This window comes from Cryptomeria japonica, chromosome 8 (genome assembly GCF_030272615.1).
Source record: "Cryptomeria japonica chromosome 8, Sugi_1.0, whole genome shotgun sequence".
Classification (NCBI taxonomy): Eukaryota; Viridiplantae; Streptophyta; class Pinopsida; order Cupressales; family Cupressaceae; genus Cryptomeria; species Cryptomeria japonica.
In genome coordinates, this window is record NC_081412.1 from 149,347,460 (window position 1) to 149,419,548 (window position 72,089).

A 72,089-nucleotide genomic window follows, 5' to 3' on the forward strand; every position below is an offset into this window, starting at 1 on the left:
GTTTTAGTTGTGAAAGAATTTATTTTCCCTTCAAGACCCTTGAAAAGAAATCTTCTTATGAAACACTATTGTTTGATTTGAATAAAACTGAGTTGTGTATAAGGGAAAGTTGATTTCGAGAGAAATTGTGAGTTTAGGATAGCAAGTAGATCTAAAAACATTTGGTGCATCACCTCCTAGGATAGGTTTCATTTCAAAGTTTCTATCTATCCTTTTTTCCATCAGGAAGTTAGTTTTTAGTAGGCCCATTAGGAGAACCAGCTCGCTCTGGAGATTAACCTTCATTATGATCAACCCATAGGCTTGAAGGTGTTTCCATGTTGTATGAGATTGCTGAGCTTCAAAGATTGAGCAATTGGATGCAATCCTTCATGACAACGAGTATTAGGTCTATGTGATGACTAATACATTGGACTAGTGGCAGATCTTCTTGGACATTCTCTGACACATTTTCTTGGAATTCTTTGAGCAACTCAATGACCTCTCTCTATGGTACCTCTTATCCTCTGGTACTAGAAATTCCAACATTCCTACTACTACATTTCCTAGGAATGAGTGCAAAATAGGAATTCTCATGCTTCAATCCATCCACTAATTTCCTTTCATCCACCAAACAGATTCTCACACCACCACATTATTGGCAACAACAATGAAGAAAAATTGAGAGGGGGGGGGGGGTGAATCAATTTTCACCGAATCTACTAACTTAACCACAAATAAAAATCTAATAAACTGCAACAACAACAAAAATAAGAAAATTTATAGCATAACACACAACACCAAGATTTTGACATGGAAAATCCGGTTAAGGGAAAAACCATGGTGGGAACCTACCCACAATAAGATGATACTCTGCAGTAGCATGTGAAAATATTACAATGGGGAATGCACCAGCATTCAAGAACACTATCTAGAGATCACAGCTCAAGATACAATAACCCAGAAGGCTACAATGCTTAGGGAAGTTTCACTGACTTACAACAAGATACAAACTACAATCAGGAAGGAATGAACTACAATAATAGAATCTGCAAATGCATGATGATAGTCCTGGTTAAGCACATTTTTCTTCTTTGCAACAACAATCTTTGCTCAATACACCACATTGAAAGATGAATCCCTTTTTCACACATACATCACTCTCTGATAATGCAGACACAACCTCGATACCCAAATTGCTTGAGTATACCATTTATTTATACAATTCATCAACCTTGACAACAAGGTCGGCTAAACCCTCAAATCACAATTACAAATTTACATCACATGATACAAAGATCGACCACTAGACCAATATAATAATATAAATGATTTAACATGGACCTAAATCAAATGCTCAAACACACAACACCACAAAAAATCACGCCAAGATCCACCGCAACATGCTACAACACCAAGAATACTTCATAACATGAAGAACATCACTAGATCATGAAAATCACCAAAAACTCACACAAAGAGAAATGAAGATCATCAAAACAAATAGGACACAATTAGGAAACACCAACAGGCACATTAGAATCATCAACAACAACTGCACCAACACCACTTATCAAATATGCATGGATCAACATCTGAACCTCAAGAACACTCAAAAAACATCAATTATCACGAAGAAAGATAACTTGTAGAGAACCAAATCATGAACCATAGGAAATGAAGATACACAAGAGCATCCAAAACAATATCCCCAAAACTTAGCTCAAGTTCTGATCACATCGAAATATAACGGAGGAAATACTGAACTCTGCAAAGCACTGATTGGAAAAACAAACTGCAAACCGGATCATATGATATGATCAATTAAGCTTTCGAGATCACCAAAACCAATAAAGAAAGATATAATGACACCTGAAATACTCCATACAACAAATCATGATCCCAATAAACCAATTTGCAATCATGAGAGCAATAAATCATAGGAATATGTTGACATGAATGACAACAACATATCCTAGAAACAACAATGCCCAACAATCTCCCCCTTTGGCATTGATGGCAACATATGAATGTGAAAAATAATCAATACAAAGAAAGAAAACATCTCCAACAAGCTCCCCCTAAGATCAGACAGAAAAAACAATTTTTCACATGCTTCTCTCCCCCTATGACAACAATGCCAAAGATATCAAAACAAAAAACCAAAATTACTGTCCCTTTGATAAACAAATAAAGATTCTCTCCTCCTAAAACATATAACCAAACCAATAGACTACTTCATGAGAGGAGCAACATTAACCCATCAATCTGGATTAAAAGATAAGACTGTGAAGTCCACCAGATTGATTCAACTCAATATCTAGTTCTCATCAGGAGGGGTGGATACCCCCAACTTGTCTCTCAAATAGACAAATGTATCTATAGGCAAAGGCTTAGTGAAAATATCAGCAATCTGTTCCTTTGTATACACATATTCTAGCTTCACTTCCTCTTCACTGACTTTTTCTCTCAAGAAATGATATTTGATTGATACATTTTTAGTCTTTGAATGCTGCACCGGGTTCTTGGACATATTAATAGCATTGGAATTATTACAATATATGACAACAGGCTCATCATAGATAAATTTGATATCCTTCAACATTTGCTTCATCCAAACTACTTGAGTGCAGTTAATAGCAACAACAATGTACTCTGCTTCAACAGTAGATAGCTTGTTTCTTACTAGCCCATGCAACCAAATTCTTACCCAAAAAGAATGCACCACCAGAGGTACTCTTCCGGTCATCAACATCACCAGCCCAATTAACATCAGTGTAAGCACATAACATGAAATCATCATTCCTTAGATACCACAAACCATAATCCACAATACCTTTCAAGTATCTGAATATCCTCTTTACAATAGTGACATAACTCTCTTTCGGATTAGCTTGATATCTAGCAGCCATGCACATAGCATGAATAATGTTTGGTCTAGTCTGAGTAAGATATAGCAGTCCACTAACTATAGATCTATATAAAGACTGGTTAGCTTTTGAAGATTCATCATTTTTAGACAATTTGGAGCCAGTCACCATAGGAGTTCCAACATGTTTGGAGTCTTCTAACCCAAAGTTCTTCAATAATTCCTTCACATATTTAGTTTGAGATATAAAAATACCTTTTCCAGTTTGTGAAATCTACAAACCTAAGAAAAATTTCATCTCTCCTATCATATACATCTCAAATTCTTTCTGCATATCACTGGCGAACTTCATACTCAAATCATCATCTCCTCCAAAGATAATATCATCAACAAAGACTTCAACAATTAAGATGTTATCACTCTCAATCTGGAAATACAAATTACTATTAGTAGTACCTTTATTAAATCCCAATTTCAGTAAATACTTATCCAATCTAGCATATCGGGCTCTAGGGGCTTGTTTCAATCCATAAAGAGATTTCTTAAGTTTACATACCATGTCTTCATCACCTAATAATGAAAATCCATCAGGTTTCTCAATATAAACTTCTTCCTCAAGATCACCATTCAGAAAAGATGACTTGACATCCATCTGATATACCTTAAAATATTTATAAGTAGCATATGCAAGCAACTGTTTAACAACTTTGAGTCTAGCTATTGGAGAAAAAGTCTCCTCATAATCAATTCCTTCTTTCTATGAATATAATTTGCATACCAATCTTGTTGTATTTCTGACAACTTCACTAGCTTCATTCAATTTGTTCCTAAATACCCATTTAGTACCAATCACATTCTTGTCTTTAGGTCTAGGCACAAGTTCCCATGTGTTATTCTTTTCAATCTGATCAAATTCTTCTTCCATAACCATTATCTAATTTACATCTTTGTAAGATTCAATAACATCTTTAGGTTCAATTTTGGAAATCAAACATACCTCTTAAGTAGCTAGCCTTCTTCTAGTCATTGCACCTTTATTTTTATCACCAATAATATGATTTTTAGAATGATTCAATCTTATATACCTTAAAGTCTTCTAATTGTTCTAATTTTTCAGGTTCTTGCACCTCTCCACTGACAACAACAATATTTGGATTAACTGTCTCTACCAGATCATTCTGCTTCAATTCTTCAGTCTGAATAGGAGTTAGAACAACACACTGACCATAGTCATATCCACATGCTCTGATTTCTTTTCCATAGTTCTCATCAACCTTCACATTTTCACTTTCTATTATATTTATGTTTCTTATTGTAGCACCGGCGGGATTTTCTCTTTGTTGAATATCCCAAGAAAATTCCTTCATCACTTCTTGCATCAAACTTTCCTATATCCTCATCTCTTTGATATAACACTTGCTACCAAAAATTCTAAAATATCTCACAGTAGGAACATGACCAAACCATAGCTCATAAGGAGTCTTACCGGTATCACCTTTTATATGAACTCGGTTGAAAGTATAAACAATAGTGCTAACAACTTTTGTCCAATAGATCTTAGAAACATTCCCTTCAATCAACATATTCCTTGCAACATCCAAGACAGTTATGTTCTTCCTTTCAACAACTCCATTCTACTGAGGGGTGCTGGGAGTAGATAATTGTCTTCTAATCGCATGCTTCTCACAAAATGAATCTCTTAGGCCCAATATGGAAAGCTAATGTACTGAGAGGGGAGGGGTGAATCAGTACTCCAAAACTTTTCTTGAACAATATCTTTACTATTATGCATAAACTGAATAGTGCAGTAACATAAAATAAAGTTAAAACAAATAGATAACAATCATACATGATTCACTCCATAACACATATATTTTGGTTACGCAGAAACTCTTGGTTAGAGAGAAAAATTGTGGTGGGGATGGCACCCACAACTTCACTACTGCAATAATAAAGAGTGCTCGGTTAGTGCTACATATTTAGCTATTTATGATAGCTTACCCTGTTAGGAGTAACAAGATCTGTTAGATCTACCTTGCTAAAGGATTTCGCAACACTTAATCTAAATGCTGCACCTAGTTAGAGGCTTTACAATTTATAGACTTGATTAGAGTCTTTTACCCTGTTAAAGGTTTCTCTTCCAACTTCACAATATTATAATAAAATCATTACAAATATCTGCAAATTTACATCTGAAATGTTATAGCAGATTCTATGTGCTCAGAATAAGATTACCTTGCTTATAGCATACCTCGGTAACCCATATAGTAACTCAGTAAACCCTTCTGTTTACTCTGTTCTTCGACTACTCTCTGAGAACCTTCTCGGTGACCTTTGTGTCTCTGTAATAGTCTTCTTACACTCATACATACACCCTTAACTCATTCTGTATAAATAGATCTCTTAAGACGTCGATCCAATTCATTGCTTCGATCTTATAAACATGATTTATAACCATGTAAAATATTTCATTGGTTAGATGACCTCGAAATCATACACAATCTTTAAGTGCAATTTTCAATGTGATAACAGTTAGATGTGCCTCGATCTTGTAACACGTTTTCATATGCATGTCCAGGTTCAATGAATCTGGTAACACGTTTCACTCGGTGTATATCAACTCAGTGTGTCATCTTTGCTGCTCGGTAGACATGAAAAGATACTTGGTAGACAACTCGGTGTATACTGCGTTCTATGACTTCTTTCTTTTGTATCCGACTAGATTGTGCATATCGACTGAATATTTTGGTAATAGTAACCGACTAGAGTATATAGTATAACTTTGACATAAAACTAATGGCAATCTGATAAGTAGTAACAGAATCAAACTCACCGGAACAAAATTCTCCTCATTTGTTAGATCTCATACATTTCACCTCCAGTCCTCTCTTAGTCTCAACCTTTGCTTTGAATATCTTGAATTTATCTAATGCTTCTGATTTTTCCTTCAAAACCACAACCTACATCATTCTAGAACAATCATCAATTAGTAACATAAAGTATTTGTCACCCTGCACACTTCTAATGTTTGTAGGTCCACATAGGTCATCATGCACAAGATCTAGCGATCCATCAAATATATACCTTACTCTTGAAAGAAATTCTTGTTTGCTTACCCATCTGACATTCCTTACACACCGGATTAGTAGGCTTAACAATTTTAGGCAAATATCTAACAACTTGAATAGAATTGATCTTAATCATTGAATCAAAATTAACATGACACATTCTCCTATGCCACAACCAACTTTCATCAATCTGAGCAATCACACAAATTTTCTCACCAACATTCAAATGAAAGATATTATCTTTAGTCTTAGTTCAAGATGCAATCTCTATACCGGAGGCATTTAGGATCCTACATTTACCATTCTTGAATTGCAAATCATAACCTTTGTCAACCATATGTCCAACACTTAAAAGATCATGCTTCAAACCTTCAACATACAAGACATCATTAGTGTTATGCTTACCATAAAAGGAAATAGAACCTCTACCATGGATCACACAGGCTTTGTCATCTTTGAATCTCACTATTCCACCATCATATCTTTCCATACTCACAAATTTGTTTTTATCACCAGTCATATGATCTAAACAACTGCTATCAATCACCCATTCATCTCTTCAAATTTAGCAGCTAAAGCTTTCTCCTCAATAGTGCAGCTTGTGGAATCAACAGGTATTGGTCCATCTTCTTTAATAGTAATAAACACCACTTCATCTCCTTATGATTCTTCATCTGTTACACCTTCATCAACAATATAATAACAGTTCTTCTGATGCTTATATTTTCGATTAGACTTGTAAGGCTTATCATATTTCCCTTGCTTCTCATATCTATCATTCCTATGATGCTTTTCAAATTTATCATGCCTATCATATTTAGACATTCTCTCCAGGCATCTAGAAGCCAAATGTCCTATCTTATTGCAAGAGAAACATTTCAAAGGCAATTTTACATCATACTTACCAGCTCCCTTAGGCAATCTTTGGGCAATCAATGCTTCAAGCTCATCCAATTCTTTTTCTTGCTCTTCCATTTCTCTTCTCTCTCTTTCATATATGGATATTCTGCATTCATTAAGGTCATACTTCTGCTTTTCGGATACATATGCTCTAAATTTGTCTCAAAATTTCCATGCAATTCACCAAATTCGTTCACTTCAAATGTAGTAATCTTTCCAACCAACATATCTCTTGTCATAGTAGTCACACTCCAGATCTCATCAATAGTAGCTACCCTATGTTTGTAAGGAGGAGGCAAAGATATCAACACCTTAGCAACAATTTCATCTTCTTCAAGGTTTCCACTGACACATCTGATACCTAGGACAAGGTCATTCGCCTTTGCCATAAAAGAGTTTGTGTTCTCATCTTCTCCCATTCTTAGCATCTCATTCTTCCCTTTACAACTCTGTAACTTAGAAACTTTGACTTTTTTATCTCCTTCATACAAGGTCTCAAGATTCTCCCAGATTTCATGTGCAATCTGAAGTCCCATCACATTAGTCATTTTTGAATTAGTCAGGACGCTCAACAATGCTTCCTTAGATCTAATGTTATTTTCAGCTTCCTTGATCTCATCAGCAGTAATTGGTCGATTATGAGGAACATAATAGGCATTCTTCATAATCTTCCGGTAATCTTCTCAAAGACATCTCAAGTGCACCTCCATCTTGTTCTTCCATATAGCATAGTTACTTCCATCAAATCTCAAACTCTCCTTCTTAAAGATAACACCTTCAATTGCCATCCCAGATCTCCTCAAGCGATTAAGCTTCTTCCGAAGGATCTAGCTCTGATACCAATTGTTGGCAACAACAATGAAGGAAAACTGAAAGGGGGGGGGGGTGAATTAGTTTTCACCGGATCTACTAACTTAACTAGAAATACAAATATGATAAACTGCAGCAACAATAAAAATAAGAAAATTTATAGCACAACACACAACACCAATATTTTGACGTGAAAATCCCGGTTAAGGGAAAAACCACGATGGGAACCTACCCACAATAAGATGATACAATGCAGTAGTATGTGAAAATATTAAAATGGGGAATGCACCAGCATTCAGGCACACTTCCTAGAGCTCACAACTCAAGATACAATAACTTGAAAGGCTACAGCCCTTAGGGAAGTCTCACTGACTTACAACAAGATACAAACTACAATTTGGAAGGAATGAACTACAATAATAGCATTTGCAAATACCTGATGATAGTTTTGGTTAAGCACATTTGTCTACTCTGCAACACCAATCTCTCCTCAATACATCACATCAAAAGATGAATCCCTTGTTCACATATACATCACTCTTTGATAATGCAGTTACAACCTCGATACCTAAATTGCATGATTATACCACCTATTTATATAGTTCATTGACCTTGACAACAACGTGGCTAAACCCTCAACTCACAATTACAAAATTACATCACATGATACAAAGATCGACCACCAAACCAATATAATGATATACATGATATAGAATGGACCTAATTCAAATGCTCAAACATGTAAAACAATTGAAAATCATGCCAAGATCCACCGCAACACGCTACACCACCAAGAATACCGCATAACACGAAGAACATTAGCAGATCATGAAAATCACCAACAACTCACACAACGATCAATGAGGATCATTAAAACAAATAGGACACAATTAGGAAACACCAGTAGGCATGTTAGAATCATCAGCAACAGTTGCACCAACACCACTTATGAAATCTTCATTGATCAACATCTGAACCTCAAGAACACTTAAACAACAATAACTATCACAAAGAAAGATAACTTGTAGAGCACCAAATCATGAACCATCTAAAATGAAGATACACAAGACCATCCTAAACAATATCCCAAAAAATTAGCTCAAGCTCTGATCACACCAGAATATGCCGAAGGAAATACTTAACTTTGTAAAGCACCAATTAGAAAAAAAACTCCAAACCTGATCATATGATATAATCAATTAAGCTTTTCAGATCACCAAAACCAATACAAAAAGATATAATGACACTAGAAATACTCCATACAACAAATCATGGTCCCAATAAATAAACCAATTTGCAATCACTAGAGCAATAAATCATAGGAATATGTTGACAACAATATATCCTAGCAACAACAATTCCCAACACACATACTACCTCCTTTTGTTCTTCTTTTAGGGGAATCGAGGAATGTTTCTTTCTATTCTTGGTTATGGTGTAAGTATTAATCCTTCCATCATGTATGGCCCTTCTATCATACTTCCAAGGCCTCTCAAACAATAGATGACAAGTATCCATTGACATGACATCAAATAAAAATTCATCCTTATACAAACCAATGTAAAAATATAAGGAATTGTACATTTACCAAGATTTTATGGTCATCTTGTATCTTTGAAATCTAGTATGGCTCTAGATGCTTTATCCTCTTTAGGTTCAACTTTTGTACTATCTCCTCAGAGAGTAAATTTTTTGCATTGCCGCTATCGATGATAACCTTAAAACACTTACCTCCCAAGTTGCACTTGGTCTAGAAAAAGCTTCTCTTCTATGCTGATTCATCTTTGGATTCCCTCTATAACACGGGTCTGCACATGACTAATGTTTCACCCTTTTTCAGATGTCCTATTGACCAAAACAATTTTTCTCTTTCTTCCTCAACATAGGCATTTCTTCTTTGGAATCTCTCAACTTTCGAGTGCTCCCTTTACAACATTCAAAGGCATTATGCCTGATAAGTTTTCACTTAAAGCATATTCGCTAGAATGATCCCCAGTCAAATATTCTTTCAAGCCCTCAGTATCCATCACCACGATGATGGTCCTCCTTTTTTCTTTGTTCATAGTATGGATTTTCCTTGAGTATTCTCTCTTCCCTCTAGAAAGAGCTCCTTCGTATGGTTCACACCATGTACGATCCTCTCTCACTATGCTGGATCCATCTCCCTAGTTCCCTCTAGTTTCTATTACCCAACATCTGTTCTACCTTCTTGGCCAATTTTTCCTTTACCTTTTGTGTAAATTGATAGGATTCCTCCATGGTGGTCACCCCAATTAGGCTTAATACCTCCTGAATGCTGGTTCTAAGGCCATTAAGGTACCATACCACCTTCTCTCTCCTAACTTTACTATCTCTAGTCCTAATGATCATCTTGTGCAACTCAATATATTCCTTCATTGTGTTTTCTCTTTGCCGCAAATTTTGAAGTTTCTTCAAGAATTCTAACTCATAAATTTATTTGATATGAATTGGTCCTTCAATTTCATCACCATCCAACCCCATTTAATGATCCCTTCTTTCCCTCACTAGTTTCTATCAAACTAGATTTCCTTCCACTAGATGGTGGCATGTCCCTTCAACTTGGTTTTGACAAACCTCACTTGCTTTGGATCATCAATTTCCTCAAGCTAAAATTACTCTTTCATCTCATTGATCTAGTCAATTAATTCCTCTAGGTTTGAGTTTTTGGCACAACTAGGGAGCTCAATCATCAACCTCATTCCAATCCTAGTGATTTCCTTCATCATCTTGATATGGTATAACTCCTCTTCCTCCCGACTTTCCTCATTATGCCCTTCCATCCTCAGTTATTCATCATCACCCTCCTCTTTTAGTCTTGGGTTTTTGCCCTTCCTTTGGTCTTTCTCAACAACATCCACATGGGTTTTCATGACTCTCATTATGTCCATCTTTTTGTCTACTCTTTCGATGGCATTTTCCATTACTGGCATCTTTCCCTCTGAGTTAGGCGTGATTGCCTCAATTTGACAATGTAGTTTAGGGTTATAATTGCCTCATTTCAATGATCTAGTTTAGGGTTATAACTGCCTCGCTTTGATGATCCATTGACAACACTCGCAAACTACCTCCAGTCGATGATCTATCCACACCAAGATCTTTCATGACTCCCACTTCCACAAGCTTGAATCTTTCTCTAGTACTACTTGACACAGTCAAGGTTAGAGGGTGAAAAATAGACTGATCGACCTTGAAGCCAAACAAAAATCAACAAGGATTTGAATGTGGATAACAAAAAAACTTTTATTGATGAATGCAAATTGTTTAGATGCCTACAGGCCTTGCCATGCTGAATAATTTCAGCCTATTTTCCTCACATGCAGACATAGGTAGCCATGGGATTTTACAATGAAAATAGTGAAAAAAGGACTTCTAGAATTATATTCCCCTATTTAGTGCTCCCTAACTACTACCTAGCTATTGTAGATCATTTCCTACACCTCTACAAGTGTTTAAATATAAGATCTCAATATTGGAAGTTGTTCATGCAACCTCCCCATCATTGGTGTAGCATGCACACAAACTTTGGTTACTTGAAGAGGGCTAGAATCCTACCCAAACAAGTTGGCACAACAAAAATAATATAGAGTTATTCATACCTAGATGACTAGACTACAAAGATACTAGATAAATCAATGTCAAACCAAATTATGGATCACTTCATCACTTGAAATCTGAATTGAGACACTGCACAAACAATATAAGAATGTCGACCAAGCCACATGAGTAGAAACATCAATATGGAGAATTTTTTGGACCAATTATAACAAACAAACAACCTACCAACATACTACACATTTACTAGAGAGCATCTATAGAAACACCAGGGACCTAAAAGATAGGAGTGTAACACCCACAAAACATACATGTAAAATCCAAAACTACAAGACCGTAGCATCAAGTGTGAAGAAATATAGAGCATTCTCCTAGGTAGTCTTCAAAGCATCTTCCCACATTTTCACACTTTATCAAGCTAAAAATATCCAAACATTATTATAACATCATTTTCTCACTCAAGAGAAACAAGAGAGATAGATCAATAGCTTGTGGCATGCACAAGACCATCAAAACCATATCCACTTTTTCATCTTTCTTCTAATCCTCATCTTAATATGATATCATCATGGTAACATCTCTGCTAATAATAAACAACACATGACATCCAATCATGAACTTCTTCAATGACAACACACATATTATAGAACAATCACCAACAGTATGCACTCTCCTTAGCATTCATCTGCACTCTACATTAATAATAACACATTGCTGAGTGTCGATATCAATAGACAACACCATATCTAGACAACAAAGATCAATGATAACAATCTCCAACAATCTCCACAACATTGAGGGTTGACAATAATGACAATACCACAATTTACACCAAACATGTGACCGATGTCAGAGGATGGACATACCAACTAGGAGTGATGAGATGCCTTTATATCCATAGTTGGTAACTACATCATTTAATAAATGGGACAAAGATTTCATTAGTCCAATAGAGCCTACATCCAACAACAAATCTTACATACTACTTTGTACTGATTACCTCACCAATTGGGTGGAAGTCAAAGTTTTAAAAATTGCTAGAGATACAAAGGTAGTCGCATTTTTATATGAGGTAATATTTACAAGGTATGATGTGGCAAGAGAAATTATTATAGAACAAGGTCCTTAGTTCACCTCAGATTTAATTACTCATCTAGTAAAAAAATATGAGATTAGACATGAGAAGTCTTCATCCAATCACCCATAATCTAATGTCCAATTTTAGGTGACCAACAAGGAAATTGAGGCAATACTCACAAAGACTATCCAACTTTATAAAAAGAATTTAGTTTCCTGATTACCTAAATTTATTAGGGCTTACATAACAACATTGAAAACTACTATGAGGTTTACACCCTATGAGTTGGTTTATGAAAAAAGGTAGTCTTACTAATTGAATTTGAATACAAGACACTTTGCATAGTAGTAAAATTGGAGATGCATCTTATTCAATCATAGAAATACAAATTAAACTAGTTAAATATATTGGATGATTGCCCATCATACCAAAATTAGATTGAAACAACGAAGCAAGTGTCATGGCTAGTATATAAAAACAAAAGAATTCAAGGAAGGCGATTGGGATTTGTTATTTAAAACAAGATATTTAGGTCCTAACAAGATTCAAAAAGTGTTCCCTAATGGATCAGTTCATATCATAACAATTGATCAAATCCATTTCTCCTTAATGGTAAACAAGCATTGCTTGAAGTTATATAAGAGACCATATAATAAAAATGAATTCTTGCATCACCTGCAACAAGAATTTATTTCACCTCTTGTGTCACCCATCTCACCTGCTTCATTTGATGATATTGTTCCATCACCACCAGCTTCACCTTAATTCTATACACCTACTATAGATGTACCTATTGGTTCATCTATAGATATTTCACTAAAATAAATATCTTCCTTTAAATTCACATGCACACACTACACATATATCACCAACATTCTATTTTCATTTTAACACTGATGAGCACTCAACATCATAGATTCTCAGGACTTATAATACCTATTTTTATATGGGAATTGTTCATGCAAACACATATAACCACTCATATTTAGTTTAGTTGTTAGTATAGATAATTACACATAACTACAAACAAAATCATTCAACATGCAACCATTTGAAATATTTAGCCACATGTACATAGCACTTTTTTCTTTTCCAAGATGCAGCCAAGTTTTTGCCATCATTACCATCTCACAAGTGTAGTGTTGTAAATTATCATTGGTCTAATTTACACCTCATGTTTGTGCTCCCACTTTAACATTTCCTATCCTCATCCCCTCTATAGGTCTGTTTAGGCCCGATCACCCAGCTTTGATATCATGTACATGCTTAGGTGGGTCTCACAGTGAGATGCCCACCCCCTTGGATGCTTGTTTTGTTCCTCTGTGTAGAAGGACTAGGGTGTGGAACTCCCTGGTCTTGACCAGGGAACCCCAAAATGCACTGGTCTCTCTCAAAGGGGCCCCAATTTCAAATGGGATAAGTGTTGTATCTCCCTGCCAATATTTGATCCCCATGGCTACACATGACCATTGAAGGTTGGCCTAATCGATAATTTACATAGGGAACCCTATATAAGGACATCCTAACAATTAATTTAGAACTAGAAGAACATCAATTAGATCATCCATGTATCTGTACAACATTCATCATCAAGCATATTTAGAGATTCAAGGCTGCATATTCATCATTCAAGCACTGTGGAGTAAAGTTACATCAATTTTCATGCAAGCATGTGTGTGTGATTAGGGTTTTTCATGTTCATATGTTTTTCATGCCATTACATTCAAAGAGCATTGCATCATCATCAACAATTGCAAATTTGAGGTATATCTCGTTAATATTTATTTTAGTATTTGAATTATTTCATTCATAGTTAATTCTAAAACCGGGGTTTGACTTAAGGAAAACCCCTATCCCAACATCTTTCCCTTTCTTTTTGTGTGCAAGAAACAAGTGCGGAGCTGTACTTGGGAAATCTCATAGAGTCAATAGTGACAAACGAGTCAGCTTTTGATAGCGAAAAAATTGGAGGACCAGGGTGGATCTATGCTACCTAGTCTTGAAAAATTAGGTCAAACTTCAGAGAATAGGTTTTAAATATCTCATTTTTCTTAGATCCAAGTTGGTGGGTCTGTGGGACATCTGTATCTTACTGTTTCTATCATATCATTTCAACAATCCCTCATTTTACACTATTTTCATAATCAATCAAATTCAACTTACAAAGAGGATTAATCAACCCCACACCACGCCTAGTTGAATCCAATCAGAATCTTAGTCTCTTTCGTACAAGGATTGAGCCTAAATCTATTGGGTTCAATCCCCTTTCAATGTATGTGGGTTAATTGGGCTACTTAGTGGTTTTATTATCTTAAACCATCATTCTCAATTTTCAACATTAAATTTTGGTGAACTCGACCTTGATTACATTCCATTTGATTTTGATTTTTAAGATTTTATTCATATTCACTTAATTAATTCATATTTGCAATCATTTCTGAAACATATAGCTTATGCACTTATAGTTACATTCATTTGATAGCTAGTGTTCACCACATTACATTTGGTGAACCTGACTCCTTGCATGCTTATTTCGGATTTATGGTCTCAGATCTGATTTTGAGTTATTTGAAAAATTAATATTTCAATCATAGATCATAATTACATAAATTTAGTGGTTAATTTCTTAAAAAGCCTAATTTATTTTGCTAATTTTGGCTTGTGGGTTGCATAATTTTTTTTAAATATGATTTTAAGCACTCATAATGGATATTACTAAATCTGATTTGTTTGCTATTTCATGCATGATTACATTACTTTTTATTTACATTTATCATAATCATGTGTTGGATAATGGCTTCTTTCATTTTACATTGCTTCTTGTCATTCATAGTACTTTTTAATATTACATTTTTAGGGTTTCTAAAATGTTTCCTACTTGCAAATTATATCTCAAAGTTTTTGTTCATATTATATGTTGTTTTATGATGAAATTTAAAAAAAAATGTATTACATGTGTAGATCACATAGAGGCTTTTGTAGAGAATGATAACTCTAAATATGACATTAACAATGCTAATAATTTTACCTCTCCTAGGATATCTAATGTGAATGAGGAAAGAGTCAATACTCCTATCAATGATATCTCTAATGGAGAGAAAGCATTGAAGAGAAACATGACACCATCCTCTTCTCATAGGCATACTCTAGTGCAAGGAGGGAAAGATCGACATATTACTTTATCAATCCCTTTAGATACTCCTTATTATCCTAGATCTTATCTTAGTCATCAAATAATTTGTAGGGAATATGATGTTATGAATTTTATTCATTACTTATCTCCTCAAATAACATTAACCAAAGATGAAGCCTTAGATGATAAAGATCTTCCCTCCTAACCTATCAAAGAGGATATGAATAATGATGATAGAATGGAGAAACTTCCTACAAAGGATATTACTTCTTCATCTAATTCTCCCTTTGATCCCTCTAAGTGTCCTTATACTACAAATTTCAAAGAGGTTCATGATAATGGTCCTTCTTTTGCACAATTAAAAAGCTCTTATAGGAGTGGTTATAACATAATCTCAAAACAAGGTTATAGAGGACAAGGAATTGGAAAATATGATCAAGGAATAAAAGTCCATATAAAACCTCCTTCCCAATCTAGTACCAAAGGTCTAGGAAATCCTCACCATTCACCTATGGATGATTTCCTTATGATACAAATTTTTAAGGAGCACCTTGCAAGATATAGAACCTATCGTCCATCTAAAGGTGCTTCTTCCTCAAATAGTCCTTCTTCCTCAAATCATCAAACCCATGATCATCATGCCAATGATTGTTCCAATTTTCAAAAGTAAATACAAGGACTCAGTGGTAATGAAGCCATTAAAATTAAAGAAGACAATCATCCTCCTTCTAGCAACCCTTGTCTTACATCTCAAGAGACAAGACCTACTCCTATTGATGATCAAGAAAAATTAGCTACTAGAATATTTTGGAGATTGAAGTATGATAATCATGTTGTATTTCCTTTTATTAGACTTAATCACAAGTATAAGCATAAGAAAGGTGATGAACATTGTCTTTTTCATCGTAGTTATTCACATTCTCTTGGAAATTTTAAAGCATTTAAAAAATTTATTCAAGACCAATATGATAGAGCTCACATAGCTCTTACAAATAATCTTTCTACTTTTTCTTGGTGAAGAGGTAGTGCCTTAGCAATCCATTCACCCTTTCATGTTTCTCCTCACCCTATGACATTAGTAGTTAACTTCACTTGGGGCTCTTTGTCATTAGTGGTGATGCCTCTTTAGCTTGGATTTATGAACATTGCTTCCTAAAAGGATATCTCCTTGGTGTCGAAGGTGTGTATCCTTGTTTCTAGCTTCCTTAATGCATCAACATAGGGCTATGTTGACATCTTAATCGGGGAGGGAGGGGGCATTGCATATCACCCTCTTTGTACTATATTGTACTATATGTTTGCTTGTCTTAATTGGGGTGTTCATTCTCGAAATCAGATAAAATAAAGTCTTACATGAGATACTTCATGCCCAAAACTAGACATAACATTTATATATGTATTATACAAGGTTACACATTATTGAATCTAGATGAAATAAAGTATTACATGAGATGTTACTAAAACCAAACATATATTTGTCTTATACGGGGTGTTCATTCTTGAAAGTAGACAAAACAAAGTCTTACACAAGATGCTTCATGTCCGAAACTAGAGACACATTTGCATTTTAATTCCATGTCTTATATAGGTTGTTGCATAATCAAAACCAGTCAAAACAAAGTCTTATATGAGGTGCTCAACTCATGAAACCAGACAGTTGCATATGCAAGATGAGTGGAACTAGCAAAACATAGCTAGACTATTTTGACTCTCCTCCCCAACATGGATCACCTAGCAAAACACAATTAGCCTATGGTATCTATGTCCTCTCTTTCTTTTCCTCTCATGAATTACCTAGCATGACACAACTTGCTAGCCCATTACATCCATGTTCCTACTTATTCTCCCAATGAGCTCATAGTTTTTCTATTTGTGGTTCATGGTTTGATGCATGCTCTTGCTCTTTTTATGTGATTGCTTGTGTCCTTGTGATGGCATTTCAAGAATTATATTAGCGACTGAGACATTTTAATTATCAAGGTCTCTTCAGCTAATTGACATGAGGTCTTGTTTTGGTTTTTGTGTTGTGTGTCTTTTGTCTTTTGTCTTTGTTTGTCTTTATTTGCATTTTTTTCTTTGTCTTGTTTTGCATGTCCTTACATGAGATTGTGTGAGTTAAGATTCTAAGATCAGGGGCTTGGTTCCCCAAAATTAGTGATGTCTTAGCTCCTTGTGATCTCACTTCTAATTTCTCCTCTTTCTCTCATCAATCTACTTTACCATGAGTATTTGCATAGGTTCATACTCCTGTTAAAGTCGGGGATAAATGTAGCATCGTAATTGTCACCTATCCAATTAACACCTCATGTTTGTCCTCCCACTTTAGCATATCCTATCCTTATCCCCTCTATAAGTTCGTTCAAGATCAATTATCCAACTTTGATGTCATGTACACCCTTTGGTGGGTCCCACAATGAGGTGGCCACCCCCTTAGTTGCTTGTTGTCACCCTATTTATAGAAGGACCGAGGCACCCCAAAATATCCCAATCCCTCTCAAAGGGGCCCCAATTTGAAATGGGGTAAGTGTTATATCTCCTCATCGACATTTGGTCCCCGAGGCTACACATGATTGTTGGAGGTCAACCTAATTGGTAAATTAACTAGGAAACCCTATATAAAGACATCATATCAATTCATTTAGACCTAAAAGAACACCAATTAGATCATCTATGCATAAATGAAGCATTCATCATCAAGCATATTTGGAGATTCAAGGCTGTATATTCATCATTCAAGCATTGCAGAGTGAAGTTACATCAATGTTCATGCAAGAATATGTGTGCAATTAGGGTTTTTCATGCTCATGTGTTTGTCATGCCATTACATTCAACACTTGTAATTACATTCAAAGATCATTGTATCATCATCAACAATTAAAGATTTGAGGTATATCTCCTTAATATTTATTTCAATATTTTCTTTATTTCATTCATGGTTAATTTCAAAACTGAGGTTTGACCTAAGGAAAACCCCTATCCATAACATATTTCCCTTTCTTTTTGTATGCAGGAAATAGGTACAGAGTTGTACTTGAGAAATCTGACAGAGTCAACAGTGACGAACATGTGAGATTTCCATGACGAAAAATTCAAAGGACCAAGGTGGATTTGTGCTACCTGGTCCCAAAAAATCAAGCCAAACTTTGGAGCATATGTTTTAAACATCTCATTTTTCTCAGATCTAGGTTGGTGGCTTCATGGGACATCTATAGCTTATTGTTTCCATCATATAATTTTAATAATCCCTCATTTTACCACAATTTCATAATAAATCAAACTCAACTTAGAAGAGGATTAATCAACCCCACACCACACTCGATTGAATCCAATCAAAATCTTAGTCTCTTTTTCACAAGGATTGACACTAGATCTATAGGGTTCAATCCTCTTTTAATGTATGTAGGTTAATTGGGATACTTAGTGATTTTATTATCTTAAACCTTAATTCTTAATTTTCAACATTACAATAAGACACTTGGTATTATCACATTCATTGTAGACCATGCCATGAACTACACATAGGTCATGTAGGCATCTAAAAATGGTCAACGCTTGTGGTGTCATACTTTAACATGTCCGCGTTACCTTCTTTTAGGTTTTCACATTTTACTAACATTTCCTCTATGTTGCACATTTGGTCTTTATCATTTGTTAACATCATGTGATTCTTCCTCTTTCTCTTCCCATTCGATCCTATTCATTTTGGATCTTATTTATGTCAATCTTAATTGTCATTTCATGATCATGGTTAGATATCAATGTCATATAATTTTTATTTTAACCCTAGTCAATGTCGATTAGCATCCACCCTAATCTATTACAATCAATTCTTATTATCCCATCATCAATCATTATCAATCAATTATCATTTAGCAATCATCATTTGATTTTTCATCAATCATTTATCTTTGCCAATTGTCCTTGTCATTTCAATCATTACGATCCATCTTGAGCATTGATTTCAATCAATTTTAGTTAATTTGTTAATCATTAGATCAATCAATCAATTCAATCATTAAATCCTTATCCTGATCATGTTAATTGTTTAATGACATCATCTTGACTTATGTCTCTCTCCTAGGGTTAAATAATTCTTTAATTATTAATCCTTTACTGATATTTTTCTTAGGATAAATAAATTTATTCATTTACCCTATGTCTTGTGTCACAATTAAATATTTTATTTAATTGGCTAATTTCCCTTTTGTGGGCTAATTAATAAATGAAAAGTTATTAATTATTCCCACATTTCTCTCCCTTAATTTTTTCCTAATTTTATTATAATTTGCCATCCCTAATTTCATGCTTCCCATTTCCTATATTTTCTCCCACTTATTTCTCCACTTTTTGTGCTCATTTTGTCATAAATCATGAGCTATTTTTGTTCTTAATTTGTCATATTCTAGACATAGAAACTTGTCATATTTCTTGACATAGCAATTTGTCATAACACTTTGCATGGCATTATGTCATAATTTTTGACATAGAAATGTGTCATATTTTTTCATAATCATTCCCTTTTCGAATGAATTTGCCTCTTTCGAATTTCTTATTCCAATTTGATGCCTTAATCAATTTATCTATAAATTGAGCTCATTTCTTCATCATTCTTAACCAGCTTCGAGTATCGTTGTGTTGTCTAAATAATTTTTCTATCATCCCATCATCTTGCTTTCAATACACTTGCTTTGTAGGTGAGACCCACAACAATTTGAAGGAGAAAGAAGAACAATGGAATGACATGAAGGAGATTCTACACTTTGGTTTGCATTTTATTTTTAGAATCTTGTCTTCTTGCTTCTATTGATTGAATTAGGATTTCATTTTCATAGCATTTTATGTTTCATGGTTGCATAATTTAATGCTTTGATGTTTTCCCCCAATTTCCTAGTTACAGGTCACATTAATCATTCATCTATAAGTTCAATTTTACAAATTTTCCTCTCCATACAATTCTTGCATGTTGCCATTCTATCACACCTTATACATAGGTATTCTTCATATTAATTGCATTTATCGACATATTTTATTATTGCATCTATGGATTTTGCACATATTATTTATTATATGTTCATGTATCATCTTATTCAATCTTGCAAAATATGTTTTGTACCTTCTTCTACCTCATAACACATTTGAAAACAAATGCAACTTTTATTTGGGGGGAGGGGCTTAGGTTTTTTAGAATGATTAAATGCCTTATGTGACACCTTATGCACTATTGATAAATTTTTTTTAATGATTATTGATAAGTCTAGAATCAACTTGTGAATTGAGTTAGTAATTATTATCTCATGTGAGTTGATTTAGAATCATCGCTAGTTAAAGGTATAGGAATTGCATTCATTAATTGTTCTATAAAAGGAGAGGACAAAAATAAATTGCAAAATTTACTAGTCATTTGGGAAGCTTTAGAATTTGCAATTTAGGAGATTTCAATGTAAATTTTAGAATTTTATTTAAGTGAATTTCAAAGTGGAAGTTGAAGCTCAGTTGTCAGAGAGGGAGTTTTGAGAAATCATAAAAATAGTGGGTGGTGACATTATTAGAAGGGAGCCAACAGATCACACATTTTTTTCTAACAGATGAAGATTGTCTTATATTCTTTGAAAGGTTGAGATGAATACATTACTACTTAGAGTTGACAAAATTCAACGAGGGAATGATATAACAATTTGTAGCCATATTTCAAATAATGAAGGTATTATTAAGGGGGTAAGAGTACAAGATTGAGAGGCATTTGGACTACCCATGAAAGGAGAACTATATCTTGCAATTGTAGACATGATCTTAGCTAGAGTAAAAATTATAAGGCCTAGAGAGATCTTTGAGTCCACATCACAAGGAACCAAGAGTCTATCTTTGCCTCAACTATGGAGAGAATCGGTGGTCCATGTAATTGGGTATTTTATTTGTGATGGAAGATATTCTATGTTTGATATTAGAGTTGTTGGGATATGTTGTTGTCATTGATGTCAACATATTCCTGTGTTGCAGAGAATTGGTTGTTGCAAAGAGTTGGTTTTAGTGATATAGTGCAAATGTGTTGATGTGGTTTATTGGGTTTTGAGATGCTTATCTCTTGTTGATTTAGTATGATTTTCATGATGCTATGAGGTGATTTGGTCGAGTTATGTGATCTGCTATGGTGGCTGGTTTTTCAGTGTTTTGTGTTGCAGAATGGTGGTATTTGATTCATATTAATCTGGAATGATTATATCTTGAGTTGTGGATTTTGGAGAGTGTTTGGGACATTCATGTGTGTCCTCTAATCAGATGGTTTATGATTTGGAACTTCACAAGCGTATCTTTCAGTTTGTCAGTTGGTGTTCTTGAGCTCTGGTGATGGTGTTAATGATGAATCTTATGATCCGAGCTGTTGTGGTGATTGCGGTGTAATTCATGATGCTTGTTGATGTTCTGTAATCATGTGCTATTATTTTTGCTGGTCCATGTTGACTGTGGTGCGCGTTAATGAAGATCTTATTGGTCTGGTGGTATTCTTCGTGTTATTCGACATATTTGGTGGTGTAGCATGTTGTAGATGATCTTGGTGAATTATTTAATGGTGTAGCATGTTTGAGGAATTGATTTGGGTCCATACTATGTCGAAAATGATATTGTATTGGTTCGGTTATGTATTTATGCATCGTGTGGTTTAATTTTGTAATTAGGTCATTTGTGTTGAGCCGACCTTAAGGTTAAGGTTGATAAATTGTATAAATAGGTGATGTAATCATGTTAGTTGTGTGTTTGCAATTGTGTTTATGATTTGAGAAGTTATTTTATGTGCGAACAAGCATATTTATCATTCAGTAGTGTGGAAGAGAAGAGTGGAATTTTTATGCAGACAATGTGCTTAATCAAAACTGTAATCAGTTATTTGGAGATGCTATTCATTCCGTTCATGTAATCTGGATTATTGTCCGATCTTTGTAAGGTAGTGAACCTTCCCAGGGTTGTAGCCCTTTGTTATTTTGAGAAGTGAGCTCTAGGTAGTGTACTTGAATGCATGTGCATTCCCCATTGTAATATTTACACATACTACTACAAAGTATCCTCTTATTGTGGGTAGGTTCCCACTATGGTTTTTCCCTTAACCGGGTTTTCCATGTCAAAAATCCTTGTGTCATGTGTGTTGTTGATGTGGTGATTATCTTTTCTATTGTTTTTCATGATCAAATATATAATTAAAGATTAATATGTTTTGATTTTGGTGAAAATTGATTCACCCCCCCTCTTATTTTTCTTGCATTATTACTGCCCTGCTGCTAACAATTGGTTTTAGAGATAGATCCTCTAGAATGAGCTTGACAACTTGAGGAGATCTGGGATGGAAGATGTTGTTTTCAAGAAGGAGAGTTTGAGTTTTGATGGAACTAATTACTCTATATGGAAGCACCAGATGGAAGTTCACCTAAATTGTCTTGGAGAAGACTATTAGAAGATCACAAAGAATGCATACATTGTTGCTATGAATGGTCTTGTTACTTCTGATGAGATCAAAGTTGTTGAACATAATATTAGAGCTAAGGAGGCCTTGCTAAGTGCGCTGACTGATGCAAAGATGACTAGTGTGATGGAATTGCAAACTATACATGAGATTTGGGAGAAGTGTGAAACCTTGTCTGAAGGAGATAAACATGTGAAGGTTGCTAAATTGCAGAGCTTGAAAGGGAAGTATGAGTTGCTAAAGATGGGATAAGATGATAATATTACATCCTTTATGGCTAAAGTAAATGATCTTGTTATGAACATCATATGTGTTGATGGAGTCCTTGAAGAAGATGATATTGTGTCTAAGGTATTGAGATCTTTGCCTCTTGCTTATAAACATAAAGTTGCTGCTATTGATGAGATTTGGATTGTAACAACTGTGACAAGAGATATGTTGGTTGGTAAGCTTGCTGGTTTTGAATTGAGTGAACTTGGTGAATCACATGGCAAGACTAAGACTACATTTAAAGCTACTATATCTGAGAAGTAGAAGTATGATTTGGGAGAAAGTTCAACTAGGGTGTTCAGATATGAAAGAGAAATGAGAGAGATGGAAGAACAAGAGAAAGAGCTAGAAGAAATTGAAGCACTTATTGCCAGAAGATTTCCTAAGGGAGCCGGTAAGTATGAAGGGATGTTACCTTTGAAATGTTTTTCTTGCAATAAGATTGGACATTTTTCTTCTAGGTGTCTTGAAAGAGAAGAAAAAGTGTCAAAGTTTGATAAGCCTTACAAGCCTAACCATAAGTATAGATATCAAAAGAAGTGTTATTACGTTGCTGATGAAGGTGTAACAGATGAGGACTCTGAGAAAGGGAATTCTAAAGATTAATTTGTGTTCATTTCTATCAAGGAAGATGATCTAGTATCTACTGATTTTGCAAAACTTATTGTTGATGAGAAAGATTTGTCTACTAAGATTGATGAGAAAGATGAATGGGTGATTGATAGTGGTTGTTCACATCATATGATAGGAGATAAAGGTAAATTTGTGAATATGGAGAAGTATGATGGTGGTTTGGTGAGATTTGGAGACAATAAAGCTTGTGTAATCCATGGTAGAGGTTCTATTTCTCTTGATGGCAAGAATAATAATGATGATGTTTTATATGTTGAAGGTTTGAAGCACAATCTTTTGAGTGTTAGATAGATGGTTGATAAGGGATATGATTTTCAATTCAAGAATGGGAAATATAAGATCTTCAATAGCTCCAGTATAGAGATTGCATCAGGTACTAAAACTAAATGTAATATCTTTCATCTGAATGCTGGTGAGAAAAGTTGTTTGATTGCGTAGATTGACGAGAGTTGGTTGTGGCATAGGAGAATGTGTCATGTTAATTTTGACTGCATGATTAAGATTAGTTATACTCAAGCTATTAGAGATTTTCTTAAGATAGTGAAGTCTACTAATCTAGTATGTAAAGAATGTCAACTGGGAAAGCAAACAAGAATTTCATTCAAGATCAATATGTATACATCTAATGGATTGTTAGATTTTGTGCATACTGATTTATGTGGACCGTCTAGAGTGAGAAGCCTGCAGGGAGACATATACTTTATGTTGCTGATTGATGACTATTCCAGGATGATTTAGGTCACTTTTCTAAGGGAGAAATCTGAAGCATTAGAGAAGTTCAAAATATTCAAAGCTAGAGTGGAGACATAGACATGATTGAAGCTGAAGTGTCTGAGGTCTGATAAAGGTGGAGAATTCACCTCCGATGAGTTTAATTCCTTTTGTGAAGAACATTGAATCCAGAGACAGTTATTTGCTCCAAGAACCCCTCAACAAAATGGAGTTGTTGAAAGGAAGAAAAAAATAGTTTTGGATGCTGCTATAACTATGATGATTGAAGGGAATGTTTCACATATCTATTGGAGAGAATCTATTAGCACTGGTATATACACATTCAACCAGGTGCATATAAAAGTCAATTGTGGTAAGACCCCTTATGAGTTATGGTTTGGTCATGTTCCAACAGTTAGATATTTCAGAATCTTTGGAAGCAAATGTTATATCAAAAGAGATGAAGATACATGAAAATTTGATGCAACATGTGATGAAGGAATCTTTTTGGGATATTCTACTAAGAGGAAAGCCTATCGGTGTTACAACAAGAGACTAAGGAAGATAATGGAAAATGAAAATGTGAAGGAAGATGAGAATCATGGGAAGCAAATCAGAGCATGTGGATATGAGTATGATGATCACTATGTTGTTGCAAAGCTAGTGCAGACTGAGAGCATGAAGTAGAGTGATCCGATAGAGGTAGAGATAGTGAATGTTGATGCTACTATAAGTGAAGAAGTTCAAGAGCCTGAGAATAAAAATAATCGGAAGATCCCAAGGTATGTAAGATTAAATCATTTAGAGAATTAGATTATTGGTGATAAGAATAAAGGTGTGATGACTCGGAGAAGAATTGTTGCTAAAGAGACATGTTTGATTTCTAAAATTGAACCTAAATATGTTGTTGACGCTTGTAAAGATGAGAATTGGGTAAAAGATATGGAAGAAGAGTTAGATCAAATTGATAAGAACAAAACACGGTAACTTGTTCCAAGACCTAAGGACAAGAATGTAATTGGTACTAAATGGGTGTTTGGTGTAAGGGCACCTCTAGGTCCTATTAGGCCTCATATAGGAATTTTTTTTTGTCTTAAATTGTCCTAATAAGGTCTTCTTAGGTCATTTTAGACCATTTTTTTATCATTTTTTCAAGTTGTAAGCCTATTGGCAAAAAGATGCAAAAGTTGCTCAAAAATTGAAAAAGTTGTCATGCATTTTTTGTCAAAATTGCTAGAAGAGGAAAAAATCAAGAAAAGAAGGTGAAAAGTCATGACAAGGTGTGGATCAGTTACATATGATAAATTTTGGCTTAAATAAGCCTTTTTGGCTCCATTGTATGGATTGATCAAGATTTCAAGAGCAGTTTTCAATAAAAACCTCAGTTTTCTTGCTTTTTGTGTGCTAACAATCTGATTTTGGCTCGATTTGAGCTTCTTTTCTTCACTCCCATGAAACATTACTGATTGGGATTGCTTGAGCTTCAAATGTACTCTCATATGAACCTATTTTTGACAAATTTCATTGATTTTTTGCAAAGATATTAAATTTTTTTATAATAAAGGGTCAAAACACTACCTAGGGCAACCCTTGGGTGAATAAAATGTAGTTTCTTGCAAACCACATAGTGTAAAATGCTCAAATTTTGTATTTTATTTATTTTTTGTATGTTTTTACTTGTCTCAATAGTCCAAGTCAAAAGGAGGAGTTATGGAAAGGTTTTGAAGCATTGAAAGTCTAGTATTTTTCATGTATCAGACAGTATAGTGTTAGTTTTACCTTGCATGAGTGAATGGAGTGGAAGGGTGGAAGGATATGAGTGTATGGAAATCAAGGAGGTTGAGTAGGGACCATAACCTCCTGGTTTTTCCTTGTGTGGAGCTTGTTTATGCCATTGACAAGTCACTTTGTATGATTGTCCCAGAGAAGATGACTGTGATAGTCATAACAATAGTCTAATAACCTTGAAAAACTCTCATTTTTATCTTTGATCTATGCTTGCATGTGATAAGGAAACTATGTTTGGTTGGTTAGGGTCCTAAACACCAAGCTTCAATAGCATTCATATCCTTTTGTGTTGGTTTTGGATTGAAGATTGCATTGATGAACTATTGTGTTGTCATGATGTCAATTGTAACCGACAATGATGTTGTTTTGCAACCGGTAGGTGAGCAAGTGAAGGAAACTGGTAACCCTACTTGTTAATGTACCAAACCCTAACCGATGGAGTTTTGTGAATCGGTTGTATTGGTTTATGATCAAATGGTGATCGGTAATGATTATGCCACGTATGCATGTTGTATGTGATAAGTTTCAAATAGTTTTTGGCATGTAGAGATAACGGTTTTTATCTTGGGAATGAGCGAGTACATTGCATGAAGAGGAAGCCACGTGATGAGTTATAGGAATTGATGAGTGGTGATCAAGGAATGGTTGAGGTTGTCTTGGACAATGTGTTGATGATTGTTATGTAATCAAACGGTCATACTTGAACCGATTTGTTTGTAATCTCTATGAGATCTTAGGTTTGTGATGTGTTACTGACCTATTGTTTTTCTTATAAGGTCGATGAGTTGTTTTGTTGTAGTGTTGACAATTTTGGTTAAGTGTCAGTGTGATTGATTGTCGAACCAGAATAAGTATCTGTAGTATGTGTGAAGGTAGATAGGAGCATGAAAAGGATCTGATCAAGCAGAGTAGCGCTATTTACCAGATCAACAAACCCCTGTTGTTCTTTAACAATTACAACAGTTAAATCCCTTAATTAGGTAAGCTTTAACAGGCTTAGTGCTATCTAAATCCTATAATCAGGTGATCCATTAGCTTGGATTTTAGACCATCTATTGAGGTTACTACTAACAGGGTATTGCTTCTAATAGGGCATTATTGTCATCCCTTAACCGAGTGGTCGCTAATAGGATTTGCTCCTAACAAGACATTTTGTAAAGATTTAATAGGCTTGGCTCCTAACAGGGTGAACTTAAGAAGAGTTTAGAATACTTGTGGGTATTCATCCCCACTGTGGTTTTTCCCATTTGGGTTTCCACGTCAAAAATCATTGTGTCAAGTGGTGAGTGGTTATGTTTGATATGGTTAATTTGCTTAATTGTTAAATCCACTTAGTTATGATAAGATGACTGACAGTTATCTGAAATGTGCTTTTACTATTGTCAGTAAAGTATTTTGATGTTTTGGTTAAATGGTTTGGGAGTTTCAGAACTGTTATACTATTATTTTGATATGCCAGTCAAATCGGTAAACTGTCAGTGCTATTGCAGTTTGTAGTTCAGTGTTTGAACCAGTTTGTTCAGTGATTGACTTGAGAGATTGTTTTTGAGGTTAGTGAAAGTTTAGTAAGTTTTCCATCTACTGATTCACCCTCCCCTCTCAGTAGTTGTCTGTATCCTTATTGATTCTGTTAGGTCCCAGAGACAACTGAGAGGGAGGGGGGTGAATTAGTTGTCAAATAAATTCAAACCAAAAACAACCTAACCAACTTAATGCTTAATACCGGTAAACCAGTTAAGTATGCCGGTAGACAGTGTTAACAGTTAATTGCTATACCGGTAAAGATTAATGCATAAAATATAAACATAAAGTCATCCACAACACAACACCAATGTTTGTACGTGGAAACCCTATAAGGGGAAAAACCATAGTGGGAAACCTTACCCACAATCCGATGATACTATTGCAGATAGTAAGTGTACATAAATGGGGTCTGCACATGCAGAAAGACCAACAGCCTAGAGCTCACTACTCAATCACAGAATGGGAGTCACACTGACTATAGTTGGATGGTTAAATCCAATAAGAATGTATTGTACAAAATAGCATCTTCATATGCTGGATTCAGTACCGGTGTAATGCTGATATGCTTCTACAAAAACCTAGCTTCACCTTCAAATGATGTCTTCGTGTATAGCTCTGTTTAATCTCGCATATACCTTCTCACAATTCTTTTTCGCATTCTACATTCGATCTTAGAAATAAGATGTTACATTTATACCATAACCTAAGACCAATTTTAGTAGGTCGTCTCTACAAGATATTACAATAAAAAACATTTTACAAACAATATGATATCCGATGCAATAACTGATTAATTTTGTTGGCTTAATACATTTACAACAATAATAAATCATCTCCATAGTGTGCCATGCTGATCTGGAAAAGATAAACCTGCCGATGTAACCCTAGGTAACCCTGGACCTATTTGCCAGTAAAAGAAAATATGCAAATATGATTATACCAATGATTCATTCTTCAAAAAAAAGTGTCCACATGATGTCTTCGACATTACCAAGTGTCTTCCATATCATTTCAAGTGCCGATGATCATTATATCCTGCCGGTGAACCATATACCAGTAACTGTGCAATATTTACTTGCTTGCCGATGAATGCTGCTGGATCTCCATAGTGCTAGTGTTTTAGTAGGTGTTGACATCAATGACAAAACCATACCAAAATACCAACAATATGGTTTCTTCAATATTAAAGAAAATGTGTTTTTCCATAAGATATCTCTCCCCCTTTGACATCAAATGCCAAAGTTATAATAATACCAAGTTCATATTCAAAATACGAATCAATTCAATATACCAACTACTCCCCTGAGAAGTAGCTTCCTCATCAAAGACCAGAGTAAAAGATCTATCTGTTAATTCTGCCAGTTGATGACAAACATCAACTGTCTAAGTCTCTACCAGTAGTGGTATGACTCCAAGCTGATCTCTGAGATATTCAAAAGTCTCCTTAGGCAAAGGTTTTGTGAAAATATCTGCATGTTGTTCTTTAGTATTCACATAAACCACTTTTATCCCTTTTTCTTCAACTTTTTCCCTTAGAAAATTTAGTTTGATAGAAACATGTTTGGTTTTAGAATGTAATACCGGATTCTTAGATATATCAATTGCTGCAGTGTTATCACAATATATAGTAATAGGTTCCTTGCATTTTACCTTTATGTCTTTCAACATTTGCTTAAGCCATAGTACATGTGTATAGTTAGTTGCTGCTGCAACATATTCTGATTCTGCTGTTGATAAAGATGTACAACTCTGTTTCTTACTCAACCAAGAAACTAATATCTTTCCAAGAAAGAATGCTCCGCTGGTTTTCTATCATCCACATCTCCTGCCCAATTTGTGTATGCACATAGATCAAAATTTTCATCTCTAGGATACCATAATCCAAGATTTGCAGTGCCTTGTAAGTACCAGAAAATCCTTTTTACTGCTGATTCATGATTTTCTCTAGGATTACTTTGAAATATAGAAACAATACATACTGAATTCATAATATCAGGTCTGGTTTGTGTCAAATACAATAAACCTCCTATCATAGATTTGTATCTAGTTGGATTAATAGGTGTAGATTCATCCCTTTGAGATAATTTGTCATTTGTAGTCATAGGCGTGCTTACCGGTTTAGAGTTCTCCATCCCAAATTTCTTTAGTAACTCTTTCAAGTACTTGGATTGACTAAAAAATATACCTTTGTCAGTCTGTGAAATTTTCAATCCTAAAAAGAATTTTATTTCTCCAATCATAGACATTTCAAATTCTTGCTGCATTTTAATAGAAAATTCTTTACATAGTCCATCTTCTCCTCCAAAGATTATATCAACAATGAATACTTCTATAATCAAGATATCATCATTGGTTATTTTGTAATATAAATTGCTGCCTACATTTCCTTTAGTAAAACCAATCTTTAAAAGATACTTATCCAATCTTGCATACCAAGCTCTTGGGGCTTGTTTCAATCCATACAGAGCTTTTCTTAACCTGCAAACCATATCATTGTCCTCTGTCAAAGAAAATCCATCCGGTTGTTCAATATAGACTTCCTCTTCAAGATCTCCATTCAAGAATGCACATTTAAATATCCATTTGATAAACTTTGTAGTTCTTGTGAGCTGCAAAAGCCAAGAATAATCTGACTAGCTCAATTCTAGCTACCGGTGCAAAGGTTTCATTGTAATCAATTCCTTCTTTCTGAGAATATCCCTTACACACTAGTCTTGCTTTATTTCTGACAACCTTACCATCATCATTAAGTTTGTTTCTAAATACCCATTTGGTTCCAATTATATTTTTATCTTTAGGCCGGGGAACTAATGTCCAAGTATTATTTTTCTCAATTTGTTCTAATTCTTCTTCCATAGCTTTAATCCAAAATTTATCTTCACATGCCTCATCAACAGATGATGGTTCAATTTGAGAAATAAGACATACCTCTTCATTTGCCAATCTTCCTCTTGTCATAACTCCTTTAAATTTGTTTCCAATTATCTGATTTTCAGAATGATTCAATTTTACATACCAGGGTGTCTTAGTTTGCTGTTGTTCTTCAATTACTGTGGAATCCTCTGATGGTACCGGGGTAACTGGATCTTCATTCTGTACCCGTGGATTTAGTGTAGGTTCATTTGTCACAATTTCTGTTGCCGATTTAGAGTCTATATACGTTGAAGTTCCTCTGAATTGTTCATCAATTTTTACATTTGTACTCTCAACAATTTTCTGCAATCTCTTATTAAAACATCTATATGCCTTGCTCTTAGATAAATAACCAAGAAATATTCCTTCATCACTTCTAGGATCAAATTTGCCAATATACTCATCTCTTCTAATATAACATTTACTTCCAAAAGTTCTGAAATACTTAAGAGTAGGAGTATTACCAAACCATAGTTCATGAGGGGTCTTACCAGTTTCACCTTTGATGTGAACTTTGTTGAATGTATAAACCGCTATGCTAACTGCTTCTCTCCAATACACATGTGTCAAATTTGCTTCAGATAACATACTTCTTGCTGCATCCAAGATAGTTTTGTTTTTCTTTTCAACAACTCCATTCTGCTGTGGTGTCCGAGGTGCTGATAACTGTCTTCTAATTCCATTCACTTCACAGAATGTATTAAAGTCCTTAGATGTGAATTCTCTCCTTGATCTGATCTTAAACATTTGATTTTCTTACCGGTTTCATTTTCAACCATTGCTTTGATCAGTTTGAACTTTCCAAGTGCTTCTGATTTTTCTTTGAGAAAAGTAACCCAACACATTCTAGAATAATCATCAATAATTAGCATTAAATATCTATCACCTTGTAAGCTTTTAGTTCTAGCTGGACCACATAAATCAGTGTGAATCAAATCAAGAGCATTATTGGATTTTTCTGGAATACTTTTGAAACTAGCTCTAACTTGTTTTCCAAATTGACATTCCTTACATATTGTATTATGAGGTTTCACAATTTTAGGTAGATCTCTAACTGCCTTAGAAGTACTGATTTTTACCATGCAATCAAAGTTTACATGACATAGTCTCTTATGCCATAACCAACTTTCATCTATATGTGCAATCAAGCATGCCTTTTCACTGTTATTCAAGTGAAAGATATTACCTCTAGTTTGATTACCGGTTGCAATTTCTAAACTAGTTCTATTCATGATTTTGCATTTTCCATTCTTAAATTGTAACTGAAATCCTTTCTCAACCAATTGACCAACACTTAAAATATTATGCTTTAATCCTTCAACATAGTAGACATTTTCAGTGTTATGCTCACCATCAAGAGATATTGTACCCTTACCTTTGATTGAACAGGCTTTGTCATCTCCAAATCTTACTAAACCTCCATTGTATTCTTTAAAGTTCAAGAATTTATCTTTGTCTCCTATCATATGATGTGAGCATCCAGAGTCAATGATCCATTCATCCTTTACTTCAACTTTAGCTGCTAGGGCTTGTTCTACCAGTTGAGCAGTAGGTGTTGGTTGATCTTCTGTTATAGCAACAAAAACCCATCCACTGTCTATTGGATCCTCATCAGAATCATCAATTACACCTTTATCAACAATGTAACAAGATTTTTTTTTGTTCTTCTTAAATCTTGTGTGGGAGAAAAAGTGACACTAAGCAAACATGCCCTAATCTCACTTTCAACCACACACTTGTGGAATACGAAAGAGCCTAGAGGTATCACACAATTGGCTACTTCTTTTTGTGGAAGAGAGAGCCATGGGCTACCTATTAGGATTTCTATTCCTTTGTTGTAATTGAAAGATAGAATGATGCAAGTTCAATTCCTAACCCCAAAATGCAAGTATGAACTAATGACAAGATTGCAGAATTGAACTTAAACAATGGAAAGCTGTAAACACAAGGACAAGACAAGAATGCAAATGCGTACCCGGAGTTAAAATCTGATTGAAAATGTTCGGGACGGGGGCGCGGGCGCCACTGTCCTGATTCTGCCCCGGAAACTGCTCCAGAAACTGCTGTTTTGCACTCTGGAAAAGCTGTCAAAAATGTTGAAAATGCTGTCTGTCAGGAGGACCACGGCGCCCAGCGCCCCTGTCCCAGGGACCAGGGCACCCAGCGCCCCTGTCCTGGTAGGACCAGGGCGCCCCACGCCCCTGTCCTGGTCTTTTGCTCTGAGATTTGGTGTGAAGTTCGGTCTCCGTCTGCTTCTTCCGGATCTGTAACTTGCGGCGTCGTCCGAATTCCGAAACCTGCACTTATATCTGAAAAGGTGTGGTGGGCGGCTATATAGGGTTTTGCCTTAGTCAAACCCCCGCTTCGGTGATTTCCACCTCCACAAATAGCCAAGTTGTATTGTAAAATGTATTGTGTGTGCAGACCTAGTGTGTGTGGAAGGTCCTTAAATGCAAGAAAGCAAACTAGAGCAACCTAGAAAGTAAACCCTAATTGCTTGTAAATGATAATGTAAATGCTCTAAATCAAGATGCAAAGTGATCTAAAGCATGAATAAAGGATATATTGAAGCTTATGCAAAGACATGAAAACAACATGAAATCATACCCAACCCTCAAGGGAGGAGTACAAGCCAATCTTCAGTCGGTAATCTCCTATTGTTCTTCAATGTCTCCCAAGCCCTAAATGAATGAAATTGATGAATGCTTGATGGATGGATGTTGAATGTTATTGAAGTCTTCAAAGATCTGCTCTTTCGCTGCATATGAGGTTCCTAAAAATGAAAATCGGATCCATTCAAATGAAGAAAGAGAGCTCTTATGTATGAAACCCTAGGTCTTAATTTTGACTTTTGGCCGACCTAGAGATTGAATATCCCGCCAATTTCTTGGGGTTAAGCTTTATTTTATGATTGGATCGTGCTCCTAAAATTTTGGGAAAAATGTCCGCGACCATGTGCACGCCGGGCACCATGGTCCCGACAACTTTTCACCAAATTTTCAGGGCCATCGGATATGATGATTTTAGAGCGAATCCCGAAGTTACAGGTGATTTTGAGATGTTTTGACCCCCGAAATCAAGCCCCCAAGTTCAAAATAGGACCTAATTAGGGTTTTTGATTAAATGATATATAGGAGGAATAAAATGAAAGGGGCACACTTTAATGAAAAGGGCCCAACTTTATGATATGGGAGATGATAAAATAGAACCATAGACCTAATTAATTTAATTAATTAAGTGCTCAAGGGGAAATGTAATGCAAAATGCAAACTGCGCCAAGGCGGGTGCTAAACTAGGTGTGAAATTGTACCACCCTAGCAAGTGCGTACAATTTACGATGCTACAAATCTGTATCTCTGATATTCAGGATTAGGCTCGTATGTTCTTCTAGCTTCTTCTCTTAGTCTAGCATGTCTATCAAGGCATCTTGAAGCCATATGACTAATCTTATTGCAGTTAAAACATTTAAAGGGTGCTTTACCTTCATACTTACTTCCAATTGGACCTTTAGGCATTTTCCTTGCAAATAGTGCTTCAAGTTCTTCAAGCTCTTCATTCTCCTTCCTAGTTTCTTCAAGTTCTCTTGCATAAAAGGCTTTCCAATCTGATTTGTCAAATGATGGAGCAGATGATGTTGATGCTTTAAAGGCCAAATCTGTCTTTATAGTAGCAACAAGACCAAATTCCTCAATTTCAAAAGCTGAAAGTTTTCCAATCAATGTATCCCTAGTTACTAATGTATTAGGCATTGTTCTCAACTCATTTATAGTAGTAACCTTCATTTTATATGCCGGTGGCAATCCTGTTAAGATTTTTGAAACAATTTCATCCTCACTTAAGGTTCCTCCACAACATTTAATACCCAAGACAATTTCATTTACTCTTTCCATAAAAGCAGAAATCCTTTCATCTTCTTCCATTTTCAGATGTTCATACCTAACTCGGAAGCTTTCAAGTTTTGCAATCTTGACTGTGGAATCTCCTTCATTCAGTGTTTCCAAATGATCCCAAATAGCTTTAGCAGTAGACCTATCTGACAATACTATGATTTGTTGATCTGATAATGCGCTCAAAAGTGCTTCTCTTGCTTTGCAATCATTCTCCTCATATTTAGCTAAGGTAGTTGGAGCGGTCTGACTGGCTACAGCAGCAGTATAGCCATTCTTTGTAACTTCCCAGATGTCTTTACCAATGCAATTCAGATGTGTCTCCATTCTGATCTTCCATATCCCATAGTTGGTTCCATCAAGTTTAGGACTGTCCTTCCTGAAATAATTAGTAGTCATTGGATCTCCTCAAGTTGTTAAACTTCTGCAAAAGAGGACTAAGCTCTGATACCAATTGTTAGGTCCCGGAGACAACTGAGAGGGGGGGGGGTGAATCAGTTGTCAAATAAATTCAAACCAAAAACAACTTAACCAACTTAATTCTTAATACCGGTAAACCAGTTAAGTATGCCGGTAGACAGTGTTAACAATTAATTTCTATACCGGTAAAGATTAATGCATAAAACACAAACGTAAAATCATCCACAACACATAACACCAATGTTTGTTCGTGGAAACCCTGTAAGGGGAAAAACCCCGGTGGGAAACCTTACCCACAATCAGATGATTCTACTGCAGATAGTAAGTGTACATAAATGGGGTCTGCACATGCAAAAAGGCCAACAGCCTAGAGCTCACTGCTCAATCACAGAATGGGAGTCACACTGACTACAGTTGGATGGTTAAATCCAATAAGAATGTACTGTACAAAATAGCATCTTCATATGCTGGATTCAATACCGGTGTAATGCTGATATGCTTCTACAAAAACCTAGCTTCACCTTCAAATGATGTCTTCGTGTATAGCTCTGCTTAATCTCGCATATACCTTCTCACAATTCTTTTTCACATTCCACATTCGATCTTACAAATAAGATCTTACATTTATACCATAGCCTAGGACCAATTTTAGTAGGTCGGCTCTACAATATATTACAATAAAAAACATTTGACAAACAATATGATATCCGATGCAATAACCGATTAATTTTGTCGGCTTACATTTACAACAATAATAAATCATCTCCATAGCGTTCCATGCTGATCTGGAAAAGATAAACCTGTCGGTGTAACCCTAGGTAACCCTGGACCTATTTGCCGGTAAAAGCAAATATGCAAATATGATTATACCAATGATTAATTCTTCAAAACAAAGTGTCCACACGATGTCTTCGACATTACCAAGTGTCTTCCATATCATTCCAAGTGTCGGTGATCATTATATCCTGCCGGTGAACCATATACGAGTAACTGTGCAATAGTTACTTGCTTGCCGGTGAATGCTACTGGATCTCTATAGTGCTAGTGTTTTAGTAGGTGTTGACATCAATGACAAAACCATACCAAAATACCAACAATATGGTTCACCGGCAGTATGTGTGAAGGTAGATAGGAGCATGAAAAGGATCTGATCAAGTAGAGTAGTGCTATTTACCAGATCAACAAACCCCTGTTGTTCTCTAAAAATTACAACAGTTAAATCCCTTAATCAGGTAAGCTTTAACAGGCTTAGTGCTATCTAAATCCTATAACCAAGTGATCCATTAACTTGGATTTTAGATCATCTATCGAGGTGACTCCTAACAAGGTATTGCTTCTAACAGGGCATTATAGTCAATCCCTTAACCAAGTGGTCGCTAACAGGATTTGTTCCTAACAAGACATTTTGTAAAGATTTAATAGGCTTGGCTCCTAACAGGGTGAAATTCAGAAGAGTTTAGAATACTTGTGGGTATTCATCCCCACCGTGGTTTTTCCCATTTGGGTTTCCATGTCAAAAATCATTGTGTTAAGTGGTGAATGGTTTTTGTGGTTATGTTTGATATGGTTAATTTGCTTAACTGTTAAATCCACTTAGTTATGATAAGATGACTCACAGTTATCTGAAATGTGCTTTTACTATTGTCAATAAAGTATTTTGATGTTTTGGTTAAATGGTTTGGGAGTTTCACAGCTGTTATACTGTTATTTGGATATGCCAGTAAAACCGATAAACTGTCAGTGCTATTGCAGTTTGTAGTTCAGTGTTTGAACCAGTTTGTTCAGTGATTGACTTGAGAGATTGTTTTTGAGGTTAGTGAAAGTTTAGTTATTTTTCTATCTACTGATTCACCCTCCCCTCTCAGTAGTTGTCTGTATCCTTATTGATTCATCATATCATCAATTGGTATTAGAGCATTTCAGGTCCTCTGGTGTCTAAGCCTAACAACTTGAGGTAAAGATCTAGAAGAACATGATGAAGAAAGAAGGTCCAAAGTTTAATAGGGAAAACTACAGAATATGGAGTGATAGGATGAAAATCTATATCAAGAGTCTAGGAAGTCAATATTGGGAAGATGTTGTTACACAATATACTGCACCTAGTGGGACTCTGTTTGATGATCAAAAGAAAGAGCAACAAGATAATAATCAAGCATTGGAGAGCATTATCTGTTCTTTGTTTGATTCAGAGTATGTTGATGTCCATGGTCTAGAGACTGTTTATGATGCGTGGAAGAAACTTGAGGAGATCTATATTGGTGATGAGCATGTGAATATTGCCAAAGAAGAGAGTCTAAGAGGTAAATTTGATGACATGCGGATGGTTGAAGGTGAGAATATTCAACAGTATGTTCAGAGGATCAAGGAGATAGTGGGTGAGATAAAGAGTGTTGGTGGTAAAGTGGAGGATGCCATAGTGGTTAGTAATGTTTTGAGAACCCTTCTATCGGTCTATGCTATCCGAGTTTCAGCCATTCAAGAGCTAAAGTCTATTGATAAAACAAAGGTAACTCTTGACTCCATCATTGGTAAACTTACTGCATTTGAATGAAATGGTTATGATTGTAGTGCTCAAAAATCCAAATCTGCATTTAGAGCTTCAATTTGTAATCCACCTATGAGGAAAAGAGGAGATGTCAGTAACAATTATGAGTCTAGATCTAGTAGAGAAGTTGATGATGAAGATAGTCTGATCAAGCTTGAAGCATTGTTGGCTAAGTGGTTACCCAGAGGTATCGGTAAGTACAGAGGTAAATTACCTTTGAAGTGTTTTGTATGTAACAAGATTGGACATATTTCTACTAACTGTCCTAATGGTGACAATGAGCATAAGCGTGAGAAGTACAAGAAGTACAAAGAAAAAGACAAAAGAGATTGCCTCTTTGCAGTTGATGGTGGTATCACTGATGAGGAATTTGAGGGAGATGCTAGTGAAGACATTGTTTTTGTTGCCATTAAAGAGTAGACATCTGATCAGAAGGCATTAGTTTCTCGCATGGATAGTTTTGATGATTGGATCATAGATAGTGGTTGTTCACACCACATGACCGGTGACTGGAGTAAATTTTTTACTTTGAAGGAATTTGATGGAGTAGTTGTGAGATTTGGAAATGACTCACCCTGCATAGTAAAAGGGCAGGGAACCAATTCTCTTAATGGAAAGAGCAATGCAGATGATGTCTACTGGGTTGAAGGATTAAAGCACAATTTGTTGAGTGTAGCTCAACTAAATGACAAAGGTTATCCATTGGAATTTAAGAATGGAATGTGTAAATGACAAAGGTGAACTGATTGCAACCGGAAAACAGACAAAAGGTAACCTGTTTCACTTGAATCCTAAAGTCAACAATTGTTTAATTGCTAAAGTAGATGATAGTTGGCTTTGGCATCAGATATTTTTTTCATAGAAATTTTGATAACATTGTCAAAGTTAGTAAGTCCAAGTTAGTAAGAGGTTTTCCTCAGTTGGACGAACTGGTGAATGCTTTGTGTAAGGAATATCAGTTAGGGAAGATGACATCCTCAACTTTTAAGAGAAAATCTTTCTCAGCAGAACATTTGTTATATTTGGTTGATACAGACCTCTGTGGACCAATAAGGACTAAAAGTATTCAAGGTGATAGATATTTTATGATCTTCACTGATGATTGCTCAAGAATGATATGGGTCACATTCTTGAAGGACAAAATAGAAGCCTTTAGTAAGTTTAAGGCATTCATGGCCTTAGCTAAAAAGGAAAGTGGTAAGAAGATAAAGTGTCTGAAGACTGATCAAGGAGGTGAATTTACTTCAGAGGAATTCACTACATATTGTGAAGACAGTGGAATTAAGAGGCAACTTTATACACCTAGGACACCACAACAGAATGGTATTGCAGAGAGGAACAACCGGTCAGTTGTTGAAGCTACTAGAATGATGCTAATACAAGGAGGTGTAGTAAAAACTTTCTGAAGAGAAGCTGTCAGCACAACTGTATACATTATGAACCAGATATTGGTAAAGAGAGGTAAGGATAAAACTCCTTTTGAATACTGGAATGGTAGATCACCTAATGTCAGTAATTTTAAGATTTTTGGCATTAAATGTTTTATCAAGAGAGGTGAATATGTTGGTAAGTTTGATGCTAAAAGTGATGAAGGCATATTTATTGGTTACTCCACCAAGAGTAAAGCCTACAAATGTTACAACAACCGGACAAAGAGAATCATTGAAAGTGTCAATGTCTGAGTGGATAAGTGTCCTAAAATTTCAGTAGAAACCAGTGAGGAGAAGAAGGAAGATGAACCTTACATTCTGATTTTGGAACCAAAACAGGTGAAGCCAGAAGTTGGTGAAGTGAATGTTGTAGTACCAGTTCAATTGGAAAGGTAGATTCTACAGAAGATGATGATAGCGAGGAAGAAGAACCTAAAGATAATGATCATGTCATTCCAAGGTATGTGAGACTTGCAATCATATTCCTAACCAGATTATTGGAGATAAAGATGCTGGAGTATTAACCAGAAGAATAATTAGAGAGAATTCTTGCATGATCTCCACTATTGACCCTAGAACTGCTAAGGAAGCCTTTGGAGATGATCACTGGATCAAAGCTATGGAAGAGGAGCTTGACTAGATTGAGAAGAACAATACATGGACCCTAGTACCTAGAGCAGTGAATAAAAATGTGATAGGTACTAAATGGGTATTCAGGAATAAACTGAATGAAGATGGAGTATTAGTTAGAAACAAAGAAAGATTGATATGCAAAGGTTATGCACAAGAAGAAGGAGAAGACTATGGCGAGACATTTGCACCAGTTGCTAGATTGGAAGGTGTTAGGACTCTACTTGAATTTGCAACATATAGGAGATTCAAAGTATATCAGATGGATGTGAAGTCAACATTTCTAAATGGAATACTGGAAGAGGAAGTATACATTGAACAACTAGATGGTTATGCTTTGACAGATGCAAAGGATATGGTGTGTAAACCGCATAAGGCACTATATGGTTTGAAGCAAGCACCAAGAGAATGGTATGAAAGAATACATTCACACTTGATGAAGATAGGTTTCCAAAGAACTAGTGAAGACAACAATATATATCTCAAGACTGAAGGAGATAAGATACTGGTTAGTGAAGTGTTTGTGGATACCATTTTTGGAGGCAATGGTGACACGAGTGATGACTTTGCAAATGAGATGAAAAGTGAATTTGAAATGTCTCTGGTAGGAGAGATAAAATTCTTCATAGGTTTGAAAATTCAGCATATGAAGAGTGGTATCTTTATCACACAATCCAAATATGTGAAACAGGTATTGAAGATATTTGGAATGAGTGACTATAAACCAGTTGGGACACCAATGGTTATAGGTTGTAAACTATATAAGGAGAGTGATGCCGCATCCATTGATGAAAAGGAGTATAGAATAATGATAGGGAAACTCCATTATGTTGTTCACAATAGACCGAATATTGCTCATGCAGTTGGATTAGTTTTCAGATTTCAGAAGAATCCTAAGGACACACACATGATTGCAACTAAAAGGATATTTAGATATTTGAAAGGTACTATTGATTATGGATTATGGTATCCATATGCAGGTAACATTGATTTAAAGGTTTATACAGATGTAGATTGGGCAGGAAATGTTGATGATAGGAAGAGCACAACTGGTGGTACATTCTTTCTTGGAGGAAAACTTGTATCTTGGAGGAACAAGAAGCATAGGTGTATATCACAATCCACTATTGAAGCTGAATATGTTGCAGTGTATATGAATTGTACCTAGGCAATCTGGATGAAACACATTTTGGAAGGATTCAAGTTGAAGATCACATAACTAGTAAAGATTTTATGCGATAACACCAGTGCAATAAATATCTCAAATAACCCAATGTTGCATGCTAGAACCAAGCATATTGAGCTGAAATATCATTTCTTGAGGGAGAAAGTGTAGATTAAAGATGTGTTATTGGAGCATGTATCTACTAAGGAGAAGCTAGTGAATATCTTTACTAAACCTCTTCCTAAGACTACTTTTGAATATATTAGAGGTCAGCTAGGGGTTGTGCCCCTACATGAGATCAATTAAGCAGATGTAGAAGACATCAGTCCCAGAGCTAATTGAAGAATCTTGAAGTAGGATTGGTGTAGAGTGGAGTTACTCCACAGGGGGAGCATCAAGTTGTAGATTGTTGATGCAAAACAATGAAGTATGACACTGCATGTTTTACTTTCACTTTGGCATTCTTGTCAAAGGGGGAGAAGAACTGTATGATTATGAGAGAAGAACTATAGCCAGTTACTAGCTGAAGACATTTACACTCAGTTGAAGGAGAGTACATGGTAAAATGTAAACCAAGATTCCTATACCTGTGTATGTGCATTACTCTCAATCATCACAATTAAGGGTATTGATACTTGTATTGCCATCAATGCCAAAGGGGGAGATTGTTGGTATTTGATTGAAGATTGCATTGATGAACTATTCTATTGTCATTGATGTTAATTGTAACCGATAATGATGTTGTTATGATGTTGTTTTGCAACCGGTAGGTGAGCAAATGAAGGAAACTAGTATTATTTTAGAACTAGTGAAATTAACTAGTAACCCTACTAGTTGATGTGCCAAACCGTAATTGATGGAGCTTGGTGAATCATTTGTATTGGTTTATGATCAAATGGTGATCGGTAATGATTATACCACGTATGCATGTTGTATGTGATAAGTTTCAAGTGGTTTTTGGTGCGTAGAGATAACAATTTTTATCTTGGGAACAAGCGAGTACATTGCATGAAGAGGAAGCCGCGTGATGAGTTACAGGAATTGATGAGTGGTGATCAAGGAGTGGTCGAGGTTGTGTTGGACTATGTGCTAATGATTTCTATGTAATCTAACGGTTATACTTGAACCGATTTGTTTATAATCTCTATGAGATCTTAGGTTTGTGATGTGTTACTGACCTATTGTTTTGCTTATAAGGTCGATGAGTTGTTTTGTTGTAGCGTTGGTAGTTTTGGTTGAGTGTGAGTGTGATTGATTACTGAACCAGAAGGAGTATCTACAGTATGTATGAAGGTAGATAGGAGAATGAAAATGATCTGATCAAGCAGAGTAGTGCTATTTACCAGATCAACAAACCCTTGTTGTTCTCTAATAATTACAACAGTTAAATTCCTTAACTGGGTAATCGTTAACAAGCTTAGTGTTATCTAAATCCTCTAACTAGGTGATCCATTAGCTTGGATTTCAAATCCTTTATCAAGGTTAATCCTAATAGGGTATTGGTTCTAACAGGGCATTATAGTCAATCCCTTAACTAGGTGGTCCCTAACAAGACATTTTGTAAAGCTTTAATAGGCTTGGCTCCTAATAGGGTGAACTTCAGAAGAGTTCATAATACTTATGGGTATTCATCCCCACCATGGCTTTTCCCATTTGGGTTTTCATGTCAAAAATCATTGTGTCAAGTGGTGAATGGTTTTCGTGGTTATGTTTGATATGTTTAATTTGCTTAACTGTTAAATCCACTTAGTTATGATAAGATGACGAAAATTATCTTAAATGTGCTTTTACTATTGTTATTAAAGTATTTTGATGTTTTGGTTAAATGGTTTGGGAGTTTCAGAGTTGTTATACTCTTATTTTGATATGCCAGTCAAACCGGTAAACTGCCAGTGCTAGTGTAGTTTGTAGTTCAGTATTTGAACCAGTTTGTTCAATGATTGACTTGAGAGATTGGTTTTGAGGTTGGTGAAAGTTTAGTCATTTTTGTATCTACTGATTCACCCCCCCCTCTTAGTAGTTGTCTGGATCCTTATTGATTCATCATATCATCATTTTGAGCATTGGATTTTTCTCAAACCTTAAGATTGTCCTAAGAAGTGCAGTCACTATCTTAGTCTCATATATTAATACCAAGTGAAGGATCATAAAAAAAAATCATTTCTTTTGTGTGTATGATTCCATGGGAGTGTGTTCTAGGTTCTTAGAGTCACCATTCCTTGTAACACAGTGATTTTGTGCCTTAATTGAGCTTACTTGAGCATACATGTTGTTTGTCCTAAGGGTGTTCACTATCCCTATCTTAGGAACAGTCATATTCAAATGAAGAAGATTCTTATTAAGACCATGAAAACTCATAGCATACTCCCATTTTAGCGTTGATGTATTGTATAGAGTCACAAAGGTCAAGCTTTGATGTCTTTGCATGTATCAAACCATGTTAAGACTCCAATAGGTGGATGAGAGACTAGTATGATGCTTTATCCTCACCATATCTCCTAATTGAGAAGTGAGATCAAACAAATTTTTCTTTATCCTAAATTACTATTTGACCTTATCTCATCATCAGATTGGTATTAGAGCATAGGTTGGGTCAGATAAGATTTTAGAGAGTGTCATATAAAACCATTTAAAGATTCCTCCTAAGAAGACAGTTGCTAGGAAGATGAGTGAGTTGGAAGATAAACAAGCCAAAGAGATAAGATAGTTGAAAGAATTGATAGAGAGTCTTCAAGCTAGATTGGCCACAATTGAGATAAGTCAGAAGAGAGGAGCAGTCATAGGAGATGTGAGTGACCAAGAGAAAGATTAAAAATAAGGGGAAGGAGAAGAATCCCCAGAGTAGGTGGACCTTGAATAAGAAAGGATGGTCAAGATGTTGAAGGTTGTCAAATGGGATGGTTCTAAGATAAAGTTGGACCTACCAATGTATGGAGGAAGTCTGGATGGTGAGGAGCTTCTGGATTGGATAGGAGCAATGGATAGTTATTTTGAGTATGAGGAGATATCAGAAGAATAGAAGGTGAAGTTAGAAAAGATCAAGTTGAATGGTCATGCCTCACTTTGGTGGGATTACATACAATCTGAAAGAAGGAAGAATGGAAAGCCTATAATTACTTTATGGGATAGAATGGTTTCCAAACTCAAGGGAAAATTTCTCCCAAGTGATTATTCTATTCAGCTATATAAGAGACTCCCGAATCTAAGACAAAAAGACATGGATGTGAAAGCCTACATAGAGGAATTTTACAAATTGAGAATAAGAGCTAGCCATGAAGAAGATGATATTGATAAGGTGGTGAGATACATTAATGGACTTAGGTTAAATATCCAAGATGAGTTGAAGAGAAGACAAGAAAAATAAGGTAGAGGTAGGGGTAGATCAAACTTTCAAGGAAGAGTCACATTCTTTGGTAGAGGTCAATCACAAAGGTCTCAAGGAGAAACAAGTGAATTTCAGGAACAATCTAAGTCTGAAATAAGAGGATGTTTTAGGTGAAGAAGAGCAAATTTTAGGGGTAGATTTGGAGGTCAAGGAGGTGGATCTAATGCATTCACTGGGAAATTCTATAAATATAATAAGTTTGCTGGCCATCAAGCTTGGTAATGTCCTGATTACAAGTCTACAACTTCATTTAGTGGAGAAAGAAGAAATCAAATTGCTAAAGTTGACGATAGTGAGAGTGTAAGCTCATCTCCTCAAGAAATTGCTCTTGAGGTTGGAGAATCACTCTTGATGAGAAGAACATTAATTAAAGTACTAGTGGAAAAAGAAACCCCCAAGGAAAGTCACTTTTCAAAACCACATGTAAGAGTCAAGGAAAATATTGCAAAGTTGTGATTGATTCTGGTAGCACAAACAATTTGGTCTCTATGGAGATGGTAGAGAAACTAAAACTAAAAAGGATCCCTCATACAACTCCCTACAAGTTTACATGGTTGAATAAGGGGAAACAAGTATTTGTGAATGAACAACGTTGGGTGGATTTTCACATTTGAGGGTGTAAAGATAAGGTGTTGTGTGACATCATCCATATGGATGTTTGTCATATCTTGCTTGGAAGGCCATGACAATATAACATGTATGCCAAACATGATGGAAGGAAAAACACATATGTCATTAAAAAATATGGAGTTACCTTTTGTTGGAATCCAAGGACATTTTGAGGGGGGGGGGGGTGAATCAGTGTTTTGCCAGATACAATATTTTTTACCTTATTAACAAACCCACTTAATAACCGGTATGCATAAAAGAAAGTAACAACAAGTAATATTAATGCATCCACATGAATCAACACCACAACAAAATGATTTATACATGGAAAACCTAAAAGAGGAAAAACCATGGTGGGATTGGAAACCCACAATATCTATCCACTGGCCAACTGAATAAATATTACAAGAGGGGCCTGCACATGTAGGAAGGCACACTACCTAGAGCACACTGCTCATCACAAAAGGAAACTCACTAACTATAGATCCAAAGTATTGGATTACAAACAAAACTGAACTTAGAATGAGCATTTGCTATGTGTTGGCATTTGCATGAAGATTGCATTAATGATATGTTATGTTATCATTGATGTCAATTAACTGGTAATGATATTTTTGATATTATTGTTATTGTTGATATTTTCTTGTAACCAGTAGGAAGAGATTTATGAAGGATATTGTAAACCAGTATGTAAGTTTTGTGAGTTGAATCGGTAACCGCTGTATAAGGTTAAACCCTATCTATGTAATGTAACCGGTAAATCCTATCAGTTGTTTTTGTTAAAACCTAACTGATTAAGGTTGGTGAATTGGTTATGTTGGTTTATGATCTGATATTGACCGGTAATGATGGTGACACATAAGGTCATTATATGAAGACAAGTTCAAAATGTTTTTGGTGCGTTTGTTTGTCTAGGGAAGGAGCAAAGTGTATTGCATCTAATGCAAAGTGCATGATGAGTTACTGAGCTTGATGAAGTAGTAATCAAGGAACAGTTGAGGTTTTCTTGATTGATGTGCAGAGATTGCTATGTAATCCAACGATCATACTTGAACTGAATTGTTTGTAATCTCGATGAGAGAATTAGGTTTTTATTGTGTTACCGACCTAATTGATTTGTATTTAAGGTTGATGAAGTTGTTTTGTTTACAGTTGGCAAAGTTGGCAGAAATCAGTTGAGTGTGTGGTTTCCTAACAAGAGAATGAGTCTGCAGTTTGAGTAAAGGCAGATAGAAGCTTAAATGGATATGATCAAGCAAGTGTAGTGCTATTCAGACAAAACAAGCAACTCCTTTTGTTCTCTAACAATTATAGCAGAATTGAAATCCCCTAATTGGGTAAGCTCTAACAAGCTTGGTTATTTATTAAATCCTCTAACAAGGTAGTCCATTAGATTGGATTTTCAAATCCTCTACTGAGGTTACTCCTTACAAGGTACTTGCTTCTAACAAGGCATTTGTAGTCAATCCCTTAACCGGGTGATTCCTAACAGGATCAATTCTTAACAGGACTTTTGTAAAAGATTTAATAGGTTTGGCTCCTAACATGGTGAACTTTAAAAGAGTTTAAATATTTTCTTGTGTCCCATCTCACCGTGTTTTTTACCTATTTGGGTTTTCCATGTATAAATACTTGTGTCATGTGGTGAATGTTTTTGTGGTTATGATCTTATTGTTGATTTGATTAACTACTTAACTGTTTCTGATAATGCATGATAACCAGAAGCATTAATTAATGGAGTATGTTGACATAAGATAAAGCATTTGGATATTTACAAGTTGAATGTTGTTTATTGTTAAGTTGTTGTAAGAGTCAACCGGTTTTCTTAGGAGTATTTATCATGATAGTGGTATTTCATTTATAAGTTTACTTTGAGTGATTGAGAATGAGTTTGGGAAAGTTTGTATCAGTATTTTTATTTACTGTTTCACTCCCCCTCTCAGTAATCTACCAGATACTTATTCTTTCATTATACCATCACTATGCTAGGTGAGTTCAGGTTAAAGCATTGTCTGTACTGGGTATACTGTAACCTCCCTTACCGGTAGCTTAGATCGCTTCCCAAACCTCTAGACAAATAAACAAGACCGATTGCAGATCATTACATTTGCATTCTATTGATCAATATCTCACTCATATACCATCACATAACCTATCACATCTCTTATCTATCATATCCTCAAAATGACCTAATCCGGACTGACTTATATACCCAATTAAATGAATAAACACAAATGCCTTATGTCAGCTTGCAACCATATTCAAAATGGCATGACACATGTCGGCCCAAATAAAATATAAACATGAAACAATATTACTGTTGTCACTTTCACGCTTTCTGGATCAATCTACTATGTTGGCCTTAGAATACCAATTCCAAGTTTGTCAATTTGAAGCAGTCACCGATGAGGAGGGACCTCAAAGAGATCAATCCAAACCGATTAGAAAGAGTAAAGATAATGAAAACACACAGATATGATGGAGGCAATACAAATCAGATAGTTTTATTGCATGAAATTTGATTACATCCAACTGGTAACATCCGGGTTACAATATATCGGCACGTAGGCCTGGTAGAATAGGTCACAACTGGGACCTCGAATCAAAAGATCTATCTTCTAGGAACAGTCTATCTATCTGATACTCTGATTGATTCTAACTTCCTTGCATTCTAAAGAATGATTACAAATATATATATATATATATATATCAATCCAAAGGATCCAGTTGACCCAAAAAAGGATCAAAACCCGAGGAAAAAGTTCTAACGTGCAAAATGAACAAGGTCGGCCTCCGCCAAGAGACTCCTCCACAAAATCCAAAGGATGAAATGTAGAAGGTCAACCACATGCCAAGAAACATCGATATCAATGTCCAAGGCTCTACAAGCTTCGTAATGGGTTCCGATAGATCACCAGAATAGGTCTCAGGCAACCGGTAACAAAGGAACAACCGGTAACAAGAAAGTGTCATGGAAACTAGCAGCGATATCTTGCCGGTAAGTGATCCAAATGAGATGCAGTTTGAAAGAAAGAAAGATAATCAAGTCTTCAAGTAGAATCCAACTCCATAAGATCTAGTGAGCCAAAATTGGGACAGACAAAAAGGAAAACTGAAACTGCAAACAAAAAACAAAACAAAAAGGAAAATGTTTTTGGTTGATGCAAGATTGTTGTGAACCAGGGATGCTCCTACATCAGACATCCGGGGTGAATGAAAAAGTGAGCCTCTCACTTTTTGGGGGTTAGAGGGAAACCAAGGAGGTCTACCTCTGCCTGAGAAATCCAAGATGAATCTTCAACTGGTCTACTCTTCCACTTCACAAGATATTCTTTGTACTGACTGTTCTGGGTACTACGTCCAATCCTATTGTCCAAAATCTCTTCAATCTGATCCAGTTCCTTCCAGGGAAATTGTTTCTCAAGGTTTGCAACACCATCCTCACTAAATTTGGGCTCATGGTACTCATGAAGATATGCAATGTTGAATATAGGTGAAATACTTAGACTATCCGATAGCTCCACTTCATATGCATTTCTAGAACTAAACTTTCTCAAAATCTTACAGGGTCAAAACTTCTTCATCTGCAACTTATTATAAGTTCCAACCAAGAATCTCTCTTTTCTCAAATATACCATCACTTCATTGCCAACTTGAAATTCCTTATGTCTCTTCTTCTCATCCACCTTCTCCTTATATTTGATGTTAATGTCTTCCAAATGCTGTTTAATTTGAATATGCAATGTTGCCATGTGATCTACAAAACCTTTTGCTTATGAACTCTTCTGATCTTCACTACTAATGTCTCTCAATTCCGATATTCCTCTAGGATGCACTTCGGTAACAATCTCAAAAGGTGTTTTCTTGGTACTTCTATTCACTGAATTGTTGTAGGCAAATTCTGCTTGTGCAAGAATAAAATCCCAACTTCCGGTTTTATCTCCCACTAAACATCTCAACAATTTTCCCAAACTCTGGTTAACAACTTTTGTCTGACCATTAGTCTATGGATGAAAAGTAGAACTGAACTTCAAATCTGTCTTCATCTTTTTCCAAATTAGTCTCTAAAAATAGCCAACAAACTTAGTGTCTTTGCCTGAAACTATGCTCTTAGGTAATCCATGCAATCTCACCACTTACTTGAAAAATAGGTCTTCTACATGTAATGCATCTGGTGTCTTCTTACAGGGTATGAAATGAGCCATCTTAAAAAATCTATCTACTACCACAAATATAGAATCATTCCCTCTTAGTGTCTTAGGCAATCCAAGTACAAAATCCATGCTTATATCCTCGCAAGGTCTTACTGGTACTGTCAAAGATTTATACAATCCCACATTCTGACTAATACCTTTTGCAACTTGACAAACTCTACAACTCTGCACATATCTCTTAACATCCTTGTGAATCTGGGGCCAAAAGTACTACTCACTCACCAATGCAACTATTTTGTCAATGCCAAAATGTCCGGCTAAACCTCCACTATGTGTCTCTTTTATTAGGTTCTCTCTCACGAAACTCTTAGGTATGCACAATTGAACTCCCATAAATAAAATCCCATCTTGAATGAAATAATCCAACCATTTGCACCTATCAACCATAACCGGTTCTCTGCATGCTTTCCAAGGTTCTACAAAATCCGGGTCTATCCGGGTCTTCATCATACAAGGTCTTCAAATCTTTAAAACCTAATACTGTCACTCTCATCTCTGTTAGCAAATTCCTTCCCCTAATCAATGCATCAACAACTTTGTTAGATTTCCCACTTCTATGCTTCAACACAAAGGTGGAACTTTGAATGAATTCTACCCATCTTATATGTCTCTAGTTTAACTTACTCTGACTACTCAAATACTACAAAGATTGATGATCTATATACAACACAAACTCCTTAGGTAACAAGTAGTGTCTCCTTTTCTTCAAGGCTTGAATTATGGCATACAATTCTTGATCATATACTGAATATCTCTTCCGGGCATCATTCAATTTCTCACTGAAATAGGCTACTTCTCTCCCTTCTTGACTCAAAACTGCTCCTACTGTTGTTCCACTTGCATCACAATCCACTTGGAATACCTTATTCAGATTCGATAAAGCTATCACAAGCTGCTCAGTCACTTTCTACTTCAACAATTCAAAACTTATGTTTTCTCCAGTGGTCCACTTGAATTCCTTCCGATCTCCTCTCATGGTCTCAGTCATAGGGTTACAAACTGAACTGAAATTTCTGATAAACTTCTAGTAAAAACTAGCCAATCCATGAAATGATCTTACCTCTCTAATGCTTTCCAGTGTAAGCCACTCAACAATGGCTTTCACTTTCTCAGGGTCCATCTTCAAAGCCTCCTCAGATATCACAAAACCTAAATAGACCAACTCATCCTTCATGAAAGTACACTTCTTGATATTGATCAACAACTTTTCTTCTCTCAACCTTTGTAAAACTTGTCTTAACTGCAACAAATGTTCCTCTCTTATTTTACTGAAAATTAGAATGTCATCCAAATACACAATAACAAACTTACCCAAGAATATCTTCAATGCCTCATTCATTAGCCTCATGAAAGTACTCGGTGCATTAGTCAATCCAAAAGGCATCACCAACCATTTATATAGTTCTTCATTTTTCTTAAATGTTGACTTCCACTCATAACCTTCTCTGATCTTGATCTGATGATATCCACTCTTCAAATCTATCTTTGTAAAGTATTTTTCTCCACTCAAACTGTCCATTATGTCATCCATCCTAGGCAAAGGAAATCGGTATTTCACTATGATCTTGTTATTGCTCTTGAATCAGTACACATCCTCCATTCTCCATTCTTCTTAGGTGCTAATACTGCTAGTACTACACAAGGGCTTAGACTCTCCCTAATAAAACCTTTCTTCAACAACTCCTACACTTGTCTATTTAGTTCTTCATTCTCTGCTGGTGTCAACCGGTGTGCAACTTTGTTAGGAAAACTAGCTCTGAGAATTAAGTCCATGCAATGACTAATATTTCTAAAGGTGGCAATCCATTAGGTACATTATCTGAAATGATGTCCTCATATTCTGTCAGCAAATCTCTTATCTCTTCTGGGTGCTCTTCTTCCAGTTTCGGTCTCTTAGTGTCCTTAGGAATTAAGGCAAAACATACATTCTCATATCTCAGTCCATCCATGAATTTCCTTCCATCTACTAAACAGATTCTGGTATTTGTATAGACTTCACTCTTCAAAGGTTCCTCCAAAGGTAACAAGGTTTGCTTCATCCCATTGGCCACATTAGTGTATGTATTATTCCTCCCATCATGTATTGCCTATCTATCAAACTGCCAAGGTCTTCCCAACAAAAGATGACAAATATCCAAAGGCATAATATCACACAAAAATTCATCATGATAATTCCCAATTTTCAATTTTACCAAACACTATTCACTTACTAACAACGTATGTTCATCCTGAATCCATGCTATCTGATAAGGCTTAAGGTGTTTCAATCTCTCCAATTTTAACTTATTCACAATCTCTTCTGAAATAAGATTATCTAAACTACCACTATCAATAACAACTTTACAATACTTACTAGATACCTTACATCTAGTCTTGAACAAATTCTTCCTCTGCAAGGGTTCTTCATCCCCTCCGGCATGACACAAAGCTCTCCTCATCATCAATAGTTCTCCAACTTCTAGTTTATTGTTTGATCTAGTGGGGTTTTCTTCCACCACTACTACTCTTCCACTAGCCTCTATCTTTTTACATTCAAATGCACGATGTCCTTCTCCTCCACACTTAAAGCAAGTTCCTCTAGATGTCCTCTTGTCTTGTCTTCCAAATTTCTCATTCTAGTAACCATCTGATTCTCTCCTCCGGTAGAAATTTCTATCATCCTTCCGATATGAATTACCTTCTTTTCTTACTTCCTTGTCCTTGTTCTGATTAGTATTAGATCCTCTTCCTCCGATAAACCTTCCACCTCTACCTCTCTGTCTCTACTCATATCTTTTATTCAATTTCTCTTCAGCCTTTAGTGCACACTGGTAAGCCTCTTCAACACTCTCCAATCTGATCATACTGAGTTCATCTTGTATAGACATCTGCAATCCATTCAAATATCTTGCAATTTATTCAACTTCATCATCAACATGTCAGGATATGATGTTCAATTTATAAAATGCTTCGGTGTTCTCCTTCACACTAGATTCCTTCTGTCTCAGATTCTGCAACTTTTGGAACAAATCCACTTCATAATTCACTGGTACAAACTTTGATTTCAACTTAGAAATCGTCCGATCCCATGTCTTAATCTTTTCTTTACCTCTTGTTTGTCTATCAACTTGCAAATGCTCCCACCAAAGAGATGCACATGACCTTTCAACCGGGTACGAGCATATTTCACCTTCCTCTCTTCTGCAGTGTTTTCAAAATCAAAATACTTATCCATCTCCAAGATCCAATCCATCAATTCATCTGAATCTAACTTCCCATCATATTCTGGTGGGGTAAAATGAGGTTTAGTGTTTTCCCTATTCAAAACCCTTAAAAACCTTTCTTCATCTGGGTCAACCGCCAGTAGGTTCACTTGTTCTGCCCGAGCTTCTTCTCCTTCATCTTCACTTACATCTTCAATATGTCAGCCTCTTCTTTGGGTTGTCTCCACGGCTTCTAACTGAGCTACTATTCCTTGCAACATCTTCATCATATCAGGGTCTGCATTCCCACGTACTCCACCATTCCTAGTTCCTCTTCGTGCCATTGATACACTCTAGTCCTCTACAATTGCAAGTCGGATCTGCAATCTGCCACCCTACAACAAAATTAAGGACATGCAACCTCTGGAATGAAACTTCACTCTGATACCACTTGAAGCAGTCACTGGCGAGGAGAGACCTCAAAGAGATCAATCTGTACCGGTCAGCAAGAGTAAACACAATGGAAACACACAGGTATGATGGAGGCAATGTAAAGAAAATAGTTTTATTGCATGAAATTTGATTACATCCAACTGGTAACAACCGGGTTACAACATATCGGTACACAGGCCTGGTAGAATAGGTCACAACCAGGACCTTGAATAGAAAGATCTATCTTTTGGGCACAGTCTATCTATCTGATACTCTGATTGATTCTAACTTCCTTGCATTCTAAAGCACGATTACAAATATATATCGATCCAAAGGATCCAGTCAGCCCAAAAAAGGATCAAAACCCGAGGAACAAGACCTTACATGCAAAATAAACAAGGTTGGCCTTTGCCAAGAGACTCCTCCAAAAAATCCAAAGGATGAAATGTAGAAGGTCAGACACATGCCAAGAAACATTGATATCAATGTCCAAGGCTTCACAAGCTTTAGAATGGGTTCTGGTAGATCACCTAAATAGGTCTCAGGCAACCGGTAACAAGAAACTATCATGGAAACCGGTAGTGACATCTTGTCAGTAAGTGATCCAAATGAGATGTGGTTTGAAAGCAAGAAAGATGATCAAGTCTTCAAGTAGAATCCAACTCCGCAAGATCCGGTGAGCCAAAACTGGGACACACAGAAAGGAAAACTGAAACTGCAAACAGAAAAAAAATAGAAAGGAAAATGTTTTTGGTTGATGCAAGATTGTTGTGAACCGAGGATGCTCCTACATCATGGTTACATGCCTGTCAGTTCTCTGAATGCCATTGAAGTAAATTATGGTTACCTTGATTGCCGAATCTCCTATGAAGTGTGTTGCCAACAATGACAACAACTATAATCCAGATGATTGTCAATTGCCAACAATCTCCCCCTTTGGCATTGATGGCAACACTCATGTGAAAAATGGATCGTTGGAGTGTTGTATCAGTTCTTGTCCAAAAAATGATCTCCCAAAACTGATCTCAGAAGAATGCTCTCCCTGAGCTATACATTACTTCTTATGTCCCTTGATATTTTTCACATCCACCTATCCCCCTTTGACAACAATGCCAAAGGATGGGGCAAAAAAGAAGAAGAAATGAACGAAATTTTGTACAAAGAAAAACTGTGAATAACAGATCTAAATGTACTTGAAAATATTCGGATAAGCACCCTTCAAAAATTCCAAATAAGTATCCCAACTGGATTTTAGAGTTCCCAAAATTGATACAAACCTATTCAAAATGTAAGTGTGCAGTTCTTCTTCTGTTAGGGTTGTCGGTGTGGGCATATTCATCTGGTCAATTCATTCTTGTTTATTAAGTAACAAAGTATTAAGCTGAGGAGTTACCAAACCTCTCAATTGTCTGGTCCGCTGGATTAATTTGTCCTTTTCCTTCTCCAGGGCTGAAATTTCAGACTCTAAAAGCAAAATTTGACCATCAACAGAGATGGTCAATGATTCAGTACCATCAAAAGTGATTATAAGTTGTTCCAACTTGTCCTTATCCACCTTAACTTTATTATCCAGGTCTGTTGTAAGTTTTGTTGTGTTAGTGCAATATCGGTATATTGTAGGTCCCGAAGAAAACTGAGAGGGGGGGTGAATCAGTTGTCAAATAAATTCAAACCAAAAACTTATTAACCAACTTAATGCTTAATATCGGTAAATCAGTTAAGTATGTCGGTAGACAGTGTTAACAGTAAATTGCTATACCGGTAAGAATTAATGCATGAAACATAAGCACAAAGTCATCCACAACACATGACACCAATAATTGTACGTGGAAACCCTGTAAGGGAAAAACCACGGTGGGAAACCTTACCCACAATCAGATGATACTACTGCAGATAGTAAGTGTACAAAGAGGGGTCTGCACATGCAGAAAGGCCAACAGCCTAGAGCTCAAAGCTCAATCACAAATGGGAGTCACATTGACTATAGTTGGATGGTTAAATCCAATAAGAATGTACTGTGCAAAATCGCATCTTCATATGCTGAATTCAGTACTGGTGTAATGCTGATATGCTTCTACAAAAACCTAACTTCACCTTTAGATGATGTCTTCATGTATACCTCTGCTTGATCTCGCATATATCTTTACTCAAACCTTTTCCACATTCCATACTTGATCTTACAAATGAGATCTTACATTTATACCATACCCTAAGACCAATTTTAGTAGGTCGGCTCTACAATAAAAACATTTTATAAATAATATAATATCCGATGCAATAACTGATTAAACATGTCAGCTTAATGCATTTACAACAATAATAAATCATCTCCATAGCGTGCCATGCTGATCTGCAAAAGATAAACCTGCCGGTGTAACCCTGGATAACCTGGACCTATTTGTCGGTAAAAGCAAATATGCAAATAATAATATATCAATGATTATTACTTCAAAATAAAGTGTCCACATGATATCTTCGACATTACCAAGTGTCTTCCATGTCATTTCAGGTACCGGTGAACAATATATTCTGTCGGTGAACCATATACCAGTAACTGTTGCACAATTTACTGTTTGTCGGTGAATGTTGCTGGATCTTCAAAGTAGGTGTATTTAGTAGGTGTTGACATCAATGAAAAAACCATACCAAAATACCAACATATATGTGACTACATTGATGAAGAGATTCATCAATCCTTGTCATCTCTTCTGTCAGCTTAACTTTGTCGAATGTGATCATATTATCACAGGTGACCTTTCTAGCTGTATTATATATTTTCACCAACTACCAGTTTGACACTTGCTGAAGAGTTTTATACTCTTTTGCAATGTGCTCAGTCAAACCTTTCAACTTACCAAATGGACTAGCAACTTGATCTATCTTGCATTCCGGTGCAAGCTGCTGCAATATTGGAATAGCCTGCTCAATAACCTGTTTGTCCTCTAATCCTTCCTTCCTCAATTTTTGAGCCACAACAAACATCAATTCAAAACTACTCAATTGCTCAATATTCTTATTCCAAAAATGACCAAAATCTTCTTGATTGGATGAGTCAAGTGCCAACAATGAGGGACCAACAACCGGTGAAGGTGTCAGTACCCCGACTTCAGTATGTTCATCCTGACCTTTCTCCTCTGCCTTTTGTTCAACCGCATCATTTATCTTCTCCTCAGCACCAATGGCTTCGCCACTTGGTGCAGTTATTTCTACAGCCTCTACCTCACGAATTTCAATTGTATCAACATCAATTATCGGAGGAGGATTGTCTTCTACTGGTATATTGATCTCTACATCCTGTACATGTGTTACTGCCAGAGGGATGTCCTCAGTTAGTTTCTGTTCCAAAACCGGTGGATCTCCACCTAGTATACCTTTATCCTTAGCATCAATCGGGATGTCTGGAATGTCAAACTTAGGTGGTGTATCTGGTGATGTAAAGAAACATGGTTTATCAACAAATAACTTAACCCAAGCCTCATGAGTTTCCTTGACAATCTCATTTACTCTGCCCATCATAAGACTTATATGCTGGTGTCTACTGCAAAAAATTATTTTGTTAGAAAAATCTAGACACTTCCACATCTCTTCTTTAGTTATAGCACCACAAATAGTTAGTAATTCCCGAACCTTTATGTGTTTGTCTTCCTTAATCGCAAACAATCTCATAGCATCTAACTTGTTATAAAAATCTGTCAGTATTTGCTTGTCAATCTCAAGTAACATTTTCTTTTATATATATATATATCTAAGTATAACAAAACTCATTCTTCTATTTCCTTTTGCTCATTATCATCCATGTCACCATAATAATGATGTATGTTACTCAAAATTCCATCCTTTGTGATTTGATCAATTAGATTAACAACAAAAAGAGGACCAATAACCTTAACACTTTTACTAGATTCAAGAGTTTTATCTAGGTCTGATTTCTTCTTCTTACCGGGGGTGGGAGCAGACTCCTTGGCTGATTTTCTTTTCTCAGTAGGCTTCATCTCCTTCAAAATTTTCTTCTGTGCTGCCGGAGGAGTGACTTTGGTTATCTACAGCTTCCCTTCCTTGGGCTTTTTCCTCTGAATCCTCATGTAGATCTTAGGAATCTTCGGGGTTTCTTCCCCAGTCTTAGAACTAGATTCAACAGGAGCAATAAAGGTCTCTAGTTTCTTCCTCTTCGATATACCCTTTCTGGTTCTTGCTTCTAGAGAAGCTTGTATAGCTACTAGAGGAGATGTCTCTGGCAAAACCAATGATTTGTTTGATCTCAAAGGACATCTTCTGGACAAGTCCAACCTTCTTTATTTGTCCTTCCCTTTTCTTCTTACTGAAACCTATCTTTACTTCAGATTCCTTCTTCTTTGCATACCAAAAGTTTTCTCCTTCTCATCAACCGGGGCATCTATAAGAATCTTGGCATAGAGATCCAAGATCTATGCATAAACCTCATAGCCCATTTTAGTAACCTAGATAGTTCTAGGTTGCACTGCCTCCATTAAAATTTCATCCTTTTTCACCATGAAGCATATGTCAGTACAGTATTTGTCAACTATATGCTTAGGTATCCTTTACCTCTTCTTCATTGCTTTCTGAAATGATTTGAAATAACCCCACATAATGGAGTCTCTATCCTGTCCCAAATTCCTCAAGACATCCTTAATCTGTTTTCCTACCGGTATATCAAAGGCCCATTGCCTCTTACCAGATCCCAGTATATCATTCAAAAAGAAAAGCATTAAAAAAACAATTAGATTCCTATACTGGAATGTACCTTTCACTTTTACCTTAATCTTTCCCAAATTTTAAATCAATTCTTTGCTCATCCACTAACATAGATCATATTTCACATTTTTTTTACCATCTTGTGTGCACAGTAGATATAGGAACTAGAAACATAATTCAACTGGTTGGATTGAGTTACCTTGTATCCAATCACCATGCTTGCAAATTGAACATCTTTATCTCTGATGGTGCTAATCCACATCGACCGATTGTCAAAGGTGGCACCGGTTAGCTTGTTCACTTCATTGTTAAGAATCATCCTCTTGCCTCGTGTCTGTCCGAGATGGGGTAAACCGGTGATAGCATGAATTGCCTCCTTGGTGATTGTGTAAGGTTGGTCAAGCCATATGAACTCACCATGGACTCGACTTAGCATGTACCGAATCATCTCATCCTTGAACTCGGACATCTCCATAATATTGGTGAAACCTCGATCCTTCAAAATTTGAAATTCTAGTTTGATCAATCCATCCTTGTTCAACAAAGTGGACAAGTACATTGATTTAATCTCCAATGATCCCAGATCCTCCAGAGTGCAGTGAATATATTCTCTCACATCTTCCACATAAAGAACTCCATTTGGAACCCTAGAAAATGCACCGATGGAGTCATCGACCTTTGCAATTTGAGGGCATTGCTTAAATTATGGATGTAGAAAATCCTTAATGTTCACCATAGTAGGGGTAGCCACATCTGTCGGAGCGGGAGCAGATCCAAAAGCCATCACAATTCAGAAAAGTAGCGTGGAAAATATAAAAAATACCTCTCAACCTAAGATGGTGAAAACCTTTGAAAATCCACTCAGAAAATACTAGAAATCACTGGAAAAAGCTCTTAATCGCCTTAAACTCGCTCTACTTCGCTCTAAGTGCTGTGTGATCAGAAATGAAGTAACTTATCCTTTTTATCCCATGAAACCCTAATTCCTTATTGATATTAATGCATGTTGGTATATCATACTGGATTCGAAATCCTTTATCTCAACAGCGGTTGTCCTCCAAACTGACTTCACCAAGATCTGAAACAAGCTTTTAGACCTCTACTGGGGGCAAAGTGTTTTTTAGTGGCAAATCTTTGCCTTTTGGTGAATTCTATGATTCTATTTTCCTAGAATTTTCGAATAGTATTGGACAACACGGTGGCCAAATCACCCAAAATTTTGGTGTTAATGGTCCAATGTATTTCAGATTTGCCATTGACAACATGCCATTTCACGTAGATTCTCATTATATTCGCCTGGAATCACTCGAACGTGGGTATTAGATCACCTCCCTTATTCACCAAAAATAGTAACATGCCACTGTACCCAAGACCTATTTCACCAATGGTTAATTAAATCTTCATTGCACACGCCGATCCATTTCGTCAATTGTTAAATTTTACGTTAAGCATAATAAGACCTAATTCACCAATAACAATTAAAATATTAGAAGCATTCGAGGACCCATTTCGCCAAATTCCAATGGATATAGAGTATGACACCTACATACAAATCGGAGGGCCAATAAAACATTATAAGCATTCAAGGACCAATTTTGCCAAATTCCAATGCATATAGAGTATGAAACCTACATACAAATCAGAGGGCCAATAAGATGCATTTTGAATAGCCCGCAGAATTCACCAAAAATGGAATCATGGATTGATATAAATACATTTAAAAGTTTGAAACAGTCTCCCTTACAATTTGTTCGTGTCTGATTAGTAAATTTGAGATCTCTCAATTCGCATTGTGCAATTTGAGTTGGAACCTTGAAGTTGATTGTAGGGCGGAGGGCCAGAGTTGCAATCCTACAACACTGGGCCATGCATTTTAGATTCATGAATCAGAGAATTGAGAAAGTGTAAAGGTGAGTAATCATTTCTTCATACTTCATAGTATTAGTTTTAATTCATAGTGAGAGGTCAAGATGTCAGACAAGGGTGAGACTCCTTAGGGTGGTGAAGGGATTGAGTTGTCAGACAAGGGTGAGACTCAGACTCCCCAGTCTAGTGAAGGGATTGCCATGTTAGACAAGGGTGAGACTGAGACTCATCGGGGTGGTGAAGGGATTGGGATGTCAGACACGGGTGAGACTCCTCAGGGCGGTGAAGGGATTGGGAGGCCAGACAAGCGTAAGACTCCTCAGGGTAGTGAAGGGATTGGGAGGCCATCAAAACACCCAAAAATTAGAGATACTACCATAAAGTCTTACTTTGGAATTGGCAAAGTTTCTGGTCCATCAACTTCTGCTGTTGCAGAATCCATTCATAGTAGCTCACCACCACCACAAGGTGGGATTACCATTGAGTTAAATGTGTCAAATGAGGATGACAATACTGACACATGAGATGTTGTAAGGGATACCCACAATGAGATAATTCACTTGGATGAAAATGCTAGCACTTAAGATGATGATGGTAGGAATAAAAGATAAAGAAAAGTAAAAATGGGGCGGGAGTGGGAAATGACAAGGAGCTTTAAGCTTGATTGGGTAACAAAGTACCCATTCATTGAACCAGTCCCAAATAATGATGAACAACCAATAGAATGCAGGTGTAAGATTTGTAGCTAGAAAATTAAAAGAGAGAAGAAGTTGCAGCTAAAGCTTGACACCATAGAAAAGAATATTGGTAAGGTTTATGAAAAATAGATCATAGACGAAAAGGAAACACTTGTAGTAAGATGGAAATCAAAGGAAGAATATCTTCATGTTAAGTACGTTGTGGAATATGAAGAGAATAACCACAAAATGGCACTGATTTGTATTAGTGGAAATACAATCAAGGTTGGGCTTGAACATGCAACGAAAGATGCAAACTTGACAAAGACTATTCAGATGAGTTTTATTTTTCATATTCTATCCAGAGGGTGTCCTATGAAAGATTTCCCATAATATAGTAATTTATTATCTTTTTTGAATGTTCCTCACTATCCTATGTCACATTGGTCAATAAACGTTGGATCGGAAATGGCAAGCTATCTCACTGAGGTGGAAAAGAAAAATTTACAGGAGAGTGTAAAAGAGTCAAAATTCATTTCATTATCCATAGATGAAGTTACTATAGTAGATAACACTGCTTGGGTCTATATGCATGTGTATACCATAAAAGAACACGTCCGTCGAGCTCATCTACTATATGTTCATAAAATTAGGGGCAATTCAAAGGTAGGAAATTTATGTTTGGAAGTTAAGAAAGCTTTGAATGAAATTGCTGGTATGGATGAATTGACAATTGCCAAGAAATTGGTGTGTGTTGGAGTTGATGGAGCTGCAGTAATGCAAGGTCAAAGGACCGGTCTTTGCACAAGATTACAAACTAGTATTGTACCATACATGCTTGGCATTCACTGCATGGCCCATCGAATGAAGTTATCATATAGAATTGTAAGCAATTTCCCTATAGTGTCAAAAGTTGAAGATCTGGTCCACGAGCTCCACTCATACTTCTATTGAAGTCCTAAACATTTTGCAGAATTTCATATTTTTGCTGCGGGAGTAACAACAGAAAACAGGCTTCTTAGGGATGTTGAGACCAGATGGATCTCCTTGCATGGACCAGAAGAACAAGTTCTAACAGAATATCAATCCTTGATCGGACTAATGTACGAGCAATGCCTCAGAGTAGACAAAGCTCCTGATCTCTTACATAAGTTAAGTGATATAGAGACTTTGTTAACTTTAGCTAGTCTTCTCCCCATGTTGGATTCAATGAAAAAACTTGTTAAGAAAGAACAAGACAAAACTATGTATATCAATGAGTATAGTACTCTATGTAAAATGACATTCTTGGCCCTGGATGGTCTATATTTAGATCTAACAGGGTGAAGCCCAATTTTTTTTAGGTGGCAGATAATTACAAATTTGAATCATGCTAAATTTTTTTTACATTTCAATGCAAAAAATGAGTTATGTATCTTTGTAAAAGGATTTTAGATACCAATGCACCAATCTAAGAAGGCAAAGCGAGGCAGAGAACTACTAGTTAAAAAGGAAGATTTTGAAAGGATTGTTAAATCTGTTAGGGATAATTTGAAGTCTATTGCATACAAACTTTCAACTGAGATTCGTGAAAGATTCCCTCAAGAAGAAATAATTGAAGCCATGGGTTATGTATCCTCCATTTTGGCATTCATTTGGAGATAATCCAAATGATGCAAAGGTGTTTCATAAAAAACTAGAGGAATTGATATTGATATTTTCAAAAGATGTAGATTGCAATGGACAACCAATAGAAAGAATTTTAAATTCAGATCATCTTAAAAAATAATGTAAACGCTTTGCATTGTGTATGAAACAACAGTTGGAAAACTTTGAGAATCCATTTGAACCTGGATTAACAACAAGGATTTGGAAAAGGATAGATCAAAGTGAAGTATTGCATAATTCAATACTAAAATATTTCAAACTTGTTGATTTATGTCAAACAATGATATTGGGGTCAATGGAAGATGAGAGAGTTTTTAGTGCTTTAGGGATTTTGAAATCAAAGATCAGAAACAAACTAGACAAAAATTTGGAAAATTGCTTGAGTTTGTTTGTAAATCAGTATAATGTTAGATATTTTTGTTATGATAGGACACTGGCAATCTGAAATTCCATACGCGAAAGACGAGGGGTGTATAACACTTCAAAAATTGGTGGTGCTAGTGCTAGTGTTGAGACAAATGATGGATCTCAGAATCAACATGAAATTGAAGACGAAGAAATTTTTGAATACCCAACTGATCAGAATGAAGATGGACTTGTTATTACTAGTTAGGTTCAGGATCTTGAGTCCATTTGGGATGTAGAAGCCTTAGAGTCCAAACTGAGTCACTGAAGTGAATCAACACTCAGTTTTTTAGGCATTTATACTACACTTCTTGAGTTATATTAGTTATTGCAATTCTTGTGCTAACATATATATTAAGTTTCCATGAATCTGACATTGCTTGCATTTTCTAACAAAGTAATAGGCATATTTTTCCACAGTGGGCTAGTAGTAACTTGTCCTCTTCAGTTACTTAGCTAAGGTTGGAGTACTAGAGTGAGCCCCACATATACCTTCGTGTAGCTTATGTAACGCAGTTTGGACTTCCTCATGCTCTAGACATCTAAGGAGAGTACCATCGAGACCTCTACGATAAAGGGTGTTAAAAATGATTACTAAGTGGGAGGTTTGATGGATAAAGGTACAATGTTGATTATTGGAAATATTAGGTGGAAGGGTTCTATTGTAGAGGTAAGTGAAAATATCACCGTACCAAGGGGAATCGGGACCAATAACACATATAAACTTAGACGAAAGTATCTCATATGCAGGGACCAAGATATTATCCACCAATAACTCACAATAGGTTGTGTTCTACGATATCTCGATCAAGGAAGCAATAGTAGCCATCATGTCAACAACTTTGTTGTTGTCTGTAGGGTTTTTCTCAAAGGTTATTTATGTGAATTATTTCTTGAAGTCATCAAATTTTCATCTTTTGTCTAATAGTCATTGCTTGTTTGTCAAATAACTAATCGAGAATCACCACAAAAATGAAGTTCCTAGATCCTCCATTGAATTTTAATTTGTAAACCTATATTGAGTGCCTCATATTCTGCTATGTTGTTTGTACAAGGAAATACTAATCCATATGATTTTCGAATGCAATCTTTGTGGTGTGATAAAATGGATTCTTTCACTTGATTCAGGTTCTATGAATGATCCATCAAAGTAGAGTTACCATAATCTTGAAGTTGTGATTTCTAGGATGGATTCATCAGGAAATTCTAAAATCAATGGATTATCATCTATCATAGGTATATTTTATAATTGATCTGCAATGACTTGTCCTTTGATGGCTTTTATCTCAACATACTCAATATCAAATTTTCTGAGGACCATTACCCATTTTGCTAATCTACATACAAGAGCTGCTTTGTTGAGTAAGTACTTGAGGGGAACAATCTTTTCTATGAGATTTGTTTTGTGAGTGAGCATGTAGTGTCATAATTTATGTGAGGCAAAAACTAAGACAAACATGCATGCTCAATAGTAGTGTCATTCAACTCATATCCCACTAATGTGAGACTAATTTAGTAGATAGCTCTTCCTTTTCCTTCAAAATCCTATTGTGCTAAAAGTACCCCCAATGCCATTATTGTTGGTGATATGTAAAAAAGAAAGGGCTTTCCTTTGATTAGTGGCATGAGAATGGGAGGATTCATGAGATAGTCTTTGAGCAGATCTGAAAAGCTTATTAACACTAATCATCCCATTTGAATTTGATGTTCTTGTTTAGAAAATATGTGAATGGATGACACTTGTTTGCAATTTGCACAATGAACCTTCTGATTGACTATAGCTTCCCTAGTAATGATCTTAACTAACTGATATTATTTGATGGAGGCATCTCTAGAATAGCTTTGACTTCGCTAGATAAACTTCAATACCTCGTTGTGACACTATGTATCTTAGGAGCTTCTCGAAGGTTACCTCGAAGACACATTTCTTGGGATTTATTCACACTTTATATTTCTCTAGTCAAGTGAAAATTTTGTCTAAAACATCAAAATAGTCTTTTATTGTAAGCAATTTTTTGAGGCCATCTACATAATCTTTCATGAAAGTATACATCATGTCATAGAAAATTGTAGTCATAGCTCTCTGATAACGAGCACCAACATTCTTTAAGCCAAAAGGTGTAACATTCCAACAAAAATTTCCCCAAGGACATGTGAAAGTAGCCTTATGTTGGTCCTCAGGTGCAATCTTAATCTGATTATAGCCGGAGAGTCCATTCATGAGTGATAATATTGTGTGTTTATCTATAAGGTCAACAATTAAGTCTATGTTGGGTAGTGGAAAGTCATCCTTCAAACAAGATTTGTTGATGTCTCTGAAGTCTATGCATACTCAAATTTGGCCATCTGGTTTTCCAATAGGTGCAAGATTGGAAATCCATTCTAGATAATCAATAGGTCTGATGAAACCGACATATAGTAATTTTTTAAGCTCAATTTTGACTAAAAGAGCCACTTGTGGATGTATTTTTCTCAACTTTTGTTTTACTGGTTTTGCACCTAATGGTATTGTTAGATGATGCATAACCAAATCAAGATCTAAACAAGACATATTGATGTATGACCATGCAAAGTTGATTTGCCTTTCTTTGATGCATTTGATAAACTTGGGACATTCTTGTTCTGTCAATGATATTGCAAGACATATCATATGCAGCTCCTCTTCAATCCCAAGATTAGTTTGTATTGTCTCTTCCACTAATACATGTTCTCTCTCATGAGATTATGTCAAGGGGAGAGTGTCAATCCTTCCATCCTCTGACACCTTAAAAAGGTTTTCACCATTGGATACATTCTTTCTTTTTACCTTTCTATGATCTAAAAGCATCACAGTGTAGTTTTCACTAGAAGGCCTTTTATCATTTACTATTTTAATTTTTTTGCGATTGAAAGGCTTGACATCCTCTCCAAAATAAGCCATGTTGTTGAGTTAAATGATGAATCCTTCTCTATAATCCTCAATAGGAATATTGTCTTTCAATCCAAGGTAATTAATGATAGCCTTATCATTTTGAATTGTATCAAGTTGTGGAGGCCCTTGTTGGTCCCAGTCAACGAGTTGAGGATGGACAAGTGGAAGGACATCAATTTGATGGAGATAAGAAGTGGTAAGGGTAAAGGCACATGAGTCTTTGTGTATGTCAATAATTTCATCAGGGTCATCGTTGGTACTTTCCTCATTAGTTTCAATTATGAAAGAGGTTTGATCAACACTACTAGAAGGACACTTAGCAACGAGAGTTCTTACTTTTCATTGTTTAGAGCTAGAGCCTTGAGATGTAGAGGGTTTGGGATCCCAAAAGGTTTTTATCTATGCTTTGCCACTAGCATTCTTATCTTGGGGTAATTGACTTGCTGGCGTTTGATTAACATTGAAATTTTCTTCAAAAGTAGTTTCACCAAGCTCTCCAAAAGTTTCTTCAGGATCATGGTCACTAGATGACTTGTTTGAGCCCCATTCCCATTCATTTGAATCTATTAATGGATGATGTTCTTTAGGTGGTGTAGTATCATTAGTGGAACTTGAAGGACTGATTTTTAGTGCTTCTTGATGTCTAGAACCACACAACCAAAAAGGTGCATATCCCAATCCTTTGTTCCTTAGGTACTAGTTTTGGTTGAATAGGTTCCACGATTCCATGTTTTTGAAAGCCAAGAGGACCTTTACCATCATAATCCATTTTATGTAGAAATTTTAAGCCTTTTCCATAGTTCTCAACATGTATCTTGATATCACCAATGTTTGGTTGTTCTTTGAGTTCCTTGAATAACATCTTGAAAAGATCCTCATCTTCCATTTCAGCCCATTTAGTAAATGTCGTGGGATCCCATTTGATAGTAATTACCATCATAGGTTGTGAAGACTGTGGTTTTCCATAAATCTTATGGGAGTCCTTAAGTTGTGTAATTTTTATAGATTGTTGCAAACTATATTCTCCCATTCCATTATTCCTAACCTTAGCCTTGATCTCAAGTTGTTTGGAAGTAGAATATTTCAATGACTCTAGATTAATGTATGATGAAGATGAATGACTTCTTGATTGATAGGTACTATAGCTTCTGGCTTAGGACGAGTATTATTGTAATATGTATATATGGATTTGGATATGTGGGAATGGTAACTTCAATTTCCTTATATGGGAACTTGATGCATTGTTAGAATGTAGACAAAATTTATCCCATGACATGGATCCAAGAACTACCCAAGAGGATATTATATGTGAGATCAAGGTCGAAAACTTGGTAGAGCATGTCTTGTACTATTGGCCCAACTCTGACCGGTAAGGTAACCATTCCTTTGGATGAATGTTCTTCATCATCATACACTTTTTTGTTATCTTTCTTTTTGAGTATAAATTCCCTTTAGAGAATCCCAATGCTAGAATGACTTTCAATGTGAAAATGTTTAAACCTACTCCTCCATCTATCAAGACTCACTTTATTCAATGTTTATGGGCAAAAGATTTTATATGGAGGGGTCCATTATGAGGTTGTTGAGGGGATGTATCATCACGTTTTGTAAACGTAAGATGATAAGGTGAGGATAAGTGTCCCACCATGACTTGAAACTAATCCACATTTAGGTCAGTAAGTACCAAGTTTTCTTGCAAGGTTCTATCTATAATAGCCTTATGTGAAGGAGCTATATGCAAAAGCTCAAGAATGGATATATGGGTTGGTTTCTTTCCAAGTTACTCAAAAAGATCATACTAGTTAGAAGATGAAGAGGGTTTGGACACAATGCCTTGCAAAGTGACCTTATCCCTTAGGTTGTTACATCACATTCAAGGGTTTTGTCCTTGATAGTTATGGTATCCACATGATGGCCCATCTCATAAATGTGGTTAACTGTATACTCATAAGAAACATTGGCATAAAAATTGGTCTTAGGATATTTTCCTGTATCATGTTTTGGGAAATTATCCTTAAACATCGCATGTTCTTCATTGGAAGAGTGACCCTCAACTTCAATTGCACCATTCTCAATAAGATCTTGAATAAGTTTCTTAAGCTTGTGACAGTTGCTAGTCTTGTGCCCTTTGTTTCTATGATATTCACAAAATTTATTGTTATTCGACCATATTGGTTTAACCTTTGGCTCGAAAGGTTGATTCTCTGGGAATGTAATGAGCTTATTTGCAAACAAATTTTGCAATGTTTATTCAATTCATACTCCCAAAAGTGTGTATTTCCTTTGTGACATAGGCCTTGTTGCTCTTTAGTTATTCACTTGATTGCTTGATGAGCTAATTTTGGGAAAAATTCAAGGTTTTACCAAGTTTGCATCCACGACCCCATCATTAACAATATTCTTGTTCTTGTTCCAAAAGTGGGGTTTTTCCTTTGTATTAGGATCATCTTTGCTCTCTTTAAAGATTTTGATAAGACCTAGCTCAAGAAGAACCTTCTTAAAGGATAGACCTTTCTCAACAATTTATTGAAATGTGTTTAGGAATGACCCTTGAAGTTCATATTGAATTTCTCTATTTTAAGTTCTATGTGAACATTTCAAACAATAATATTTGTGGCATATGACAAGAGCAGCAACTAGCCAAACTTCATCTTTGCAAAAATGATGAAAAGGTTTCTCCATTCCGTTGTTTAGTGGTACACAAAGTTGTCATTGAAATCTCATTCTCAATGTTGTAGGAGAAGTGTTGAATGAATTTCTCAACCAATTCACCCAAAGATTGGATCCCAGGTGGTAATCGTGAAAGCCATTCTGCGGATTGTCCCCTTAGACTGCAAGGGAAGACGCGCATTAAGAATCCTCATGGGCAACCTCTATGCAAGCACTAAAGAATTCTCTAATATGTTCCTTGGTATCACCCTTTCCTTTATACTTTTCAAATTTAGGTGTATAATAATTAGGAGGAAAGGGTAACATGGGTATAGTCATGTTGAAAGGATAAGGACAAATGTCCTGAAGTGTGTAATTCTTGACAGGTATATTTATGCTAGCCATTTGCTGTTGTAATTTCTGCACGTGTTGTTGGAAATAATCCTTAGGAGGTTTTGTATTCCTTTGATCTATCCCTAGGCTTGACTCACCAGGTGGAGGAGGAGGAGGAGGAATGAAATAATAAAATAATTATAAGGACCACTTGGAGGAGGAATGTAACCGGGATATCAAGTGTCAGGTTGAGGAATGTAACCATGTGGACCATAATTGTAGTATAGAGCATGAGGCCTTGGAGGAGTGTGAGCATCATGATCATGACTATGACTGGAATTAAAAGCATGACCTTGGTGTTGATCTTCAAATGTAACATGGGGTTGCTTGTTATAACCATGACCATGATTATGGCCTTGGTGGGTATCTTGACATGGGCATTGAGCATGATCTTGGATATGCTCATCAAAGTTAGTATGAGGTTGTCTAATGGAAGCATGACCATGATTATGACATTGATTGGTATATTGATGTTGGTCATTAGTATGTGTATTGGTAGATCTTCGGCCATGAAGGTCATTAGTATGATTTTGCTCATGGGCTTGTTGGGTGTGTGTGGGAATATGAATATCCAACTTTTGCAAAAGAGATGAAGGTGACTCAGACTGAAGGATATCTCTATGTCTACATCTTCTAGTACCAATATCATTTGATTATGATCTTCTTCTACAAGTTGAGATACATCAAAATCAAAAGGTAACTTGACACCGTCTTGTGCTAACATCATGAAATAACATTGTTGTTTCTTGCATGAACCTTGAGTTGGACAAACAATCTTAAAGTCTTGCTAAAATTATTTATTGAATCTTGCACACTACTGAGGTTTTTAAAAGTCCTGGTATTATAAAATTCTTCTTCATGATATATGTAAGTATCCATGTCTTGAGATCTTGGAGCTTCCTTGGCTACTCTTCTATGTCTTTGGGCTCTAGTTTCAACCATATAAGGACAAAGGTTTTGTCTTGGGTGGTAGAATGAATGACCAAAGATGACAGTGAGAAGATGTACCAATGGACAAAGGTTGGGAGTTTGTATTTTAAAGATCCTAAAGTGAGGTTCCAAATGTTGATAGGATTAGGACTATGATAGATAGACACAAATCAATAGCTCAAGCAAGATATGACTTCCTAGGAGATGACAAATTTCAAGGGAAGGTATCCTAAATCAAGAGACTATAATGGCACCCTAGATGGTATATCTAAGAGTGAAACAACCACATGATAACAAAGTGTTGATTGCGAGATAGTGAGGACAACAAGACAACCTTTTTGACTTAGGCAATGTTGAATCTTTTTGATATTTTTGGATGAATGGAGGTCTTTAATGGATTGAAAATGGAAAGAAATCAATGGTGACCTAATGGTTGACTGACCGAGAATATATTTCACCGAATACATAGAAAGCTACCAAATACGTGGTAATATATGTCATAGACGTGTTATAAAAATCCTAATATGCGACAATACTGTCCAAATATGCATTGATGATGCTCATATACACAATTTTAGAAAACCACACATGCGACAATAAGTCTTAGATACACACAAAAACATCTCAGATATGCACCAGTATGTCTTAGATATGCGCCAAAAAATGCCATAGATGTGACAATAATGACCAATTACATGTTTTTGGTGAAAAATGTGTTTTGCCTAATGTTTGTCTAAATTTGAATGTTGTTTTTGGGTATCAATAAGATCAAATCTGATTGTTTGATGATAAATGTAGAAAGAAAACACTAGAAACAAGAAGACACAATGGTTGTTCATGTGATTATCCAAATTTTTACATAAATGTGTATGTTGATAGGTCAATTTTAGCCCAATTTCCATGGATCTTATCACAATTGAAAACACACCAAACACTTTCTATGCCTAAGGTCAATGTCCAATGGCAACTATACTCAGGCCCAAAACTTGGAATCTTTGTTGAATCAAGTAAGAAATCCCCCCGAGGAGGGTTGGTCACTCTTGTCTTTGTGTGAAAAGGGTAAGTAGTGGCCTCTGGGACTAGAAGGATGACCCAATCACCCTCTCCCCAAAAATCTATGTATAGCTTATGCAAAGCCAAGGACTTCTACCTCAAATCACGAGATCCTTATGGTGAGTTACTTCAGGATATGATGATATACCCTTGCACTGAGAAAGACACCAACAACTCAATCAATAGGGCAGGCATTTAAAATAAAATTTCTATTTGTTGTTCGAGGGAATTATGTGTTGTTCACTTGTCGGTAAGCCACTTAAAGCTTTAGTCAATCCTATGTGACTTTAAAAAATGTTAAATCACCACAAAATTGACACCGATAGCCTACACCCCCAAGTTAGGCTCAATTTTTCACCTTTACCTTTTATATAGCAGCTCAAAGGAAAAATTTCTTTGGGTCGTTCCCTTGTGGAGTCATCACTTCTCCAAAGGTAGGTCCTTTACAAAAAGAAAAAGAAGATGCTTAGTGATTTCTCTTACACCCAAGATCCTCGAAGGTGAGGGGAGAGGATACTTTCACAAACACCTTAGGGTTCTACAACATAAAGGGTGCAACCACACAAGACGATTCAAACAAAGATTCTTTTAATGCACCAAATTGCAATGCGATCTATTCTATGAAATCACAAATACACGCCAAACTATTCCTACAAGCACAAATGGATTAGTAGTTTCAAATGATAACCCCAACCTTCAAACACAAAGACTAGGACAAGATAATAACAGTTAGTAAAAGAGGGGCCTTCAACAAACGAAAATGAAAAGTTCCAAAAGACATATAAACTTAAAAAACCATAGATGCTACAAACAAACCGAAAACACATCAAGAGTTATCATAAATGCATCAAAATCAAACCAAATACATGTCAAAATAGATCATATACACTCCAAAAAATGCCAAATACACGACAAAACCAAAAAATACAAAAAAATAAGAAAACCTATTAGACCAAAAACACGTTGAAATAAGTCACAGTCGTGCTAAAACCTGCCACATATGCAATAGAAAGTAACAACAATGCGTCATAATAGAATTGTAGACAACCAAAATTGTAGAGATATAAGTTGTAAACACATTAATAATGACCATAGATGTGTCAATAAGGATAAAAAACATGGTAAGAATTAGGATCTAACAAAAGAAACAAAAATGCAATGGGAATTGCCAAAACGTGGTTTCACTCGAAAATTGATGCAAAATTCAACTTGCAAACTTGAAAAAACTAAAAAATCAAAGACAAATTTAGATACAAGGGACAAGAGTCCCACCAGGCGTGCCAAATGTATATGTCGAATTTGAGCCCTTCTATTGCAAACCCTAGTTCCAACCACAAAACCTTAGATCTACAATAAATTCAACATCAATGAAGGACCATAAAACATCCAAAGTCATAAAATATATCAAGTGATACCTTCACACATTCACATGGGTTTGATCTTCGTTGTTCTCCTATCTCCATTGGTCTTGCTTTGATATGGTTTCTCTCATACTTGTATGCTTGCACAAGAGCTCAATGGCGAATGGATGTGGTTGCGATGATGTAGCTTGATGTAGGCTAAAGTCAATTCAGTAGAATGTAAGTATGCTCCAAGGTTGATTTATTGAAAAGAGAGAAGAAGAGGCCTCTTTTATAGAGAACATCTTAAAAATAGAGGGATAGGATTAAGAGGTGGGATAAAAGATGGCCAACAAAGATTGAAGGGTAAGTAAAGGAAACAATAAAATAAAGGGAGTGGTTAAGATAAATGAGAGAAAAAGCTAAATGAATTAATAAAATAAATTAAATAACTTATTAAATTAATTGAGGGAGGGCAAAATAAATTATATAAATAAAATATTTATTTAATTTGGGAAAGAGGGAACTTAAATAAATAAAAAATATTTATTTAAATTAGGATAGGAAAAAGCTTCGAAGAGGATAAGTCAATTCATTAAATAAATAAAAATTTATTTTTAACTAATTAAAAAAAGTGGATAATTAAATAAATAAAAATATTTATTTAATTAGGCTAGAACAATTTTAGGTTCTACAATGGTATTGATAGACTAGGATTGTGAGTTCAAGTTGCAACATAGTCAAGTCTTGCATTATCTGCATCCACTATTGTGCCATTAAACAACAACCCACAACCATTGTTGTGTAGATAGGTTTATTTCCAACATTCTTTATATTTTACTTCAATTGTTCAACTCAGTTAGTTTACTATACACAATTGATATATAACTTAGGGAGACCTTGA